Raw genomic sequence first — 61,634 nt, 5'->3', positions numbered from 1 at the left:
TGCTCCAAAATAAAAAACAATATTTAACCATGGTCAGATCAATGCGCTTTTATTGCAGACAAGCTTCAGCGCCATCGCCAGTATAGTGAGATGGGAATTTGGCGTTTAATTCATATGCTACAGTCCTATAGGCTCAGTGGTTTCTCTGAAGGTTTGCACCAAATGGCCAACTTGAAGGAAATGCTCTTTTTGTTTGCGGGTGTTTCATTCTGCTCTTCACTCTATAGCTCTTGAAGGCGCTTAGACTGGTTTCCTGGTGCACTCATGCGACTCGGAGCAGATTAGCGACAATCCGGTTAAAGGGATATGTGCCTTTTATACACAAATCAACTTCAAATCACTTTTTTTAAGCCACTTAGAATTTACACGCCATAGCAACAAAAATGCTAATGCACTTTTTATTGCTTAAGATTAAGGAATGAAACAGAGGAGATTAGACGAGGAATTGTCAGTGTCTCTTGTTACTAGTAGTTAGAGATGGCTTTAACTTAATTTTATTAAATTAATCCGACTACTTTGCGGCTTAGCCTTCACATTAAGGAAATAAGCCGATTCTCAGATATGTCGTGACTTCAGCGCGCATGAAACGTAGCTATAGGGTCGTTATTAGAGGTTATAGAGTATTATGATGGTTGTAACAATATAACAGACCGATTTGTTTTATTTCTTGAATACGCTATGTTTGTTCTGTAGTAGCTGTGTATCTTTTAAGTTGCAAATAATGTACCTTTAGGTCCAAGTATGTAACCTACCTTATGTCTTTTTTTTTCTTTTCTTCAATGTACAAAAGGTACAAAACATGCACTCTTGCGACAAGGAAAAGTGCCTTTATTTCTGAGAATGTGCTATATTTTGGTTGATCAGAATCCGGGTTGGTACCTTTATTTCTGATTTCTGTTTGTGTATAGTGTTTTGGAATTGGGTAAAAACAAAATCATACAGCACAAAATATGATCTATGAGATGACTTCTCGTTCTTATTCGTTTTAAAAAAAAAGAAAACATAATATGCACGGAACACACAGGGAGTAATTATGAATATGATGTAATATTTTCATTGTTTTGCACGTGCACTTGATTGTTCGGTGTCTTTTTCTTCAGCACTTTCTGTAGCTTGGTTTATTTTAGTTTTTTTTTTTTTTTTAATGGCACGATTAATAATCATTTCTATCCCTATTACAAAATAGGCTAATAAGTGGAAGAGTGTCAGTCGGTTGCGCGAGCGCGTGTAGTCAGAGAAGTGTCTGTGGGTGGGTGAACTGGTGCATCAGCCGCTTATTGTTAACAGAAGTGCACGCCTGCCTGCTGCTGCTGCTGCTATTCGGGTTAATGCGCACATATCCAGCCTCAGCTTCTATCATTGCACACACACAAAAAAAGTGTTGAACTAAATGCATGTAATTCTGAACTTTTTATCCTGTCCTACTCCCAACAGAACAGCTACACGAATTGACATTTATGCATGTGTCAACAAGGCAGTGTTTCACACATCATTCCCATGTCACGCATGTTTTTATTTTCACATGTATGGCATATGGTTTTATTTTCCACACGTGATTCAGTATTCTCACGTTTAAATTTTTCACATGTAGCCTAGTGTAGCCTGTGTGTTTTTATTTTCACTTGTAGGGCATGTGTTTTTTATGTTTGATTTTTTTCACACGTGATATAGGCTGCGATTCATTTATTTTCACAAGTTGGGCATGTGATGTCATTTTTCTAATGATTTCCCCCCGCATATATGATCACACATGGTTCACATGTGTTTACATGTGCAGTGTCAGGGTATAACATTAAATTGCAGCTTCACATGTTTTCCACACGTGATCGCATATATGATTCACGCCAATCATGTGGAAACAAACTTATGAGCACATGTAAATAGTAGGTTATTGTAATTGTCCGTGCTCATTTGTGCCTGTTGTTGATTCAAAAACGGCCATTTTCGCTGTGAGGCTCCATTATATATTTTCAAACCCCAATTTAGTTGTTTAATTGGATTATATATATATATATATATATATATATATAGGGTCAATTAAGCGGAGAAGGATCATTCTATAGGCTTTTATTTTTGGCTTTGTGTAGTAAATGTTGTTAGATAAATAAATCTCGTGCGTCACAACTCTTCTTGCTTTAAGCATGTTACGCAGTACACCTAGCTCATATTTAACAAATATTTAACGACTTTCAGACTCGTTTCAAAAACCATTAAGGCATTTAAATTCCTCGCTTAATAGTGTAACCGGATCCTTTCAATAGTTCAGTGTAAATCTGTGGAAATAGCCGCCCACCCGTGCATGGCCCCCTCCTCCTGCTTCTCCTCCTCCTCAGTCAATGCGCTCCTTGAGCTCACCACTCAACTCCGCACTGTAGTATTGAGCTCCGCTTCTCTGCTTATAATTCCCCGTTAATTGCTAATTATCGCCCAGGCGTTTTAATGTCCCGTCCGGTAAAGCGCTTCCTGCGATGGCCGCGTCCCATAAAGCTGCTGTGGGCCGAACGCTGATGCTGGCGCTCGCGGTCCTCTCACCTGCCTTCACGTAAGTGCTAAAGGATGCAACTCCCTGTTTTCATCTGGAAGATTCCCTTTAACGTGCACGCGCGCGCGTGTGTGTGTGCGTGTGTGTGTGTGTGTGTGCGCGCGCTTTGATATCTTGGTGTGGACCAGATAGGAATATCTGACAGTTTTGTCCTTGTGGGGATCAATTTTACAAGATTTGCAGAAAAACAGCCAAGAGTTTACTTTTGGTTATTAAGGATAAGGTCAGGGTTACATCTGCGTGTATGATAGCTTTTATTATCTGCATTCTGCAAATGTCTGTGTGTGAAATTCTGTAGTCTTGTTTGACGATTGATAGGAAGTTCAGACTTCCTACTTAACCTGCATGACAGTCAAAGCTAACCCCTATGTATGTTTATAAAGTGTGTAAAGTTGTATTAGTTTCACCAGTGTGATATCCAGTGTGAGCGCTGTTTGAGCCATACTCATTTCCAATCAGACACACACGCGCGTACACACATATACACACATACACACACACAGACAGACAGACAGACACACACACACACACACACACACACACACACACACACACACACACATAGACAGATAGACAGACAGACACATACAGAGACACAGACGCGTACACACATGCACACAGACAGACAGACAGACAGACACACACACATAGACAGACAGACACACACAGAGACACAGGCGTACACACATGCACACACAGACAGACACACGCACACAGACAGACACACACACACAGACATACATACATACACACACACACACACACACACACACACACATACACACACACACTCATACTAATGAAAACCAGTAATGCACATGCCAGGGAAAACTGCATTAAAATATCCTTTGTAATGCCATAGCCTTTACTCTGTCTGGGGGGCTGGAGCGAGAGGAAGCACAAGTTAAAGGTCATTAATAATTGCTTTTGAATGGTTCCAATTTTGTGCAGAATTAATGTCAATGAGTAAAGTGGAAAGTCCATGTCCACATAGGATTCCCATGTGCTGTGTACACTCTAAAAGCATTTTGTAATGATTTTGTAACGATTTTAATTATGTTAAAAAAAATCTTTTCTTGATCAAAAAAGTGGAAATGAAAGCTACTCATGATAGATAATTAATCAACTTTATTATGGGAATAGTAAATATACATTTTATATAAATTTCAGCAGACATATTTATTCATTTCTATTCATACTGTAGTTGAAAATGGGCCATCACAGGGACTGCTTGCTATACTCAAAGGAATGCTGCAGAGCTTCAACTCTGATTAGCAGCATCACAGTTTTCGATTCATTGGACATCTGCAGAATACTGTCTTTTCTCCAGCTTGAAATGAATAACTTTTGTGGGTCATATAATCAGAAGGCTTTGTATTAGGTTTAAGAATACAAGAAGCATGTGGATTTTAAGCAGTTATTTGTGCTTTTCCATCCATTAACCAGACAAAGCAGCAATCATTTCTAAAACACAAAATATGGAGCTTTTCATCAATGTCATACATCACAGTCAGAAATTATAGTGATCTCCCCGTGGAAGCGCTCCCATGTTGCTCTGTTGGCCAGTGTGATTAATTGCTTGCCTTCTTTCCCAGTGTGTTGTGCAACGACATCCTTGGCCTGAAGGTGGCAGGAGATCCGGTTCTGACCCCCAATGCAGTGTGTTTGCGACTGGCCGGCTTGAGTAAGCGGCAGATGAGGCTGTGCGTCCGAAATCCCGATGTGACTGCCTCTGCCCTGCAAGGCATACAAGTGGCCATTCATGAATGCCAACACCAGCTCAAAAACCAACGCTGGAACTGCTCTACACTGGAGAACCATGGCAAGGTGCCACACCAGAGCACCATCCTCAACAGGGGTGAGTGTGGGGTCAATACTACAAACTTGAATGATCACTGGTTAAAGTTAGAGAACTTATCACCTTCCAGGTCAGAAATGTTTCAGGAGTCAGATTTTTTTGTTCATAAAAATCCAGGTAGGGTCTTTCCTGCAGAACTTGCACAACCTGTCTTTCTGTCTCAACAATAGGTTTCAGAGAGAGTGCCTTCTCTCTGGCTCTGCTGGCAGCTGGTGTGGCTCACTCTGTGGCTTCAGCCTGCAGTATGGGAAAGCTGCGTGGCTGTGGCTGTGACGCTAAGCGTCGGATAGACGACGACAAAATCCGCCTCAAGCTAACTCAGCTACAGCTGCAGACGCTGCAGAGGGACGGGTTGAGGCACACACCTGAGTTTAAAACAAACCACAGCAAGCTACCCTCTTACCTGCGCTCCTCCCATCCTAGCACACTCCTCAAACCAGAAGAACTCACATCACTGCAGGACACCTGGGAGTGGGGAGGCTGCAGCCATGACCTTCGCTTTGGTGTCCGCTTTTCCAGGGACTGGCTGGACTCCAGGGGCTCGTCTCGTGATATACATGCCCGAATGAAGATGCACAACAATCGAGTTGGCAGGCAGGTATGGTGACAGGAAGGGAACATGCTTCCCATCTGGAAACAGTATTACGCTTATGTTTTAGTACAGTGTAATTATAACTGTCTTACAGCAAACATGGTCTCACGCTTGCAAAAAACACACAACTAACAACTTCAACTTAATTTGTATAAAAAGTTCAAAAGGTTAACCCTTAAAAAATGGTGTTTATTTACTCTCATTACTACTAACCGTCCCTATTAGTTTCACTTCAGTAATAAATTATAGGAGCTACTGAATAACGTGCTTTAAGGTGAATAACTAAATAACAAGAATAACCATCTATGTACTATTAATAACATGATGTTAAATCTTTACATCATGAAGTGAATTAGATCTTTCAGTAAATTCAGGTTTGCAATTTTCATTTCATTCAAGAATTTTCCAGTAACCCACTTTCAAACATCCACCTTTAGATTTTTATAACAGGCATTATACGTATTTATTTTGTGTTGATATTTGTAGAAAGAATCGCTAGAATGGAACAACTGCCATGTTCATAGAAAGTAACCTGCTTTATGGACACAATTGCTCAATAATGATGTAGATATCACTTTTTTTTTTTTTTAAACAGATAGTGACGGACAACATGAAAAGGAAGTGCAAATGTCATGGCACCTCAGGAAGCTGCCAGTTCAAGACCTGCTGGTATGTGTCTCCTGAGTTCCGGCTGGTGGGCTCCCTGCTGCGACAGAAGTTCCAATCTGCCGTCTTCATCAACTCCCAGAATAAGAACAGCGGTGTGTTTAACCCACGTGTAGCAGCAGGGGCGGCCGGGTCGGAGCATGGCAGGCCTCGGCGGCGCAGCCTCTCCAGGGAGCTGGTTTACTTTGAGAAATCCCCTGACTTCTGTGAGCGTGATGCGTCCATGGACTCGCCTGGTACTCAAGGCCGCATCTGCAACAAGAGTAGTCCAGGGATGGACGCATGCGACTCGCTGTGCTGTGGCCGTGGACACAACATCCTGAGACAGGCACGCAGTGAACGCTGCCACTGCCGCTTCCACTGGTGCTGCTACGTGCTGTGTGATGAGTGCAGGGTCACAGAGTGGGTCAACGTGTGCAAGTGAATGGCCTGATCATTGGATGGAAACATTGGACAAGTAGGGGCGAAAGGCATTAGCCTACCGCTCTCACACCAAGTGTGTGTTCAACAGTATCAGTTTAACCACTTCTCCTTTCAGCCTTCTCATCTGGGTTCCATTTGCTTTGTGTGGCTGTTGTTATTCTCCAAATGCCAAGTCAAAAGACTGAGGAGAGGAGTGACTCATGTCATTTTGCTTTGTTTCCACTGTTTGGGCTCTTCAGCCATGAAAATGCACCGAACACCATCTGTGTTCTTCACAATAACGAGGCACAGCAGCAGGAATGCATTACTGCTGAAAAGGAAAGGCAATGCCACCATATACAGTTATGTGTATATTTGGACATATGTGCTTAATGAAATGATCTCGCCATGACAAATCTTTGCAAGTTGTGCTTATGTTCTTTTAGATGACAAAACTGGTACTAAAAGCCAGGCAGTTTCAGAGAGAACAGAAAATGCGCCTTTTTGCCCACTTGGTTGAATTTAGTGTAAAGCAGGACAGATGTGATATGAATATAACCTGTACCGATGGAGGTTGGACAGTAAAGACTTGAATGCTTAGAAACAGTTAAGATACTGCAATGAATAAATATACACTGTGTTAGGCTGTGTGCAGAAAATTGCAGAAATGATAATCTTTTTACTGTGACACTGAGACATAATATATATATATATATATATATATATATATATATATATATGTGTGTGTGTGTGTGTGTGTGTATATATATATATATATATATATATATATATATATATATATATATATATAAATGATGGTCAGTAAGAGTAATTATAATATGACATAAATTGTCCCTTTGTCCCCCTTCAGAAAACTGTCCTGTGTTCAAATTTACTTTATAAAACTATTATTTTTGGCAGGAGATTTCATGCTGGAAGTTTTGTTCTTGTACAGTGGCTGCAGAACCAAGAATGTGTCTAGAGAACTGAGACGAATGATAAATTTAGGAATGAATCAGTATCTTGCAGAGTGTGGCTCAAAGAGGGCAACCTGGTTTCCTTCGAGGCTGACGATTATAAGAGTGAACAAGATTGAGGAGGGGAATGACACCAGATCAGCTGTATGAACAACTAGTTGACACTGCACCATGTGACTCGACTCTGAGGACAGTTGGTGCGTGTTTTGCATCTGTCACTAAAAAGACTGGAAGGAAGACTGTGCTTTAACTCAACACAGACCCAGCTAATGTCAAAGCGTTACTGAGACTTTGTACAGTGCACCCTTCAAAAGTTGTAAAAATGTGAATAAACTATATGTTATTTTATAACACTTATCACTTATATTGTTGTTTATGCCACTGCGGGGTTGGCTGATCAAAGTGGACTGTTCCGACGTGTCCATGACTCAAACTGACCTTGTGTGGTATTTAGCATCACAGTCAAGGAGGCAGAGTGGTGTAGAATGATAAAGTGCTGGATCTCTGGTTTGCATTTCTTCATTCCTTCATCATTTCACCCTGGAGCTGCTGCAAAAGGGAATTTCCTGTCGTTGTTTCTCCCATGTGTGAGACAGAGAGGCTCAATAGCTTTGGACCCCCCCTCCCCCCCCCTTCCACCCTGGCAGCACTGTGCAGCCACTTACACACACAAAGCAGCATACTGACAGCATCTAGAATAATGACAACCAGATACTCTGAAATCAAAAGGAGAAAAGGGAAAACACCGGGCACAGATCGAATGCTGGGTAAGAATATTGTTCAATTTGCCACCAGGGAAGATGTATGTGAGGGCAGATAGACACACAGATAGGTAGATATATTGATATGTACTTTCACATTGCCTATACAGTACATCAAAAGGGAGGAACACGGCTGCAAACATCTGCTTCTGGGCTCTGTGTCCAGCCTACCCTTATGCTTTTTTGATGTGGGACAAGGATAAAGCGAGAAAGGCAGAGAAAAAAACAAGGAGCCAGCTACCCAGAACATCAAAGCGATCGCCTCAACGTGCAAGTCCTCATTAGTTCTGCAAGCCTAACCAACCCGACTTGTGATTGTGTTTGCCGGGGTTCACTTTGGCAAACACTTCAGAGGAAAGGTTCCTTTAAATTATAACTCCCACCCCCACCACAAGCCGTACGCACTGTAAGTCCCCTGCCATAACCCCCACAAACTCCCAGAATCACCACGCGCTCCCCCACTCACCACTCCACCCCATAATCTGGTGTGCAGCTGCAAACATCTGCTCCGGGCTCTCTCTCCTCTCTGAAACCACCGAACTGATAAACACATCTATCACAGAGCCTCTGACAGACGGTGCGGCATGTGAAACGACACTGGAAAAGACACTTTTGATTACATCAGAGAAATGTTTATGCAGGCACTGATGATTCTCGTTCAGCAATGTGCCACTGTGAGATCCTGCATAGGCTACTAGTTTACAGTAGCCTACAAATACATATGTAAAAAAAAAAAAAAAAACAAAAAACTTCAATATTAAGATGGAATGTACTGCAATGCATTGTAAATATATTTCAAAATATAAATTGAATGTATGGTAAAAATTTATTCAGTATATTAAAATTTCCATAATCAAGTTTCACAGCAAATCCTTTTTCTTTTTTTTCTTTTTTTTTTTAAATCCACACAAAGAGGCTCTTTTGCTCTCCTTCTGATGACTGAACACACTTCAGCCTGCCAAGTCCTGTCATTATTTATTTATTCAGTTCAGTCTTGGCTGAATAATTAAACACAGTGGATATGTCTGAGTCTATTTGCCTCACTAATGACCTACTGCATAGATTTTATGCTATAAAATGCACTGTAGTCTAACTGGCTAAAAATACAACCTTCACCAAAAAAAAAAAAAAAACGCACCCAGCTGAAATGTTATATAATCTTGCTTTTACTTTTAATTTAAAACACGTTCCAAGCTACAAACCATGTCTCGTCCTCTTGGATGATTAAATGCGTCCTGGGTACCATCCTGTGCATGTAATTAACAACACGGATGCAAGAAGCATCACTTGAACGCTACACTGATGCCTTGGATAATCTCGCGAGATCATAAAACACCGAAGCTCTAACGCTGTTATCGCGAGACTCGCACGAGGCGATTGGAGTGGACTTGTCCGGCGTCGCTGTCAGAGGTGAGTCGCTCAAAGGATATGTTGAATTTAAACAAAATGGATAAATTGAAACGCTGCTTATTTAATGTGCGGGTATGTTTTATACAATAGGTTAATAAATTGCAGAAAAAAGGAGACAGAGGGTCTTTTGCAGCTTACTGGTAGGCTGTTTAGGCCACTAGAGCTGTCAGAGCACGGTGTGGGAAAGGTGTTTTTAATTTTAAAACGGATTGGGTACTGGGTGTAAATACTTTCATGTATTAAAACAATAAACTATCATCACTTCTACAACTAACAATGTCCTATCAAGCGTTGTAGCTTCATTTTTTAATCTTTCTGAGTGCTTGGTGTTAAGGGAATCGCTTCAAATAGCTTTTAAATGTAATAGCTACAGTCTCAGAAACAAACAAACAAAAAATAGTCCCAAACTGTATCTTTCCTTGTCACTGGGGTGATGCACACAATATATTTTTTTGTACCTTTTAATATGTATCTATTACCTAGAAATATATGTGGGTATAGTGTACATTTTAAAAAGCTTTAAGGTAAATATAGTTGATGTCAGAAGTTTACATAGCCTATGCCTTGCAGAATCTGAAAATGTTAATAATTAAAATAAATAAATAATAAATTGCCTTTTGTTGTTGTTTATTTAGTGCTTTTTATTTAGTAATGTTTGCACCTTTTGTAATAGCTGTTTACGAGTCCCTGTTTACGAGACGGATCTCAAAATCATACAGCCGCTGTCGGAAAGGTGTCAGAAGATGCTGGAAAAGCAAAGAATGTGCAGGACCTGGACCTACATCAGCAGTTCTCAAAGTGTGGTTTGAGGATCCACAGGGATCTGAGATTATTTGACATTTTGTTACAGTGGAGACAATCATGACCCACCACAATCAAATGTTGTATTTATTATCGAGATCTCATAGCTACTGGTCACTTGAATTGAATGAGTTTAATCCAAAACTCTAAAGCATAGCTTTAGACATAATTTATAAATAATTTATAAAATTATTTATATACCTATATAAATAATCAGCTTGGACCTAATGAGTCCTGTAGGCTCTAAGCTCTATGACTCCGACAAATAGCCGAAATATTACTGTAGACGTTTAAATAATGAGCCTAATATTCATAGATGTATTACGTTCAGAGAGGTTCTGTGAAATTTATTTTTTATTTTATTTTGCATGCCTGACTGCACACCCATCAGGAACTGTGCACTACATACACCTTTCTAGGTTCACGATACATTCTAAAGGTGCCACCCCAGTGACAAGGAAAGGTACAGGGAAAAAAAGGTACCCTTTTTTTCTGAGTGTGTTTAGGCTATAATGTCGAGGTCAGATTCTGTTCTTATTTTCTTTTTAATCCATCCACATGCATTATAATTTAAAGAACCCACCCCCACCCCGTTCATATAAACATCCACCATATTTTCCATTCTAGTAATACAGCTAGCCTATCTAGTTACTGTCCGTCCTGTTAGACGAAAAAATTGAAGTAAAACCACAGCAATTCCGTTTTGTCAGCGTATAATTCAATGTAAGCGAACGGACCTCAGTGTTCTTTAGTTTAAAGAAATAGCCTCAGAGCTCAGGCTCATCATGGTGACACTCTTATGAGTCATATGAGGCTCGCATTTTGGGTCATTTCTTACTGTAAAGATTAAGACAGCGAGTAATAATGTTACACTAAATCATTCCAGATGAGCTCACTGCTCTTTTCTTGCTCTTCTGTTGCTATGGTGATCAGTAATGCTGCTCGAAAGGACCAAGACTTGAAATGATTTGTGGCCTTTATTGTTTTAGCATATTTACCCAGCCATATACTATATATGTGCAATCCTTCTGTCTTGTCCTACTTGTGACGCTTTTGTTGAAACGTTGTCATGTATGGCTGCTTTTTAAAAAAAAAAAATAAGAAAAAGTACTGAAACATATTTCTAATTCCAGTCCTTAGACACATAAACATCTTCTACACCAGGTTTTTGGTTTCCACAGTACTTTTGGTTGTACCCAGAATGTACTGTAAAGTGTGCCGTCTTGCAGGTTGTTAATGGCAGCAAATGGGGTCATCCGTGTCCTGCTTGCACTCATGGCTAAGTTTGCCATTAAAGCTCTCTAACTGCAAACCAAGCTGTAGAGCTGACATCAGGAAAATTGATGCCCAGTACACCGCATTATAAAGTGTGGTCATCCCAGTTCAAGAACTAAAAGGTCCGACAAATATAACTTTCTGTATGTTCTTTATACTGTCTTGCCATTTTTGTGTTCTGTGCAGTGAAATGATTTATCGAACGGTTTGTTTTGGTTTCGAGTTTGAAGTTCCTGCATAATGAGAAACAATCTTCAGTTAAAAATATTAGGACCATTAAGCAGTTTGCATAGTTTCAGGATTTGCTCACTTTCAAAATCCATGTGGGGGAAAAATGTTTTGCCTGGAGCTTTGTGGTGTGAAGATCCACAGCAGTGTAAGAATATGTTAAAGTTAAAGTTCTGAGTTAGTCCATGAACATTTGTGAGGTCCAATCCCAGGATTGACACATTGTCAGGAAACAACATGTTCTCTCTCACACACATGGGAGAAATTTTATTTTAGCTCTCCAAGGTGCAATCTTGTAATCGTACCATTAAAACAAAAATGCAGCTTGTCATGTTACTGAGCGACCACAAAACTCAAAATCCTCTGTCCTAAAGACTTCCTTGTGTCTGAAAAATGAAAGCTTCACTTCTGAATGTTACAAACGCTGACACCGAAGGCTCCTTCACCTAAACAAACATGTCCTCACAGAAAACCTCACCATATCAACAATTACACGGGCTATTTAAATGAGTTTGTGTGCAGTGTCTGCCGTACAGGTCCATGTGTAGGTGTCACTACAGAAAGGATAATGAAGTAGAATGAGCACATTAATATAAATATAATATAAACTATTGTCAGAGCTGCTGTTATGGAAAATCAGCACCTTTTGATCACCTTTTTCAATCATATTCAACAGTGTTGTTGGATATAATAATGAATATATGTACAGTGCTGTGAAAAAGTATCTGATTTCTTCTGTTTTTGTATATATCTCGTATTAAATTGTTTCAGAAATTAAAACTAAATTTAAGATAAAACAAAGGCAACCTGACCAAACACAAAATGCAGTTTTTAAATGATAATTATCCAATACCAGCCGGGCCTGTGTGAAAATTATTGTGTTTGCCCCCATAGCTGCTAATTAAATAAGAAACTGCATTCATAATGGGGTTCAGCTGGACTAGACACAACCAGGCCTGATTACTGCAAACCCTGTTCAATCAAATCTACACTTTTTCAACAACATGAAGTTGGTTAAAAGGTCTTACACATTAACACACTATGCCAAAGTTGAAAGAAATTCCAAAAATGGTGATAAAGAAGGTGATTGAAATACATCAGTCTGGGAAGGGTTACAAAGTTATTTCAAAGGCTTTGGGACCCCAAAGAACCACAGTGAGAGCCATTATCTCCAAATGGAAAAAGTCGACACAGAAATGAACCTTCCCAAAAGTGTCCAGCCTTCAAAAATTCCTCCAAGAGCACAGCAACAACTCATCCCAGAAGTCCCAAAATACCCAAGGACATCATCAGAGTTGAAAAGAACTACAGGCCTCTCTTGCATCAATAAAGGTCACTGTTCATGACTCCACTATCAGAAAGACACTGGGCAAAAATGGCACCCATGGAAGAGTGGCAAGGTGAAAACCACTGCTATCCCAGAAGGCTCGTCTGAATTTTGCCAAAACACACCTTGATGGTTCTCAAACCGTTTGGGAGAATGTTCTGTCGATTGATGAGTCAAAGGTGGAACTGTTTGGAAGAGAGGCGTCCTGTTACATCTGGCCTGAACCAAACACAGAATTGCACAAAAAGAACATCATAACTACGGTCAAGCATGGTGGTGGAAGTGTGATGGTGTGGGGATGCTTTGCTGCTTCAGGGCCTTGGCAACTTGCGATAATTGAGGGAAACGTGAATTCTGCTATCTACCAGAAAATCCTAAAGGAGAATGTCCGGTCTTCATTCCGTAAGTTGAAACTCAAGCACAACTGGATTATGCAGCAAAGCAATGATCCAAAGCATAGGAGTAGGTTCTAGTCCAAGAAATAAGTGAAAGTCTGATCTCGGAAGCGTTTGATTGCAGTTATTGCTGCTAAAGGTGGCACAGCCAGATTTTAAGTTTAACGGGGCAATTAAGTTTTCCACATTGGTGATAGGTGTTGGTGATTGGTGATTGCTTCAATAAAAAAAAATAATAATAACTGTATTGTGTGTTTACTCAGGTTGTCTTTGTTTTATGTTGTTTTTCATTTGAAGATCTAAAACTATTTAGTATGAGATATACACAAAAACAAAAAAATACAAAGTACATTTTCAGAGCACTGTAAATGTCAGAACTTTTTGGATTTTACTCATTTTACCAAAAAGGCATTCATATCAATAAGACTGATTCTCTAGAATTGTAGTGATGTACCAAAAACAAAAATCTACTATGACTGTTATTGCACTAAATACAGTGCTCTGAATATATTTTCTATTAAAAGGACTGCATGGTAGGTCTCTCTGTAATAAGGACAGTATTTGACATCTTATTTTAGCAGGACTGTGGCTCCACAAATGAATATTTGATATAAGCTCATGATTGCTATTTAGTAACTCTTCATCTGATATCTTTTTTTTGTTTTGTTTGAAGGAAAGGCCAGCCAGCTACCATGGGGAACATTTTTGGCAACCTCCTAAAGAGTCTTATAGGGAAAAAAGAGATGCGGATTTTGATGGTCGGCCTGGATGCAGCTGGGAAAACCACAATCCTGTACAAACTGAAACTTGGAGAGATAGTCACGACGATTCCCACCATCGGTACATTCACTTCTCAGACAACATTTTTACGGTTAATATTAGTTACATACAGTATACGTGATTAATTAACAAATCTTTCAGGAATTAGATTTCTTTTTTAAAACCTTGTTGTTTGACAGTAGAGATCCTCTTTGACTTTTTTCAGGGTTTAATGTGGAGACAGTGGAGTACAAGAACATCAGTTTCACAGTGTGGGATGTCGGTGGTCAGGACAAAATCAGGCCTTTGTGGCGACACTACTTTCAGAACACACAGGGTGAGTTTTTATTGTGCCTGCATACCTAACATCATCTCTACATATTATATTATCCCAAGAATAATTACCAAGGATCATTTAAGTCTTCTTCCCTTCAATCTACACCGCTTCCCAATCATGTTATATAACCAGCCACTATGTGTGTAATAGAACAAGAGCATGCTTCCTTTTTCATTTTAATTTAAATGCACATAATGCCTGTGTGTATAACAGTGTTAATAGAGCATGGAAGAGGGGCATTCGAATTTGGGCTTGGTGTAATTACAGCACAGCTGAAAATGTTAAACAGTGACACCTGGAACCAACAGTATTGTATTACACTGGTACTCTTGTTATTCATGATGGTGTAATGTACCGTTACTGTACAAATACTTTGCATCTACAGGGTTATTCTAAATGGTTATTTTGAATAACATTGACATCGTATAGGAACTTCGAGTGTGTAATTTCAGTGGCATGTTGACAGTTTGCCTCTCTGTATTTGGTCAGGCCTGATATTCGTGGTGGACAGTAATGACCGAGAGAGGGTGAATGAGGCCAGAGAAGAGCTGATGAGGATGCTAGCTGAAGATGAACTGAGAGATGCAGTGCTGCTGGTGTTTGCCAACAAGCAGGCAAGAGACTTTTCCCCCTCATCTGGAGATTTATTATTTAAGAATACACAAGAATATTTTAGGGCTGTTGAAGTTTCCCTAGACAGTTTTTTTTTTGCAAGTTCTTTCAGACTTGGTCATCCTGTACATTAGGGATATGATCTATACAAATACAGACACAAATAGGAACAAGCAGGAGGTTGTTCTTTCAAGCTTGAGCAAGAGGTCAGATATGAATCTTGCAAGTCAATGAAACACCACATTCAATGACATGAACATGTGGTGCTGCGCAGTGTATTTACAGCATTCATTCTTTAATCCTTAGTAACTGCCTGGTCAGTGTCACATGTGTTTAAATTAGGCTACTATTTTGTTTATGTTTTGGGAAATAGAGGCAACTATATTTGTTTAAAAATATTGCAGGCAGGAACAAATAAAAAGATTAACTGTGCAAGCAGAACTCTAAATGAGACCAGTTATGAACTCACGCGATGTAGCTAAGGTTGAGCCAGAACTCACACACAGTGATGACAGTGCTGGCATTTATACCTCTGTTTTTTCCATTGTGTTCCCAATGGCATAGTGGTAGGGTTTAGATTGTATTTACCTATTTTTTTTAATGAATGTCCACTTTGGGTTTAAATCCACATTCAGAGACAGATATTTGGAGCACAAGACAGATATAGATATTGCTTTACACCCCTAGGGTATATATTGTATCATTATCTGTATTTGTTCATAAACTGACACTGATCAAAATGATATGAAATTACATCAGCGATTCTAAAGTGATATTCATATTAGCCATATTAGTATTCAAATGAGTATTTATTCAGTTTATAGAAAATATATTTCTGTAAACTATTCTACCATATTCATCCATGTCAGTGATGCCCATCCACTTTAGTTAAGAAAATCTCTAATATCTTCTTTGTTTTAAATTTGACATTTGAGCCATTTACTCCTGTCTGACCAACTTTTCTCTTCACCCTGATATGTAGGATCTGCCAAACGCCATGAACGCAGCAGAGATCACTGACAAACTGGGCCTTCACTCACTCCGCCACCGTAACTGGTACATCCAGGCCACTTGCGCCACCAGCGGCGACGGCCTGTATGAGGGCCTCGACTGGCTGGCCAACCAGCTCAAGAACAAGAAGTGAGTCGAATCTGTGGACGGCTGAGCTGCAGCTCATCAGGGAGCACCAGTGGGTTTTTTTTTATTGTGTTTACAAGATGAGAGTGGAGAGAACAGGCCAGCTCAGAGTCCAGCTGCTTAGCCTGTACTTTTCACACTTTGTAAAAATGTCACTTTAAACCCCCACTCCCATTCTGCTGAATCTACTATGATTATATAATGATAGAAAATAAGTAGCACATCTCCATATCATGTTTTTTTCTGTTTTGTTAGTGGCCAGAAAGGTAGTTGAATGGTGTGACTTGAAGTGATTCAGTAATAGTGTTGGGTAAGTTACTCAAAGAAAATAATACACTACAGATTACTAATTACTACTTTAAAGTTGTAATCTGATTACATTACTGATTACTGCATGTAAAAAGTAATCGGATTACTAATTACTTTACTTTCCAGTTACTTTCAAAACCTATCAAACATTCAAAAATACACTACAAAGTGAAACTCATAGTTATTTCAGTAATTTTAGCGCACGTCAATGCAGGATATGATCAGGTTGGATTTATCATAAAACTTGCCTCAGGTGTTGTCACTGTTTGTAGGAATACCAGACCGATAAAATATAAAACTTTTATAACTAGGCTAGTTTGGTGTCGCTAGCCAAAGGAGAGGCACAGCTAAGCTATCATTGTATGGGTTTAGCTGCTACAGTGCCATGCAGAGTATATCTTTCCTTATGCTCTGTTCATATCATGTTCATGTAAACTGGAACTCATTTACACACCTTGTTTTCCTGCTCGGCATCAGAGGATTTTATTTCAGTTTCAACCCCTTTACTGGTTTAAAAATAAAAATCGGCATATATCCATTTTTCCTCACGCTGACAGTGAGCTAGCGTTTGGCAGAATGAGAGGCTGTCAGCCAATAATACAAGAGTATTTCCACGTATTTTCCTCTAAACCCTGTCTGATTGGTCTTGCCTCCGTTCACTGAAGAAATAAAATTACGACACCAACGTCTTCTTTTACTGACGTCAGTTACGTAGTGACAAGCCGCTCCAAGTGGAGAATTATTCGGGGCTAAAGAAAAAGTCTTCGGGGCTACAGCCCCCAGTACCCAGGCCAGGTTACACCCCGGCAGCTGCGCAAAACATAATTTATTTTTTAAATGCATTTTACGTAATATTGTTTTCCTAACCATAAATTTGGACCGCAAGTAACGGAATTTGATTGACATCGGTAACTGTAATCAAATGACATAAATGTAAACATTTCTGTGTTATCAGAAAAAGCCATTAGAATACAGTAACGTGTTTTACCCAACTCTGTTCAGTAATCAGTAATAAGGAATGATGCTGATTTTTTGTTATTACTGTAGTATAGAGTGTGTAATGTTAAATGCAGGTCATTTAAACTATTATAATGTGCTGCCCTCATGGCTCAGAGGTCCTGGGTACAGGAAACAAATTGAAGTGAATGTTGTTGCTCAGAACGATCCAAGAGTGCTAGGTGTGTTTCTATTCGATATGTTTTTGCTAGAGTACTACTACTGAGGTTTTACAGTAACACTCCGTGTTTTATTAGCATTTAGATCTGTTGTGAAACAGCATTACATTTTGACTGCCTGCGTATATTGCCCTGTTCTGAGCGGGCCTCTGCGCATTTGTGCACAGACAGATGACATGATCCCTACTCTTTATTTATTTTGATTTTTTTGGCATGTAGACATTGACTTGACAGAATGATACAGTGGCTGCACATTTCTTGGATCATCAGTTACACCTCAGTCAAAATGATTTACTGTTCTTGCATGTTGCCTCTCTGGCATGGTAGTGTGTGCTCTGCTTTTCCATCAAATCTGTTGCATGTGTTTATTAGATGCTGTGCGTTAGAAAAGACTAGCTCTCTATAGCTCCGTGAGTGGTTCTTTGAGTTCTTTAGTGCGTTTCGAAGCCACCGTATTCATATCACTCAGCATACGTTGGTGAATGAGAACAATGGAGTTGTAATATTTGGAAAGAAATTTGTATTAAGTCATGTGCTGCTGATCAAAGCATGTTTTTTAAGCGTCCATAATTTCTGTACTGATGCTGAGATTTTACTGGTTAAATTAAACAATTCAGTCAACAACGGCGTGTTATAACACAGCATCCCATGATACCTCAAGTTGTCTCTCTGCTCACAGAAATGTGTGTTTCTTAACTTATTGTACTATTGCCGCTGCCCCATGAACAATCTTTATACAACATGGTTTAAACAAATGGTTTACTCTAAAACATAATTATCAGCCATTCCATTCATGACATCACAAAAAGTGAATTTTTTTTTTTTTACTTTATTTTTATTTATTTATTTATTAGTGACCTTTATATTATATTAGTGCAAGACTATATACACATCAGGTTATTACCACTTACTTGTTAAAATGTTGATAAGATGATTGACTGCCATTAATACAATGTATCTACCTGTGTGAATATACCCAATAATTTATCGAACAAAATCATCCAATAAACTCTCTGTGACAAAAAAGGAGCACTTTTGCTTATTCTGCAGAAATTATTTGTATGAAATACAATATAGATTACAATATTTATTTAAAAATACTGTATTTATAAAAAATATTGTAATCAAAATATTTTCGGTTTTTCGTTTATTGTCCACAAAAACATAGAAAAGCATTATACCGGCTATATCAGAAATGCTTATTGATTTCATTTATCATTATTATATTATTTGTAGCATTCAGGTTGTGGGATATGGAGCTGTGTTACCATGTATTTCATCCTTCTCATGGTTTAGTATTTAATTAGAAAATGTGCCTCTTTATATTAATAACATTGTGTGACATGACAGGAAGCCATAAATCTTTTCTTAAAGTATGCTGCCATGGATACAGAAAGAGAAGCTACATACCTGCACTTCTCATTTCTTTTTAAACCTTTTTAACTACTCTCTCTCTCTCTCTCTCTCTCTCTCTCTGCCAACATTAATCACTAACTCTGAAAATTCTAGCAGTGGGAATTGTGAAAATCCTCTCACCAAGGTGCCCAGTGTCTCGCCTTCTGTTTTCCCTGGCTTATCCCACACACGCACACACGCGCACACACACACACACACACACACACACACACACACCTCCCTGCTTGTCCTCACAGTGTGTCTCCAGGGGTGTGACAGCAGTATGTGGGTCAGGGCAGCTCTCTCCGGGCTACCAGCCCCCGATGCCCCCTGCAGGCGGCACACAATAGCGGCACCGCGGCAGGTGCCATTGCTGGGATTCCCTCTCGTAACCGGGGCGCTCTCGCCCAGGGCACAGACACACTGGCAGCAGCGCAGCAATCAATTCATCAATGCGTGATGGGAGCGCGGGGTGCTGAAGCTCAGCCAGCCCACCCCCATAGCCAGACCCTGGCCACCAGCGCTGAGCCTGCGATACGGACCTGAAGCAGTGTGTTAGTGGTGCATGGAAATTCAGCTCATTTAGAGGGCAAGGGGGCCAGCATGGAGCTGATTGTTCTAATAGTACTTCAATATTCCACTTTAACGATCGTTTGAGGGTTAAAGAAGCAGGCGGAATTACCAGACCTGGGGGTAAATGTGGTGAAAAGCACAAACTGAACTGATTCTAAAGGGTTGACAATATTTCAATGGTGGTACATGTATATTTTGTTGACGAGCTTAATTTAATGGTGATGCACCATTAAGACCATCAATTTTTTTTTATGTCTAATGACTCTTTTCCTTTAGTGTTTTGAATAATCTGATGTTTGCCTTATGTTATCAACAAAAATGGCAGATAAAAAAATCCCCATCTTTCATTTGTACTTTAAAAAAGTATTCAGAGACATCTTAGATTTAGATTTATTTTTGAAAATATTTTATTTAGATTTATTACCACAGGTCACATGGTATACACAACAATAGAGTATAACAGATGGGTGAATTTCTTAAGTTGCATAGAGCTCCACCAACAAAGAATTCTTAAATAAGAATAAGAGATAATACGAGGTAAGGGGAAAATAAAATACACTGGTAAAAATTTCAAAAAAAATTTGAAGAAACTATTGAGTAACAATGTATGCTGTGTACATAATCAAAAATACATAAGAGTACAATTGTATATTGAACTGTACGGTATGGTATTAGAATTCTGGTGATCAGCATTTACATGATATTTTGTGTGTGAATGTGGAAAAATGGATTTACATTTACATCTGTATTTATGGCATTCGGCAGACGCCCTCACCCAGAGTAACTTACAGAAGTGTTTTGAAGTCTCTATCAATAAATACATCCTGATACTGGTTCACTGAGTCATGGACTAAGAATGCCATCAGTCTAAAAACTCTGTTGGGGAGGTAATGTAGTAAGAAAAGCACACAGAAAACACTTGAAAATAATAATAATAATAATAATAATAATAATAATAATAATAATAATAATAAAGTGCTAATTGTGATTTAACTGTGCCTTTGGTAGGTAAAGCTACAGGTGCTGAACATCAACAGTTGAACATCTATTAGTGATTAAATACTACACAATATTTGAACCACAATGAATTGCATTTAAGGACTATGCATTTCATGTGTATTCCATATAATATAATGGATGGTGTACAACATGCTCAAGTTAATATTGTATGCTGTGTTAATATGACATAATGGATAGGTCTTTACTTTCAGGTCATATGTCCTCAGTGGGCTGCCTTATCTTACTTCACTTCATCTCCCAGTGATAGTACTACAGTGCTAATATCTCCCTCTAGTGGACAGATTGGGACATGACATGTCTCAATCATTTCTGGAAATTCTTCTCCATGCGATACATACCTGCTGGAGAAACAAAACAAAACCATTAGAAACCATCACCGAAATTCGAATGGTTTCCACTACAAATAACATTACAAACCAACAGCTAACCATTAATATTATTGGTCCTTAATGGTATCCACTAGTCATAACATGCCACCAATAGAAGACAACAAATTACCAGTAGAGACCCACAGGGACTATTACATTTTACATTTAAACCAATACAATTCCCATTATAAACATTAAAACCATTATAAATTCTATGACGGTTTCTACTGGGGGTTCTTTCAGCAGTGATTGTAAGCAGACAGTTTTTGTTTGTTTGTTTTTAATAACCATAGAAGAATCTTGAAGAGTCTTGAACAGGAACAAGCACAGTAGCTATATTTATAGTCCTATTTAAAATCATATTTTCTAGCTATATTCACGATAATACATCATTTAAACAATAATAATATATATATATATTTTTAAATAACAATGAAGGGGGAACCTATTTAAACCGTATAAAGTTGTCTTGATGTTTACATGTTTCTTTTGTTTGTTTGTTTGTTTTTTAAATGACATTATATTACAGAAGTAGGCCTGACACTTCTAAATTTTTAAAACTGAAGAAAGGTGGTTTTGGACGCGTTGCTGCATTAAATATAGATAAAACAACAGATCATGTCTTAAAGAACAATTCCATAATACATAATACTTTGGTTACAGTACAATAGAATGATCGATGAGAATTTAATCACTATTAAAAAATATATTTATAAGTAAATACTCACTGAAACCTAATAAATCTGATTATATAGCGTAGCGTGATTTCTCATTGCCTTTATAATATAAATGAATGTAAAATGTACACATTTTCTGTCAAAGATGACACAGAAGAAAGCTTTCTTATTAACGCCGTGCAGTCAGGGATGGTGAACAAACTGGGCCCGTTAATCCGAGATGAAGCTAAACCGATATTATTCCTTCTACTACAGACAGCGGTCGCTGCACGGACAGTGTTGACATGGCTAACTTTACCGCCAATGTTTATGTAGTAAATTTGATATAATTGTTGGTTTTGCACTTCGTGTTTTACATTTTGGTGCAATTTTGCTTCAACTATTCACAAACTTCCCTTTTTTTAACCAGACAAAATGCAAATATTACGAACGGAAAGCATAGTAATATTCGTTAACTAGGCCTTGCGGCGCCTCGGTTTTTCCTAAGGATACTACGCGGCATGACTCTCCTGGGCCTCGTCCACCAGCGACACTCCACACTCGGTAAGACCCGACAGCGACTGCGCCTTTACGCGCTTTGTCTTTTGTCTAGACCCTACCCCGCTATTCGACACGTTTTCTCACTTATTTTCAGCTGAGATATTGCGTTAGTTAGCACATAGTCTGCTATTCAGTAATTTTAGTTCAAAAGATGCACAGCTAACTTTAATGTGAAACATAAAGTTAGCCAGCACGGCTAATTAATAGCTTAGCTTAGCTTACGTCAGTGCGCAATATTACCCTGCTAGCTAGCTATGTCAGTTTCTTCGCCGTAAGTAGTTAGCTAACTAGAAAAATGTTTTAACTATCAAACTACACATTTAAACCCAATATAGATATAACATTAAAATGCATGTAAACATATATATATATACACACACACACCACATAGTTAGCATATACTATTAGCTAGGGGCCACAATGCTAACTGTTTGCTAGCTAGCTGGATTTGCTGTATTTATTGTTTACAGTTTTAAGGCTCCAGCTAGCGTAAGCAGGTTAGCTATTTGGGTCTATTTGTAGGTTAGATAAATAAGCAGCTGTTTTAATATAAATGCCTATCAACGTAGTGCACTACTGTTTTATTTTTAATTATAGTTGTTTTTGCAGGTTTTAATTGTTTTATCGATAGTTACCATCACGCGCGTGGTCCTGTTATCATTCGGTTATCAATGAACACATAGCTGACTGCTAGCTAGCACATGGACAGGAGCTACAGCTTTGTACAACTTATTCACTAAAATGAAATATAAAAAAATACAGATGCTTCAAAGGTGCAAAACGACGTATATAAGAAGTTTTCGACATTTCTGGTGTAATCAGAGGCTCCTGTGTGATTCGGTGAGTCTTGTAAGGGAAGCAGACAAACAGCTGTTCAGCTCGGTGTTTAGGTTCCTGTTGCAGACTGTGCTTGTGGGTGTAGGATAAGTGTAAATGATTTTAATCGCATTCAATACAGCTTCTTAATGATGTTTCATTACTGTCTCAACAGGTGCTAAGTAGTGGCATGTTCCGGGTGCTGAGTTTATCTAAAGTGGTGAAAGAAGCCCAGCTCTGGGATTTGTCTTCATTTGTATAACACGTTGCAGTGTATCTGACTCGTACGGGAATATAGACTGACTGAGCAAGGTGGGATATTGAACTGGAACTGGGTACACTGACGTGCCACCCCTGAAAACATCGGGTTTAAGGCCTCTGGTGCTGAACTAGGCTGTCCACATCTTCAGCATGGCGTCCGTTCCAGTGTACTGCTTGTGCCGACTTCCTTACGATGTCACACGCTTCATGATCGAGTGTGATGTTTGTCAGGACTGGTTTCATGGAAGGTAGGTGACATCTTGTATTTAACACTTTAAACCTCAGACATGTTAATCTGTATTAAGAGTGTCTTACAGTAGTATTGTTTTGGTTATAGCTGTGTTGGAGTGGAGGAAGATAAAGCAGCAGACATTGACCTGTACCATTGCCCTAACTGTCAAGTGACGCATGGACCCTCTGTCAGTAAGTAACTTACTTACTTACTGACCAATCCCCCCCCATTTGCTCTACTCATAATCTATTACAATTTTCTTAATAGCAACTTAAATGAAACCACTGGCTATAAGAAGGAAGCATACACTAATTGAACCCTGTTCCTATTTGTCTTGTAGTGCGTAAGCGGCGTGGGGGTTCTAAGCAGGCTGATAGTTCAGGAGGCAAGAGAGATTCGGGGCGACCTGTGAAGACTGGGAGTGCTCAGTTTGTTCGCGAGTTACGCAGCCGCACGTTTCCCAGGTAATTTGTGTTTGTTGAATCCTGAGAAAGTAAACTAAGGATGTGCAAAAGTACATGTTTTCAAAATGGATACGTTTCTCTTTAATTAGGCTGGCTTAAGGTCACCTGAATTCGGTCGAATGTCATATCCATGTATATGTGAACACATTGAGGCGTTGTGTGCAGATGGTGTCTGCTATCACACTTGCGCTTACAGTAATATGAACTTATCGACGAGTCAGCAGAAAATGGAAAAAAAAAAAAAAAAAAATCTTGTGTTTCGTAGCAGAATGAATAGACAAAGTGATCACTTATTTCTGAGTTCTAAATCTAGAGATACTGATATTGTACTATTAAAATTTTACCGTTGACCAGACTGGGGACAGTTTAGAATTTTTCCACAGAAAAAGATGTCAAAGGTGATGCATATATTGCGTATTTAATATATACACACACACACACTACTGGTCAAAAGTTTAGACACACTCATTCTTTTTTTTTTTTTCTTTTTTTTTCTCCACGTTTTAAAATAATAATAAAGTCATCAAAACTCAGGAATAACACAAATGGAACTATGGGAATTGTGTTGTGATAAAAAAATCCAAAATAAAGAAAAAATAATTTTGTATTTTAACATCTTCAAAGTAGATTCCCTTTTTGCATAGAATTTCCAGAAATGTATTCTTGGCATTTTCGCAACCGATTTCTTGAGGAAATCCCTGAGATGCTTTTTAAACAGTATTAAAGGAGTTCCCACCTATGCTGGACACTTACTGGCTGCTTTTCGGAATATTTCCCTCCAATATTTAAATAAATATTTTTTGTAAATAAAATGTTAGTTTTCTAATGAAAGAAATGAACATGTTGACCCAATTATATTTTTGTCTACAACACCGATTTCAAACATTTAATCAATCATACACCTTCAGATCAAAAGGTTTTTAGGATCACGAGAAACGTTTCAGTCACATTTCTCCAAACTTTTGACTGGTAGTGTATATGTATATAAAATACACATATAATGAACCCCACCCACTGCATTCCACCTCTGAAATTCAGTTTAGTTTCTACTAGCAAACTTTTACCAAATGACTCATGAGATAACTCTAAATAAATAAAATGTATTGAATGAGTGAGTTGAGTGAGCAGTGTTGACAGATAGAGCTACAACTCAACTCTTATCTCTTAGCTGCACAATAGCACCATAACGGTGCAAAACGCAGTTTTCAATTTGACAGATGGCTTTTGTACATGGGAAATTTTGTTACTGAAATATATTCTGAGAGCAAAAATAGATCATGATACTTTCTTCTCTGAGAACAAATTTTAATAAATCGTTTTGTATAAAGCATCAAGTAGTAACATGAGAAATTGGTGGTAAAGCGTTGATTTGCATATGACTCATATTTACATCTGTTGTTTTCAAAGCAATGCTTTTGATTGCAAGTGTAAATGTAGTTAAGGTCATAACAGGAGGCTATCCAGATAAAAGACGTACGAAATAAGCAGTCGTAAATGCTCTTTTATTTTGCGTGTTTTAGTGCTGATGAAGTCCTGCTGAAGCCGACAGGAGCCCAGCTCACAGTGGACTTTCTGGAGGAGCGTTCCTTCAGTGTTCCAGTCCTGGTCTTGAGGAGGGATGGGTTAGGCATGAGTCTGCCTCCTGCGTCTTTTTCTGTGTCCGATATTGAGCACTATATTGGTAATTAGCCTTAAGCATTCCAGTGCTGTTTACTGATGTCAGACAAGCTATATGGACATTTTCATGAAATGTTGCTGATGTGCTTTGTTTTGTTGTAGGAAGCGATAAAGAAATCGATGTGATTGACGTGATGCGTCAGGCGGACATGAAGATGAAACTTGGGGATTTTGTAGAGTACTATAATAGCCCCAACCGAGACAGAGTGCTCAATGTGATAAGCCTGGAGTTTTCAGACACCAGGTATGCAGATTCATTTGGTACCTCATGAAGTTCTTGACTTGTAGTATAATAAAAATGTATCTTCTCCGATGAGCTGTGCGGCTCCCCACGGCTTGGCAATAAATCCCAATACAGAACTGTCTGTGTGTGACTTTACCATCACATAACTCTACCCATGAAAGTAGTTCTCTACAGGTTATTGTCTGGAGACTTAATAGGCACAATTAGTGAAAATGCTACTCCAAGTTCAAACGAAATAAATTTGATATGAATCCAATGGACTCTCAATTGATGTCAACATGTTGTGTTTCTCTTTCAAGTGAACTTGTAATCTGCTGTCAAATTACAAGACAATGAGTTGGTTTTAAAGGAGGTGCACACACGCAAAAACAAATGTGCCAATCCTTTAAACTTTACTGAAAACAATGTCAGTACAGAGACATTTGCGGGCAAACATTACCAGACGATGTTTAAAAAATAAATAAATAAAGCCAACAACACACAGCTATGCATGTGTGACTGAATCTCAAATGTCTTTCTACATTATCGGGGCATTAAGCAGTAGTGTGTTTCGCTCCATTATCTTGTATCCTATGTAGCAAGCAAATAAAGTGAATAAGAATCCATTTGGGGTCTAGGGATTTGACATAGAAAAATGGCACATTTGACTTACAGGGATAAAATCTAAAAATAGTACTAAAAAACATGAATTTGAAATGAATGCACAGTGAAAATGAATCGTAAACATTAAGTCGCTGTTAACTAGCGATGTTGCCAGGAACCTCATATTTTTGTGTGTACTAGGTTGTCTAACCTCGTGGAGACCCCAAAGATTGTGAGGAAACTATCCTGGGTGGAAAACCTCTGGCCGGAAGAGTCTGTGTTTGAAAGGCCAAATGTGCAGAAGTACTGCCTGATGGGGGTGAAGGATAGCTACACTGACTTCCACATTGATTTTGGAGGAACTTCTGTGTGGTACCATGTGCTCCGGGTAAGGCACATTTCATTTAATTATAATAAAGCAGCTGGACTTTCAAACCTTAAACCATTTCAAATCGTTTTCAAGCTAGTTAGAGAATTGCTGTACGTTTTTTGACTCAGGGCGAGAAGATTTTCTACCTGATCCGTCCGACGCCTGCTAACCTGGCGCTGTTTGAGCGCTGGAGCTCCTCCTCCAATCAGAACGAGCTCTTCTTTGGGGATCAAGTGGACATGTGCTACAAGTGCTCACTCAAGCAAGGAAACACTCTGTTTATTCCGACTGGTATAAAATATTCCTTTGCTGTGTGATTATTGAATTAATCCAAAGTTATTTGACTTAAGCCATGTCTTAGCTAAAGTTCCAGATTCCCCATAGTGAATGTCAGCTTGTACAGTAGAGCTGTAATTAATGGCAGTTGTTCAATTCTCTAATCTAAACAGCTAAGTAGGCCCTAAAGTATATATTAACAGGTTAACAGAGCTTGCTTTTTAATCAACACAGTAAATAGACCAAGAGATTTCAGCTGCAACATGGCTTTGTGGCAGCATGCTCCTCAGTGATCAATAGGAAAGTGAGTTGTTTTAATTTGTTTAGGCTTTATATGTAGTGTCCTGTGGTATATTTTCTTCTATCAGGATGGATCCATGCAGTTCTTACTCCTGTTGACTGCCTGGCATTTGGTGGAAATTTTCTTCACAGCCTCAACATCGACATGCAGCTTCGGTAAGGTGTTAATCCACTCATTCAAATATCTAGTTGGGTGTATTACTGTTAATAACATGCTTAACTTACCAAATCATTGTTATGTCTTTCTCAGAGCATATGAAATTGAGAAGAGACTCAGCACAGCAGAATTGTTTAAGTTTCCTAACTTTGAGACCGTATGCTGGTATGTTGGCAAGCACCTCCTTGACACTTTCAGAGGTAAGACATTCCATAAATTTGTTAAATATATGTTAAGAACAACATATAGAGCACTGCCTTTCCCTGCTGGTTATGTTGCAGCACAAATAATCAAGCAGAATCAAGCTTAAAGAGCTTGTAAAATATAACTTAAAGGGATGATTTCTAGTATAGTCAAATCAGCAAGGATTACTGACACTGATCCTGTTCCACTGAAAAGTTGTTCTTATGTTGCTGTTTGTTCTTATGTAGGTCTGAGGGAAAATCGGCGGCACCCTGCCTCTTATCTGGTCAATGGAGCCAAGGCTCTCAATAATGCCTTCCGAAGCTGGACTCGCAAAGAGGTGATCTGTCACAATCACATAAAATTGAAAGTTTAAATTTTTATTACTAGGCTTACATAGTGCGGAGCATTTGCACATCATACACACACTACAACGACACTAAATATTGGTATTTGCTCAGCACTATGTAACTGTCATTATGGCATAGTTCCCCAACCAGAAATTGGCACAGTGGCCCAAAACACAACACGGGTAAAGCTGTAAAATTAAAACTATAAACTTAACACTCACTTATTTCACCCAAACAAAACAAAAAAATCAGTCCTCGGCAGTTTGTTATTGCATTAGTGTTATCATTTTCAAATGTTTAGCGATTTTTAGACAGCCAGATTGACTTAACTAAAAAGCAGTGTTTGTTCGGTTACTGTTTGCTCTTCAGTCCTTGTCTGAGCATGAGGATGAGATCCCAGAAACCATTAAGACCCAACAGCTGGTGAAGGACCTGGCTAAAGAGATACGACTTGTAGAAGTAAGGATCACTCTGTGTTCAGTAAATGTGTGGGAATACACTGGATGTTTGGAGTTTTAAAGGAGTTAAGAATGCATTTTTATGTTTATTTCTTGACAGGACATCTTCCAGCAGAATATAAACAGAAGTGGGGCTCCCTTCGGTACCTCACAGACTCTTCCTTCTGCTCACCCCAAACCTCCATTAACCACTCCTCACAACCCTGGCAGACCTCCGGGTAAAAAAAGAGGCCCTAAACCCAAGGAAGGCCCTGGTGCTGGGGGCGTAGGCCCTCCAGGGGTCAAGAAAAAAGGCCAGAAAGGGAAGGAAATAAAGATGGAGGCAGGGGAGCTGGATCTGCTTGAGATTCATACTAAACACACCCTGAAGAAATTTCAACCAGGAAATAAAGCCAAAAACAAGAGCAAGGTAGCGTATAACAAAGACTTTGGATTGCGCAAATCTTCTGATATCCTTATAGGCATTTCAGTGTTTGTTTCTTTCAAACAGATGGACCTGCCTGGTGCCTGTGTAGAGGACTTTGAAGGGAAAATAAATAAGAGCAAGCTCAAGCTTGTTCTTACCAATGGCAAGATACAAGGGTATGACTGGACTTCTCAGCAACAGTATTATATCCCTTTTGTTTTCTATTCTATAAACCTCTCATTTGCTGTCCTTTTAGGAAGAAGGGGGGCCGATCTGGTAACACTAATGGAGCAGGACGCACTGCTCAATTCCAGCCTCTAACAAGCAGCTCAGCTCTTTCATCAGACTTTGATTCTGAAGATGAGCTTCAAATAGATGAAAGTCCTCCTCCTCGCCGCAAGCCAGTCGTACCCAGCAAAAAGAAACTAGCTGGTAGGATCATGTGGGGGTTTTTTTTTGTTTGTGTTACAGAGTTATTTTTGTTTATCTAATATCAAGCCAATACTGCTCTGCAGTAGGTCTTCCCAGGAAACTACCACGAGCAAAACCATGTTCAGACCCACACCGCATCAGAGAGCCTGGGGAGGTGGATTTTGACATTGAGGTAAACCCGAGCTCCGTCCTTTTGCATAAAGTATAGAGTAACGTGGTAGAGCTGCAAAAAATGTATTGCCTGGAGTAAATCTTTCGGGTGTCACTCAGGAGGATTACACCACAGATGAAGAGATGCTCACTGTGCAAGGATTAAAAGCAGGAGCAGGGGGAATCCTGGACTTGCTTAAGGCTAGCAAACAGGTAGCTGGCTTGGACCCCGCCCTCAGGTACAGAACTAACTATACCTTTTGAAATTTAAGTTTGAGTCCTGAGTCCTCCTTGGCGAAAAAAAAATGCATTGCAGTAGAGATGTAACGGTTTGAAAATTTCATATCATGATTATCATGACCAAAACTATCACAGTTACCAGTATTATCATGTTATTATTAAAACGTGCTGAAAATGTACAAAAAGTGCTGATACACACACTGAAATCGTTTAAACAGGTTTTATATTTGACTATAAAATGATGGATGGTTGTCCCTGGGCTTGCTGCGATCATTTAGTTCAGTTAGAGAACATGGCGGAAGGCAGTGATGGCGCTCGGGAGAATTTCCAACCTTCCAAGAGGATCAAATCCGAAGTGTGGTCATGTATTGGATTTTATAAAAATGCTGAGGAAAACTTAATAGGAGTTTTATTAATGGTAACCCTGTCTGCAGAGCTTGCCAGAAGAAAGTTGCTGCAACAACAGCAACAACAAAACAGTACAATGACAAACTCGCTTATATTAAACCAAATCTTCCGCCATTGTCTCGTCAGTCAGCTCACCTCACTCTTCCTGTCAGCTCACTTCACTTTCATCACGTGATAAAAGAAACCTGACTCCTGCTGATCTGTGCCGCGACCGACTCATTCGTCTCATGCTGAATTGAGCAGACGCGTTCAGTTTTTAATTGTAGCGTCCGTTTTACGCTCAAAAAACAATGTTGCATGCTGCGCCTACATCAGATTCATGCTAGGTGTGTGTGAACAACTTTTAATGTGAGTTTTACGAATCACGATAATTGCGCACAGTTTTAATGATAATTGATTAAATGTGACTAACCGTCGGGGAATTTTATTGTGAAACCAGTAACCGATTCATTCCTACATTGCAGCACAGTTTGGTGTACCAGAAGCATTTGTTTAAGCATCCACTGGGGATGGTGAAGTACATTGAGGGGGAAAATGGGAACAAAAGGCAAACTGCTTAAATTATATAATTGCTTGTTTTTTGTCGTGTTATGTAGCGAGGAAGCGCCAGCCTCTCCCAGTACCCGAGACGCCATCCAGGGCATGTTATCTATGGCCAATCCTCCTTCTTCTTCTTCCTCGTCCTCATCCTCTTCCTCTGCCTCCTCCTCTCCTTTGTCTATGTCTGGAGGGGGTGAGAGGCTGGGGGCAATGAAGAACAAAGCCAGGAGGGCCATGTGGGTGGGTGGTGCAGAGAAGAAGAGTGAGAAGAAGGCTGTCATCCAAAGGCCAGGCAAGCGGCCCATCAAAAGGCCTGCCAGGCATCTCAGTGACGACGACAGTCCTGATGAGCAGGAGACGCTGGGAACTTGTTTTAAAGACTCTGATTATGGTGGGTACAGACACTACCCCAGCTGTGGTAACCACACACCGCTTTAGCAGCACTGCGTCCAAGCTTGCAATACGTTCCCAGCCGTGCTTGATTTGGCTTGGCTTCTATCTGTTAGTTTCTAGCAGTAAACACTACAAAAATACAATGATCATACATTTGTATATTGTGCAGTCTAGTCACATAAGCACTGAAATTTTTGATCGTATTTTCCGTGTTGCTCCTGCATAATGCTTATGAGTCGTGCAAACAGTAAACAAGTAAACTCTCCTGTAAACAGTTTTATTTATTTATTTTTATTTTTTCTTTAGTGTACCCTTCCTTAGAGTCAGATGAGGAAGAACACACACTGAAGTCCAAAATGAAGAGAAAGAGAAACTGGGATGATACACCATGGAGTCCTAAAGGTATTAGACTGCAATTATATTCTAGTCAGTGATTTCATTAGGATTCTCTTCAAGCCAGCCGAGCGTATACGTAATTGACAGAATTTCTTTTGCTGCTTCTTCGATATCAGCTCGTGTGACTCCCACCCTGCCGAAGCAGGAGCGGCCAGTGAGGGAGGGTGCCCGAGTGGCATCTGTCGAGACTGGGCTTGCTGCCGCTGCTGCCAAACTGGCACAACAGGTGAGCACAAAGCAGCCAAGCAGGCACTGGATTTACAAATCAAGTGCTGTGTACTGATTTTCTTTCTTTGGTGTTAGGAGCAACAGAAGACTACAACAAAAAGAAAATACACAAAAAAGAAGATCCCTCAAGAGAAAGGGCATTCAGCAGCATCCCATCTCCAGATACAGCCAGACTCGATGTCGCCACCGCTGCCTCCTGAGCCTCTGGTGGACTGTATCGCAGAAGAGAGGAGAGTAGAGACGTACTCAGCCAGCCTACTGGACCATGAATACACAGCGGGTCCGGGCCCATTTGGCCCAGGTGGCCCTAGAGGGAGCGCTGCCATGGCTCCAGGCGTTTTCCTCACCTCCAGACGACCCTCACTCTCTCCGCAGAACAGCAGCAGCTACTCCCCCTCTGCACCCTCACCGGCTGGCATGGCAAGTCCTGGGGCTGCTGGGGTAGGACAAGGTAAACTCAAGAGGCTGTTAGCGGTGGGCTGTACAGCACTAAATTCACATCATTGCATCATTTGGAGTGTAGATTAGCATATTACATTTGTAGCATTCATGTAGATGAGTCCAAAGCATGCATAAATATGAGAAGTTCCTGGATGAGGAGGTCCAGCCTTGCATAGTCTTTACGGGCAGCGTGTATTTCCTGTACCCTCTTCATTTTAATTTATTTTTACCCCCAGCTGGTTGACATTGTTTCAACCGTTCATTTCAATTCTTAGGTGTGTCTGTATAACTCATAACTCCAAAAAGCAACAGCACATCTGTTCGTTAATCAACCAAAATATCCCAAACCTACATGTAGTCTCTAAGCAGTGTAGTGGTTACTCGGTGTTTAAGATGTTGGATTGCTGATCGGAAGATCATGAGTTCAAATCCCAGCACTGCCACTGCTGGGCCCTCGAGCAAGGGCCTTAACCCTCAACTGCTGCTCGGTTGTATAAACGATATCGGTCGCTCTGGATAAGGGCGTCTGCCAAATGCCGTAAATGTAATCAGGGCTCATTTTCAAATCCTTTCGAAAAAAGTGCCCGAAATGCAAAATGCAAATAATTATTTTCCCTCCTTACAGGGAAACGCCCAAAGAAAGGACTTGCCACAGCTAAACAGAGACTGGGAAAGATTTTGAAAATACACCGCAATGGCAAACTTCTTCTGTAGAGATCATTTGGGAAAGGTGAGATGTGGTGATGTTCTCAGGAGAAGCAGGAGAGTGAAGGGACAAACATGGAAGAAAAGGGGAAAGACAAATTGGCTGAAGGATATTGTTGTTGGAGAACAAAGGACAGACTTTTTTTATTATTATTATTATAATTGTGACCTGTTTCATGTACAATATTCATTTCATCATTTGTAAGTTCAATACCTCTCTTTAGCGTGCATTTTTATTACCCTTTATTTAACCTATTAGCCTTTGTTTGTCTTTGTTTGTCTTCAATGACTTATTTCATATATGCGTTCTGTAAGAGAAGTGGAAGCTCTTAAGCACTTCAGGAGTTAGTGCGAATGTGGCTTCAGTCTTCATTGCTGTAATATGACTTTTGGGTTACATAATTGTTATGTATGCCGTTTGAATTGACCGAAACGAGACCTCTGCACTTGCAGTTAACTGTGCAGTGCAGCCAGGTTCCTTTTTACAGGTGACTAAACAGTTCTGAGTCACAGTACAGAGAAATTCGGGTGAAGGAGGACTGTGTTTTAAAAGGAAGTGCAGCATTTTCATGTAATGAGTCAAGTAATTAAAGTGATATCATGAGGCAGGATTTACTACCTTTTTTTTTTTTTTTTTTTTTTTTTTTTTTTACATGTGGATACAACTAACTATTCCAAATTTCTCAAATTAATTCACTCAGTACCACAGTGAAACTGCACTGTAATTGGGTTTATTAAGACATATACAGTAGTAACGAGTCAGGGTAGTAGTATGTAGTATGGTGTAACATTTTTAATCTGCATAAGTCAGTGAGACTGCAGGTTTTTAATTCCAGCTAAATAAATGACACTAATATTCATTTGAAGTCCACGATTGATTAGATAAGTACCATAAGCTCCGTGGAGATAAGATTATAGCAGGACGTCTGGTGTGAAGCAAAAGTAAATGGATTATCTCTTTAAATACAATTTAGTTCTGTTCATAAAGGGTAAATTGATTCAAAAAGGCTGTGCATTTCTTGGGTAGAACTGACCATTACCAGTAAACAAACACGTTAAATAACCTCTATTTCTCACAGAGTCCAAAGGCTCTCATTTTGCCTTTGGACTCTGTAGGTTGGGTTTGTTTTTTTGTTGTTGTTTTTTTGTTAATATCTTGTGGCTGGCTGACTGTGAGGTACAGTTGTTCTTGGATAGCTTTAAAACCACAAGCAGAAATGTCAGAGTGTGAGTAATCACTTTAGAGAAAGCTTACCAATGGTTTTCTGTTTTTACTGTTTGTTATCCTTCTGTTTTGGCCTCGTTCATGAACACGTTTTATGATTGGACATCTTAGTATTGTTTTGTGTAAAGCGCTATAATGACTTCTACAGAAACCTTCACAAATCCTTGATTATGGCTTTTAGACATTAGTCTAAAATGATTTTGTTAACTGTGTTGACTTGTACATGATTTTTTGATAAAAGTGTACCCTGCATCATCTCCCCCACAGCACAAAGCATGTTTAGCTTTTTCTTGTTTACAATTCTGGTTCAAAATTTTGTTCTTTTTTGCTCATGTAGACATGATGGTAATTGAGGGATAAAGTGATCTTGTCGTGTTTGACATCTTGAATATCCAAACTAAATATTTCACTGTGAACGTTTTTCTCCAGCACGAGAATCCTTCACGGAGCTGCCAGTGCACATAACATGTATAGATATGGTGATAGTGAGTATTAAATAGTGTCACTTGTTAACAGCTGATTTACCGTGATCTTATAATGAACAGGAAGTCATTCTACCCTCAGCACCTTGTATGCTTTTAGTTGGAGTGCTCATTTTTCACTGCTTGCTTCCATGTATTGTTTTTAACATGGTCATGTAATGCATTTCTACTGATTTAATGTATGTCAGCTTTGTAAATATATATGTGTATATATATATTTTTAGTCACCCAGCTCAGACAGTAGTATGTCTTGATGATGATGTCTTGTTCTTAGTTTCACCTGTTTGCATTCATGTATTTAAGTGTAGCGTCTACTGGCTGATTTCAGCAGGAGTGGTGTGGTACATTCTAGTAAAATGGTAATGCATCTAAAACTGAATTAGGCTAGAGTGATGGAGGTTTGAGGCTTAGTGTACATAATCGGTGTAATTTTGTTATAGTTACAATGAAAGGTTTGTTGCATTTAAATCTTTCTTAACATATCTTGTACAAAGATACCTAAATGTCTTGGCGGGGGGGGTGTGTGAGAGTTTAACCACAAGCTGTTTAGTCATTTTTATCTGTGTAGGTAAATATGTTATGTTAGTTTTTGTTTGTTTTATGACATTGGAAGGTGATAATGAAGTTAATGTGTTCATAATTTTGCCAGTTTGTTAAGTTTTCATTTCCTGCTTTCTCTATTACAAATATAAACTGTAGTCGTTATATATTGGCTTTTAATATTCATTCTAGATGGTTTACACTCACTGGTCACGTTAATAGAAATACACGTACACCTGCTCATTTTTGCAGTTATCTAATCAATTCTGGCTAAACTCTAGAGACTGTTATGTGTGGGAAAATCCCAGAAGATCAGCAGTTTCTAAAATACTCAAACCAGCCCATCTGGCACCAACAACCATTCCATGGATAAAGTCACCGAGATCACATTTTTCCTCCATTCTGATATTTGATTTGAGAATTATCTGAAGCTCTTGACCTGTATCTGCATGATTGTATGCATTGTACTGCTGCCACATGATTGACTGACTGATTTAGATAACTGTATAAATAAGCAGGTGCATAGGTGTTCCTATTAAAATGGACAGTGAGTGTAAAAGTTTCTTACTAAATCTGAATGAATTGAGTAACTTTAGCTAATTGGCAAGTGCTACTATAAACACCAAAAATACATATAAGGAGATAAGGCCCTTGGAATAATTGCCCTCTACCATTTAAAAAACAATTAATCATATGATGAATGTTGTCAATGTGATGAAAAAGAGATCATTAAAAATGACTACTTAAAAAGAAATGAAAAGAAAACGGGTGAGCAGCCCAGTGAATCCGAGAAATATTATTTGTTGAGTTTTGTTCGTTTGGCTTTTAATGCAAGTTCAAATTTCTGTTTGAATTTTAGTCCATTGCTTTCTTTTAAATCTGTCTGTCACCTTTTCCCAGTTTATTTTTTCTGTGTCTGTCTTGAGGAAAAAAAAAACAGTTTCTCTCAGGGTTCATTTTCTATTTCTAACTTTACTTGGAGTACATTAAAAAAAAAAGTTTTCAAAAAATTGTTTGTCACATGTACGCAGTCACCACTTTAAAAGCAGACGCAAGTTGAATCCACTGCATATTATGGATAATTAAACACATTGACCTTGTCCTTGCCAGCTGTTGTATATTACGATCCGGTTTTTTTTTTTTTGGAAGGCTGAATTTTTTTTTTCCAAATGAGCTGAATTAAAGAATATTTTTTAAAGTTGTATGTTTTCGCTTGCCATTTATTTTCTTTTGCACATTCATTATATGGGAGGGACGGTGATGCGCGGTTTCGATCCTAAGCTCAGGTTACTGTCTGCATGGAGTTTCACATGTTCTCCTTATGTTTGCATGAGTTTCCTGTGGGTTATCTGGTTTCCTCCCACTTCCCCAAAACATGCTGGTAGGTGAATTGGGTGCTCTAAATTGCCCCAAGGTGTGAATGAGTGTGTGAACGAGTGTCCCATTCCTGGTGTGTCTCTGGCCCCGTTTACATGAGTGCGTTTTCGTTTTAAAACGTATAACTGTTGCTACGGTTACGCCGGTTGTCTACACTACTCCGGAGACTTAGAAACGCCGAAAACCCCGTTTTAGTTTGAAAACTCCAGGCTCGTGTTTTAGTGTAAACAGACCAAAACGAAGGCGTGGCTTTGCCTATATTCGCCCCCTCATTGGGTCTTCTGGATCATTGCGTATCCTTCCCTGATTCTTCAAGCCCCTACCATATGACCGTTACGCCACCTTGACCGTATACACAACAACACGGAGATGGAACCGCAAACTTTGCTGGCTTTGTTGTCATTCTTAGCAGCCATTCTGTAATTTCTAACACTTCAGCTACCTCCATGCGCAAGAGGCGAGCTATGATTAGAGCGATCAGCAACAAATTTCATGTTGAGCGGCGTAAGCCCTACATGGAACGCCAGTTTGGACTAGCAACCAACTTCCTGTTTACACTTGTATGCGCATGCCCAGTGTGCATGAATGGTCATGTGACATGCGTTTTCGATCGTGTAGCGTGGACAGAGATCATTTCTGAAACACAACGGAAACGCCAGTGTGGACTAGGATCGTTTTCATTTTAAAACGAAAATGCACTAGTGTAAACAGGGCCTCTGTGTCACACCAACTGTTCCCATGGATCTACATTTACATTTATTCATTTAGCAGACGCTTTTATCCAAAGCGACTTGCAAATGAGAAAATAAAAGCAAAGCGTTATATCAAGCAGAGAACAATGCAAGTAGTGCTACCATACAAGATCCATTACTTGAGTTCTAGAAGAAGCAAAGTGTGCAGAGTAGAGGTGAAAGTGCCAGAGTAAGGTTTTTTGTGTTTTGTTTTGTTTTGTTTTTGTTTTTTTTTGTTTTAAGGGGTTGGTTAGATGTTCATGGAAGAGGTGGGTCTTTAACTGTTTCTTGAAGATGGTGACAGATTGTGTGGTCCGGATTGAGGTTGGAATTTCATTCCACCACTGAGGAAGAGTTGGTTTGAAGGTTCTTGAAAGGGACCTTGAGCCATGCTGAGTAGGTGATCTATCACAACCTGATCAGGATGAAGTGTTTAGTGAATATGAATGAATTGGTGTTCAATATATCAAAATATAAAATCTCATTGAAGGGAAGAGTGTAAATATAATAATAACAACAACAACAATAATAATAATAATAATAATAATTATTATTATTATTACTGTTTTGTTGCATGTGGACAAATAAAAACATTATTTCCTTTCACTGGAATTAAGAGGCCCAAACATGTTCCAGCATGACGATGCCTCTGTGCACAAAGCGAGCTCCATGAAGACATGGCATGCCAAATTTGGGGTGTAAGAACTTGAGTGTCCTGCACAGAGCCCTGACCACAACCCCACTGAACACCTTTGGGGTGAACTAGAAGGACTACTGCACCAGACTTCCTCGCCAGACCCGACTAATGCTCTTGTGGCTGAATGGACAAATCACACCCACAGCCATGCCCCAAAATCTAGTCTAAAGCCTTCCCAGAAGAGTGGAGGTTATTATAACAGCAAAAAGGGTTGTTCATCAAGCACATACGGGTATGATGATGATGTGTCCACAAACTTTTGGCCATATAGTGTATGTGTATATTGGAAATGCATAAAATAATCAAATATACTGTGTTTTATACCACAGGGTTAGTGTGAATGAATGAATGTGACGTGAATTAACCCTTTAGGGGAGTAATAATAATAATAATAATCTTAGTCTTTAGGACTATAACTTAGTTTATTTTAATTTTTCCTTTAATATTTTTATGTTGTCACTATAAAGGAATACGTATAAATTAACCCAAAACGAAACGAAGATACCGTTTTTTAAAAAGTCACGTGGTTTAAAACCGCATCTAGGTTTCTATAGCAGTGCAGATGGAGCCCCGTGATTGGCTAAAGTACGGTACATTTTAGCCAATGGAAATGTGTGCTTTTTACAAATCGCTGTATACTCCGGAAATCAAGCTTCAGTGGCGTCTGGGGGGAAAAAGGTACTTTTGCGCATTTCATATTTGATAACATAACGGGGGGGAAAAACAAGGACTTTGAGTTAACTGGTTAACTAACTAACTGGTTAATTAACTGGTATGTATGAGTGTGTTTGGAAAAGGAATAGTTTACTGATCTAACGCGCTAGTCATTGAGTTTAGAACAGCTAGCGGTCAGAGTAGGTTTCAGTTAGGGTTTGTTCCACTTATAGCTGTAACTGAAGAGTGAAAAAGTGTATATAACTCATTACTATAATTTGATCTGTAATTCAGTGTTCCTATAGATACTAAAACTGTAATGCAATAACTTCTTGCATTGTTATATCTTATTATTGTTTTTGTGTAGTTTGCTAACCATGTATTTCTGTGCTGTTTTTGTTTTGTTTGTGAATGTTGTTATTATAATGTTTTGTTTTGTTGTTTTTTTTTAATTAACCCGTAATATGAAATAGACTGAAATCAATCTCTCTTTTTTTCCTTTATAAACAGCAGTGGGAGAAATCCATCATCTCCAAATGGCCTCCTCGCCAACAGCACTGCATCCCCAAAACACAAGCCAGAAGGAGCATGTGGGGTAAATGAGCTGATTACACATCCTAGAACATCCAGAACATTTATACATCATTATACAGCTTTTATGTGAAGAGGCCATATTTGCCGAGCCACTTTTTGCCTTATGTTATTTGTTGTCATGCAAACTGCAAAAAGATCACCATGTATCTCTTTTAATCTCTTAACCACACAGGATTCTGAAGCATCAGGCATTAAATAAAGCTCCTGAGAATTCAAGGGCCAAACTGTACACCGCTCAGTCGTCCAAAAGAGGAGCTGAAAACAAAGACCCGAACGAACCTGCCAAACCCACAAAGGGGGTAAATAAACTGAAAGGGGTCAGTAGGCTTCCTGTGCTTGCAAAATCCCAGGCTGTAACAGACATCTCTTCAAATCCGGCTCATCGGAGATGGGAAGAAAGGGCTCTGCTGGTAGGTTCTGATTTTGTTTACTAAATTGTGGAAAGTAACATGCTGTAACTGCTTTTACAGGAACCCCCCCCCCCCCCCCAAACAAAAATATTTATATCAATGAAAAGCCAAGATCTTTTCTCCCTTACTGTTTTCAAATGATGTTCAATGTCACATTAATGCGAAATCCGATGTAGAAGTAGTGGAGCTGGAAAACTCCAGAATGCAATGCACAACGATGCAGTTGTGCTGAGGTACAAAAGAGAATTCCCTCGACTAGTTAGTGATCTGCAGAACGGTGCGATGTTAGCATGAACGTTGAAGCTATTGATGCTGACTCGTGGGAGCAGACTCTGCTCGTGGGAGCAGAGTGTACAGATGAGGAGCTGAGAGAGCTGGACAGACGAAAGCAATAAAGCTCTGTTACATTGCTTTTTTTAGGTAGAGTTGAAGTGACCGCTAAATCAAACTGGCATCAGTGTCATCGGATAGTTGATCGGCATTGTGGGTGGTGTAGGAAACTGTTAACCAATAAAAAACAACCAACTCGTTGATGAAAGAGGTTTTAGCTGGAAAAAAAAAATCTATCGGACGTTAATCATAAAATGAATCTTTTATTGATCCAGCTATTGATTATAGAGGGCATGGTGGTTTGGTGTGTAGTACGTATGCCTCGCACCTCCAGGATTGGGGGTTCGAATCCTGCCTCCTCCCTGAGTGTGCAGAGTTGCTCACTCCTCGTGCTTCAGGGGTTTCCTCTGGGTACTCCGGTTTCCTTCCCCAGTCCAAAAACATGCATTGTAGGCTGACTGGCATTTCCAAATTATCCACAGTGTGTGAATGGGTGTGAGATTTTGCCCCGTGATGGGTTGGCACCCGGTCCAGGGTATCCCACCTTGTGCCCCGAGTTGCTTGGGATATTCTCCATGCTCTCCGAGACCCTGTGTAGAATAAACGGTATGGAAAATGTATAGATGGATGGATATTGATTATAAATATTGATCTGCAAGTATACGCAAGGTGGCACGTTCACCTCACACCTCCAGGGTCGGGGGTTCGATTCCCACCGTGGCCCCGTGCTGCGGGGGTTTCCTCCGGGTACTCCGGTTTCCTCCCCCAGTCCAAAGACATGCATGGTAGGCTGATTGGCATGTCCAAAGTGTCTGTAGTGTATGAATGGATGTGTGAATGTGTATGTGATTGTGCCCTGCGATGGATTGGCACCCTATCCAGGGTGTACCCCGCCTTCTGCCCGATGCTCCCTGGGATAGGCTCCAGGTTTCCCCGTGACCCTGAAGGAAGGATAAGCAGTATAGAAGATGGATGGATGCAAGTATTGCATGGTGGATTTTTCCCTTAATCACGTTTTGGGAAGAAGATCTTTTTCTTTGGAAGATTAAAACCATAAATCTCACTTCTCATTGTACACTTCGAGTATTTACCAGTTAGTTTTCATGACTAGGTACTCCAGGTTCTTTGGAGCAGGCTCTAAAAATGAATTGACTGGTGACCTGATATCAACATAGATAAGTCTGTATAGAATTCCGAGATCATTCTGTATAGATGACGCAGATGAGCGATGATTGTACAGATGGCATAGATTATTTCTAGATGACTGTGCTGTTTATTTCATGGCCATGCCGATGATCCATTGGAGAAGTGTACACTGCCGTCAGGTTCTAATTTACTTTTTGACTCCTGTAGGGTAAAGCTCAAAAGAGGAAGACGTGCACCAAGCCTGTCCCTTTCAGTTTGTCGCAGCCTCAGACCCGCAACCAGAAGGGCACCGGAGCTTCCTCTGAACCAGCAACCGAGCCTGGAAATCCCACGACCCATCTGACTCGGCATACGTCAGCGAAGACACAGAGCGTCTCTCAACACAGAACTAAAACTGGAGCAGCTACTCAAAATATCGCCTCAGGAGCAACATACACCGAACATGCAAACGATGCAGTTACTAATAGTGTCTATTTAAGCACAGAGAGTCACACAACTACGGCGTTTAAACTGAACAACCCAGATGACATAGCATCAGTCGTTCAGAAGGACTTGAGCACAAAACTGGGGAATATCACACTTGCACACTCAGAGTTTACCCAGGAAGAAAGATTTTCTTCTAAAGACCAAGCAGACTGCCGTCCAAGCACTAAAGGCTGGAAACAGACTCTTTTATCTGCTGATTGTAGAACAGGTGAGTGCTATGATGGTCCACAACAGGGCTGGGCGATTCTCTTCTCTTTGTTCACTGTAACTGTAACATAAGGAAACAGAGACTGGTGATGGAATGATTGTTTATAGCTGCTGGAAGTGATGACAGGAGCTAACTTGCTTTGTGGACGACGTTAAACGTAACGGGTTATGGTTAAAAAGTATGTTGTGTCGTTCTTTAATGAATAGAACATTTGTAATCTTGGGCAAATTGCTGTTAGATCATGTCATCCTCCTACCCACATGTTGTCTGTGATCACTTGTGATTGATGGAAGCAGAAAAATAGAGACGTAGCCGACCTGAAAGTACACGACTGAAGTGTTTTTGTTTTGTCTTATTTTAGTCCTCAACCCGTTCAAATTAAAGCCGTTTTAGTTAGTTTTCACTTAGTGGTTAGTACGTTAGCCTCGTTCTTCAGGGTTGGGGGATAAATTCCCACCTCCGCCTTGTGTGCACGGAGTTTACGTGTTTCCCCATGCTTCTAGGGTTTCCTCCGGGTATTGCAGTTTCCTCCCCCAGTCCAAAGACATGTATTGTAGGCTGATTGGCATTTCCAAATTGTCCGTAGTGTATGAATGTGTGCGCGTGGGATCGTGCGTCCCGACTAGGATGTTCCGAGTTCCCTGGGATGTGCTCCGGGCTCCCCACAACCCTGTGTAGGATGTCATTGCTGAGATCAGATTATATCGCCCAGCCCATATCAACATGAGTTAGTCAGTACTGAATGTGTGACTATGATAATTACATTTGAAATATAGAACTTAGAAAATGCTCTAGCTACCGTTAGCTATAATCGATGCTTTCTTGAATCCGCAGGCGAGTCTGGAGGAGTGGGTAATGCAGTAGCGAGTTGTCGGACTCCACGTGTTTCCAAGTGTCCATCTGGACCAGGCTCCAACGTTTACCTGGTTAGTATTTAACTGAATGCTAATCCTGGATGTACAAGCGTAACTGAAAGCATCACTATAGTCTGGGCAAAAATTACTCGCATCAATATCAATTGGATACATAGAACAAAACTGGACTGTGAGTTGTTGTGACTCGCTACAAGATTTTCAGTCTGCTTCCTGTGCGTCATGTCCAAAAAGGACATTGATGTTCCTGTATCATTGATGCTCCAGTGGAAGAGTGGACTAAAGACACCATGTGTCACAGGAATGCTTACCTGATATGATTGGTGCTGTTATTAATACAAGGCAAGGCTTATCCAAGCAAAGAAGTGACATGTCATTAATTTTTTTGTCTGTGGTGGTTATGCTGAGATAAAATGTTGAGTAAAACTATAAGCAGCATTTTTCTATTTTGATTCTGGCTAGACAGCGCCATTGTACACGTAGTAGGAGCATTTTATAGCATGAACACTCCTGGTAGTGCTTTAATACATGTGCTTTGTTGCTGGACAGACAAAATGGTCTTGATATAAACGTTTTCTGGACATAACGTTTTCTTTTTCATTGAAATTGGATAGTGGATTTTACCGATAAGTCGGGCGGTACCTGCCGATAACCGATTAATCAACCGATAGTTTTTAAAATAGACACTGAATGAAAACATAACACTCAAAGTAAAATATTTTTATCGCAACTATAAAAAAAATAACTTTTATCGCAAAAATAAACAGTACTGACTGTACCGTGAAAATGTACCGTACTTTTTAACAAATTAAATTAATATATATTGACTTAATAAATATTAAAGCAAATAGAAAGATGTACATCCAAACTGAACCAAATAGTAACACCTCCTACAAATAAAATAACAAATAAAAAGAGAGACATCCAAAATGAATTTAAAAAAAAAAAAAAACACAGCAAAATTTGTCGGCGATAGATAACGAGGTCAGTCTCGTACTGACAAATGGTCTTGTGATGACCGCAGACCCTCACCCTCTCCCGCAACGGACGCAACCAGGAAAAACTGTCGATGTGGATTGTTGCCGATAACCGATTATCGGTGCCGATTAATCTGCAAAAACCGATCCATCGGTCAACCTCTAATTCTAGTAAATGTTAGAATTGAACTTGCTAAGAGGGGTTGGTTAAAGACTAACAAAAATATGTTTTAGCCTCAGAGAGTCTCTGTGAAGAAGAAGGGCTGTCATGGTGCTGAGGCCATATCAGGTTAGTTCAGTTTCATTCATCTCTCTCTCTCTCTCTCTCTCTCTCTCTCTCTCTCTCTCTCTCTCTCTCTCTCTCTCTCTCTCTCTCTCTGTGTGTGTCTGTATCATCATAGCCAGTTTAAAACCCCTTGCATTACATAATGCTTAATTTGAAATCATTTCTTGCTCAGATAAATTAGAAATTAATCACAACCTGGTAACATGATCATCTGTTGTGTTTTTAGAAAATACAGTGCCATTCTCCCCCGACCCATCAGCCCTCCGCAGTATTCTGCTGAATGAAGGGATTAAAGTCGGAGATCCCGGTGGTGCGACACCGCGAGCGTCTACCTGCCCCTACGGCAGAGGCACCTCCATTTACTCTGTGAGTCTACTTCAGCGGTTTTGTTTTATTTGCGTCTTGCTTTGTTTTCTTATATTCAGAGGTGGTTTCTCATTTTCTACTTTGCTTTGTAGGCTCAGAGAGTACCCATAAGAAAGCCTCAGACACATGCAGTAGCATCAGTTGGAGAACCTGCAGGTAAATCACACTTCTGACATTTCTGATTTTCTCGGTGATCAGAGTTGATATTAGTATTAAGGGTTAAGTAACAGTAGTTTAAATTCCTGCAGTCTGCAGTGAAACTGCAAGTGTTGGGCTTTTTCCAGAGACACGACGGCCATCGGGTAATTTGTAGGATTAAATCAGACGGTGGATGTTAATAATTGAGGACATAATGAGATGGATTTCAATCATGTACTTGCAAGAGCCACTGTTTCTGATGGACATTCTAGTCGCTGTTTCTCATTTGATCGTGAACGACCTCTTATAAAAAATTTAATCTATTACTACATAAATAAATCTATTATTGCAATGGGTTAAGAGTTCTTTAGCATTCTCTATGCAGACTGCCTTTATTTAGCATTTGAATAGTTAACTGTTGTGAACATTTAAAAGTAGATTTCCACTTGAAACACTAATTATACATTCATTATAGAATCATTTGCAAGGCTGAGTATTTGGTGACGGATTCTGCAAGCACATGCAGTAAAATACAAATACAAAAAATACCATCTTGTAAAATTGCCGTTACCCTTCATTCCCTTTTGGAATAATGTCTGTTAAAGTTTCCATGAAATCAAAATGGAAGTTTTGTGGCTTTTAGTGTGAATATCTTGGCCTTAAAGGGGACCTATTATGCAAAATTCACTCTTAAATAGTGTTTGAACATAAATCTGTGTTGGCAGAGCATGTACACACTTTTTAAAAAAAAAAAAAAAAAAAAAAACCCAATAAATCATAAACAGTGTCTCAAAATGAGCCGTTTTTGTTTTCGCCCTAACGTGACGTCATGTTAGAACAAGCCCCGCCCAAGGACTCTGCCCTATTAGCATATCTCCTCCCCTGAGTGAGCTGCATGCAGTCCGCCATACAGTGACTACGTTTACATGGACAGCAGTAATCAAATTATTGACCTTATTCTGAATAAGACAATATTCTGATTAAGGTGTTTACATGAGTTGCTTTTAGAATATTCCTTTCATGTTCCTGTTTTACGCGTTATAGAACATAGATCGATTAACGTCCAATGTCCACTCCATTCTCGGATATGTTGGACAAAGGTCGATGGACGAGTACGTTGTGCATAGTTTCAAAATGTGGGAAAGGATGAAGGATTAGAACTGCTGGTGGGGTTCTTTTGTTTTTTTCACCGATAGTAGCTACTTTTTAGGATTTTCCAGCGAGTGTGAACTTGTTCAGCAGAACGTTTGTAAGCTTTCGTTCTGCGACTGTTTTAAACATGTAACCATTCCTGTTCTTACGGCCATCAAGGCACTTCATAATATTAATTTCTTTCAGAATTCTTAACATTACCATCGTTTCCCGCTCAGACTCAAGGAGACTCCCGCTCAGTCTCCTTGCTTGAAGCCGTGCTCTCCTGTTTGCCGTCAAACGGTTGAGCACCGCCGTATGTCAACGTGTCCTGTCGCAAAATGCGGTGAAAACTCCCACACGATGTTAATAGTGTGATTAAGGTGTGTACATGTCTGTAATGCCCTTCGATAATGTGACTAAAATGGGAATACTCCACACGTCTTAATTCGATTTGTGTTTACTTCGAGTGTGACTTTAGCCAGATTAAGATCCTCAACCATCGCTGTTTACATGCTAGTTTCTTAATCTGAGTATTGTCTTAATCGGGCTAATATCGGATTATTATTGTCCACGTAAACGTATTGACTGAAGTCACGGTGGAGAAGTTTTATTTTTGAAGAAAATGTGCCCCAAAAAAACACCTTAAATCATTTCACACCAGACTGCTTTGTGAACGAGGGTCAATACAAAGTAGGATTTGCGAAAAACTTGATTCTCAAGCATGGATCAGTACCAACTGGATCAGATCCAGCTTCATATCCAGAAGACGTAAGTATCACACTTTATTTTGTGAATGCTTGCAAATTGTCTTTCCAGATGTGCTTGTTAGCAGATTCCACGACTAATGCGGCTAAAGTTACAACTGTCTCTGGTTCTATTCATGGAGACCAGAGCTATGTCGTCGTTTTTATTTTTAATCCGAAAATGCCTTTATTATGCACAATACTGTAAGATGATTGTCTTTTTGAAAACTGTGTACATTTTGTGCAACTAATTTTACACCAAGCTTCTTTTTGAATGAGCTTGTTAGCCGATTCCATGGCTAATGTAGTATCCGAAGCACGAGCTGTTCTCTTCTGGAAAGGGGGCAGGGAGCAGCAGCTCATTTGTATTTAAAGAGATACACACTAAAACAGTGTGTTTTTGCTTCCACCCAAAAAGAGGCATTTTCAGCATGGTATAATATATGATCTGTGGGGTATTTTGAGCTGAAATTTCACACACATTCTGGAGACTTGTATTACTTGTATGTTGTTAAAGGGCTTAAAATAGGTCTCTTTTAAGGTTATCTATAAGCTAGTGTGCTCCAAAACAATGACAAAATTCGCATTTAGAAGTTATATGAATTCTAAATGACATCATTCTGCACTTCAGTGTTTCATCAGATTTTCTGTCCACTCGAATGCTCGTTAGAATCTGAAGTGTCCCGCCCCAACATTATAAAAATCCGTGGTATTAACTGTCAGGTACGGGTTAGCTTGGGCTGTGAGGTAAGCTAAACTATTGGCTATTTTAAAAGTGGGAGGGGCTACTCAATATGCCCCACCCCGACTTACTGTTTCAGTGGAAATTATTACAACACATCGAATAACGCTGCAAGTTTCAAGGCACTTCACACAGACCTTAATACTGTGTTCTCAGACTGTTGTATTTTAATCCACGTAAGGTGTTTTGAAACCATTCTGATCTAGGAGGCGCTGTGACGTTCTCTCCTGACCCATCAGCCCTCCGCAGTATTCTGCTCAATGAGGGGGTGAAACAGGGAGCTGTAATGACACCCAGAGCCTGCCCCTCAGGGAGAGCAACCTCTATTTACTCCGTGAGTCCACTAAAACATAACACTCCAGTTATTGTCCTAAAGGAGTACTCCAGCATTTTCAGCCTAATCTCACTCTGTAGCATCTGTAGCCTATATGGAATTTCTGCAAACAATGATTTTAGTGCATCAGTGTACTAAATAAAAAAGAAAAAAAAAAAGAAATGGAAAACCTGCTTATGTGAAACTTGGGTATTAGTAAAGAAAATAAGATATTTTAACTATCCAACACTGGCGCAGTACAGTAAAAGCAATTCCAGATATCCATGCACCATCAGCTGGAAAAAGTAGTTCCATCTCTGAGAGGTTAAATTATGTAAGAAATAAAATGCAACAGGGCATGCTGTTATAGGAAAATAATCACTGATTTGAAAAATTTTCTCTATTAAAGACAGATATGTTATACATTTTATCCATTTATAGGTACGTTTAATGTCAATAAACCTAAAAGAAAACAAAAAAACACATCTTGTCATGTTACCAAGGAAACTATAAAGCGCACTGTCCTGAAATCGTAGTTACAGCTTTACCTGCGACTGTTTCAGATTTACCTCTGGCTGTTCTCTCCATCATATTAATATACTTTCTAAAATCTGTTTATGTGAAGCATCCACCATAGAAGTCGCTGTTAGGTGTTACTATAGAAATGATAACGTATTTCAGTGATTGCATTAATATCAACCTTCGAGCCAGAACATCTGGCCCGAGCTGCTGTTTGTGAATTTGAATCGAGCATTGAGCAGCGCTTTGGTATAAATAGATTTGGAGCTTAATCTACAAACACCTTTGACTGAAGGATTCAAACCATTTCGCAAGCATTCATCTGTGGAATTTTGCAGCTTCCACTATAAGTCAGTTTCTCTTCTCAGTGCAGGAAGTCGTGTCGTAATCCCACACGCTCTACTGTGCAGATGAAAAAGCTGGAGTGTTCCTTTAATGTGTTGATTATTTTGTGAGATTTATAGAGGAAATTTCACATGGTGTGTTTTGTGTCCATCAGGCGCAGAGAGTACCTGTTAAGAAAGCTCCGGCAGAAGCCTCTACAGCCGGTGTGTGTTTTTAAGGGGTTTTATTATTTTTTTTGGTCACATTTTCTTGCCACAGTCTTACTGATTGAACATTCTCTTCACAGCATAGATAAAAAAGAAATTAAAGTCTTATCTGTTAGCGTGAACATTGCAAAGAATACCTTATGAGCTAAACGTTCTGAATATTTATTGAAATATAATGCAGGCAAATACTGATGTATATCTGTTTTAGCAGGCACTGTGTCGTTCTCCCCCGACCCATCAGCACTTCGTAGTATTCTGCACAATGAGGGTGTTAAAGCGGGCAGTTCTGGTGTGGCGACACCTAGAGCGTCTGTCTACCCCTCGAGAAGAGCCACCTCCATTTACACAGTGAGTCCAAGAATGAAGTATGTTTTTGAAATGTTATCAGTGGAGCAGCTTTTCTGAATGAATTATATGGATTTTAAAACCTTGTCTGCTGTAGGCTCAGAGAGTACCAGTGAAGAAAGCTAGAGCAGAAGAGGCAGCACACTCTGGTAAGGATTTTTTCTTCCTGTGTCTGGAAGTACTTGCAGTGTTTTCGTCACTTTTCCTGTGATGTTCAACCTGTTTGCTGGTTAATATGTGATCCAAGAAAGAGCACCCAAGAAATGATTCATATGGTCATTTGAAGCTTGGGGCTGATAATAAACACAAATTGATGATGGATCTTGAGGTGTCTCTCTGATTCTTGTATATGAAGTTATATGCTTCTCCTCCTGTAATACAGGTATCAGCAAGAGGACGCCACAACGGGTTCCTGCCTCCCAGTCCCAGTCTGTGGTCAGTTCACCTCATGGTTTGGTCCATTTTATTTCTCTCGGATAAGTGTACAAGCCTTAATGTGTGTCTGTGTGTGTGTTTTTTAGAAGAGGATAAACTCTACACATAAGACACGCCTCCTCAACATCTCCCCCGGATTTGGTGAAACACAAGCCCCCAGCACGGTCGGGTTCTCCCAGCAGGAAGTAAGAAATGAACAAACTTGCTTAACACTCTGAAAGTCATAAATAAGGAATAAAACATGATGGGGAAAATAATCAATCATGGGGGTGTTTTGCAAATCATTATGAAGCAGATTTAGTCCCATCACCCCAGAGTGGATTAATATCCTCTAACGGCACATCACAAAGTGTTTTCTTCTTCTTATAACACAGCATTTTCCCAACAATTAATTTTTTTTTATCACAACACGTCATTTGTTTTAATGTTTATAGTTATAGTTAACGTTGTGGAATGTCCACAAAACAAGTGTCTGTTATCACTTGCATTAGAGCAGCTATAAACAGTTGTTCCCTCACCAGCCTCACGTGTTTTATTTTTATTTATCTATTTATTTATTTATTTATTTTGTCTCTCTCGAAGTTAAACAAGAATTCATAGACACTCTATTTATCTCTGCATCTTAACAAGCACTCATGTTTTTTTTTTTAATCCATTTATGTGGAGCATCTGCCAAACATGTCCCTCTGTAGCTATAGAATATAAACCTGTTATTTGTTTTGCAGCCATCCGAGCTGCTGTTATAGAAAATGAATGATAAAATGAACTCCTCCTTAGCAATCAGGTTCGAGAGTTCAACTGTGCTGTGTTCTAAAGGGACATTAAACTTGTTAACACAGAAATGTGAATCTGTGGCAGGAAAAAGTGGTTCAGAGGTTATTTCAGGAAGAACCAGAGCATGAAGAGAACGAGCAGATGGAGGACGGTGGAGATGAGGTTACTCTGGGTCAATCGCTGCAGCATCACCACTCTGTAAGACACCAAACATTTTGGTTCTTGCTGTGTTGCCATGAGATGATCGTGAATAGTGATCTACCTGCTTTACTCGTTCCGCCTATCGATGTTTGTTTTGTTTCTCATAGGCTGAACAGAAATTGGAGCATGAAGGTGAGACGGGTGCAGAAACAAATCGCTGCCATTCAGGAAAAGAGAAGATCCCCGTAGCGCAGCCGTTCATCCAGGCACCACACAGGCAGTCCGTCATCGTGTTTTCATCTGGTCAGAAGCTGCTGGCTCAGAACGGTGCTCAGACTGCCTCGCTGCAGACGTCGCAGCATGCAGCACAGTTCCAGCCATGCACAGACCAAACCAGCAGATCACAGAGTGAACTGAACTCCGAAACAGATCGACCAGTGACTCCCGGCAAGCTATGCAAGACAAAAGGTAACGTTACATTGGGTGAATTGATCCAATATGTTTTGGCATTTGTGTGCTTGTGTGAGTGTTTATGGGTTTTGCTGCAGCTTCCAGCCTCAGCTCGGCCATGCATGCTCTGAGACGCCGTCTTCCACCCCTGGAGGAGATGTTTCTGGACGAAGAATGTGCTATGTACACTTCCCGCCACCAGTCATGGCCGACTCGGCCTCGCTGCTACAACCCCGTGGCCTTGACGCTCCTCTTTCAGGACTCCACTGTGAGTTGCTATCATTATCACACAATAAAAAGTGTTTAGTATTAGAGAGACGAGGCTCCTGGGCTTGTGGTGTTTTCGCTGTTCATCATCAATTCACCAGATTAGAGGCAAACTATTTTCAAAGTTATCCCACAGTTGAGTTGAGCCTAGATTTAATACTAATACTCATGGTGGGCAGTATATCAGTATAAATGAGACACGAGTGAAAATTTTCCATCCAGTGGGGATTTTTAATCACCTTTTAAATCACAGATGAGCAAAATGTTACACTTGGGTATTTGTTTATACATTTGATCAAATAGTGCTGTATGGATAGAGACCCAGCAAACTGTTTCAGCAGACCAAACCAAGCATAAAAAAAAATCAGTCGCAGTCAATGTATTAAAATAAATAAACCTGAACGATGATGTCTTCTGTAACAGATTCTTGTATTGTCTCGACCATTCACATGCATTGCTGCAAATTATTTTGCTGAAGGTCGCTCATTAAGAAAGGGAAGTGGTTCTCACACTTGTCTCATGCTTGTTTAAAAAAAAAAAAAATGTTTAAAGACATTTGGCCAGAGTATGTGTTTATTCTCTGCTTCTATTGTGCAAGTCAAAAGTGGTTTTATTTATTAGCCATGAACGAATCATTGATGCTTAAACATTAAAAGTGACTTGCTGAGTAGTGTTCGTTGCTGATCCAGACCTTATGTAATTGGACCTTCACAAATTCTGATTTAATACCCCTAGTATAGAGCAGCACATGCATAACAATGACCATTAAACTAACTCGTTTGCTTTCACGTTTCTGTCTCCCTCTCCACAGCGCTTCGTGCCCATTATCGTGACATGTCCGAGCCCGAGTCCTGTTCCAAACCTCTCCTCACCAATCAGAGCGTAAAGACTGAATGCAAACATCTGATTATTTGTGAAGATTTCCTACATAATTCAACATTTCTCCCGCTACGTTTCACAGCTGTGACTGCTGATCCTCACAGTTGAAAATTATGAATATATGACTGTTGACAAGAGACATCAGAACATCTTAAACATGGCGAGATGAGTGAATCACATGAGTCAGGATCACATGCACATGCTGAATACATGAAGCTAAACAAAGTGAACCCCTCCCCAAAGTGTAATTCAGAATTCTTTGCTAGACCATATTTACTGTTGGTGCTTTCCAGACAGTATTATGTTTATATTTGATTTTTTTTTTATTTTAACTACTGCCCTATGCTCTCAGATTCTGTTATAATACACAGAAACCACTAGTAGTACTTTCTTAACATTATGCACACTGATGATTAACTAATTGGTCTTCTATGCTTTAACTGCATTTTTAAGTGAAGCTTGCAAGATGGCTTTGTATTATGTGTGTAACACTAAAGCTGCCAAGCTTTCAGTGCTTGTTCGCGGACTGAGTGACTCGGGTTGTAGAGTATCATCCCGAAAGGCAGACAGAAATCATCACGTTATTACTCGTGGAAGTAAATCCGCCTGTTTTAGAGCTCATTTCTTGCTCAGGCAATTGTCTTTGTAATTATATTGTCTATATTTAATAATAAATGTATATCACGGACTTCAAGATGTTTTGTTGTGTGATGTTTTTTTTTTTGTTTTTTGTTTCGTATGAGTCCACTAGCAAAGGATTTTAAGGAGAAATTATACAGTGCTAACTGGTCTTGACTCAATAATCATCAGTTGATTACTCGCTTAAGAAACTTAATGTTTTCAAAGACTTGTGTAAATTGATGAAATTTGAATTAAAGATGTAGTTTACAATGTCAGCAGAAGCATTGACATGTTTAAATTTGTTGCACTTTTCTGAGAAACTACTTTTTCCATGCAGTAAAGTAAATAAAGGTTTTTTGGTATCTGTAAAATGATTGTGGTTATTAAAAGCCTATAACCAGGGGTGGACAACTGATAAATTCATTAACTAGCCTACCACGCAAGTAAAAGCTCCAATGTCTACGTGTTTTGGTTGTCTGGAAACCTAACTGACTAGGACTAAATGTTAACTAACATAATGATATAATGCATGGTGAGCTACTTAGCTAGTTAAGCGCATTAATACAGATTAAGGGAAATGAAGAAGTGTATATACACCCATCAGCCATAACAATAAAACCACTGACAGGTGAAGTGAATAACATTTATAGTAAGTAAGTAAAATTTATTTGTATAGCACGTTTCGCACAGCAATGCAATTTATCTCTTTACACTGGCACCTTTCAAGGGGTGGGATATATTAGGCAGCAAGTGAACAGTCAGTTCTTGATGGGGGCAGGAAAAATGGGCAAGTGTAAGGTTCTGAGCGACTTGGACAAGGGCCAAGTTGTGATGTCTAGACATCTGGGTCGGAGCATCTCTAAAACAGCAGGTCTTGTTGGGTGTTCCCAGTACGCAGCGGTTAGTACCTACCAAAAGTGGTCCAAGGAAGGACAACTGGTGAACCGGTAATAGGGTCATGGTTGCACAAAGTTCACCGATTCGTGTGGGGAGCAAAGGTTATCCTGTCTGGTCCAATCCCACAGAAGAGCTGTTGTAGCACAAATTGATATGATAGAAAGGTGTCGGAACACACAGAGCATCGCAGCTTGCTGTGTATGGGGCTGAGTGGTTGCAAACCAGACAGAGTGCCCATGCTGATTCCTGTCCACTGCCAAAAGCACCAACAATGAGCACATAAGCATTAGAACGGGACCATGGTGCAATGGAAGAAGGTGGCCTGGTCTGATGAATCCCATTTTCTTTTACATCATGTGGACGGCCGAGTGCATGTGCGTTGCTTACCTGGGGAAGAGATGGCACAAGGATGCACTATGGGGCAGAGAAAGTGTGATGCTCTGGGCAATGTTCTACTGGGAAACCTTGGGTCCTAATATTCATGTGGATGTTACTTTGACACGTACCACATACCTAAACATTGCAACAGTATTCCCTAATGTCCGTGGCCTCTTTCAGCAGGATAATGCGTCCTGCCACACTGCAAACATTGTTCAGAAATGGTTTGAGGAACATGACAAAGAGTTCAAAAGTGTTGACTTGGCCTCCGATTTCCCCAGATCTCCCCAGATTGCTGGACAAACAAGTCCGATCCATGGAGGCACCACCTCGCAATTTACAGGACTTAAAGGATCTGCTGCTAACTGTGTAGCCATAGTCCTGATCTTCTCCTGATAAAGTTCTTGATGTAGCATATCGTATTGGCAACACTAATAAAAAGCTATGCATTCCTGATTCGGAAACAATTATCCATCCACGCATGCTAATTAATCCATCTAATGAAAAAATGTTCTTTAGGCTGCACGATTGACCTTGATTCATGTGAAACCAAGTAGACCATATGTTGTTCAAGCTCTCATTTTGATCATATGATCAGAAGTCTGTTGATTTATTCAGCAGTGGATATTAACAGTGAAGGCAGCAATACCTCACTTATATTTAGTTGTGCAGGAGGGGGTGTGGGGGTGTGTTTGTGTGTAAGAGGAGGGGGTAATGGGCAGAAAGCTGTACTATAAAAACTTCCCTCCACAAGAGTCTTCTCCTGGGAACATAGCATAATCATCAAGTTTGCTCTGTCTTTCCCTGGTCGCTCAGCTCTCTGGAGCAGGTTTTATCATGTCCCAGACACAGGCATCAGGAGTGGACCCCACCAAGATGGGCATCGGACGGGCAATTGCGGTCCTGACATCAGGAGGTGATGCTCAAGGTAGGTAAAGACATGAGAATGGACTATTGTAGCAGTAAACACAGGGGGTTTAGTTGTTCGTTTGTGCTAAGTTCCAGTGAAAGTGCAGCTGTCATTAAGGACAACTAAACGAAGAGCTGAAGTAAGACAGGTCCTTTGCTTTCTATGGAAATAATGTGAACAGTTAACCTCAAAAGGTTTCAAGAACTCACTATGTTTTGAAAAGTAATATGGATTTTTATGCAGGTTTGAAAGGGCATTCATGAAAAACTACTAATCCACTAGATTCTTCCATTGAGTGTATTAGATAGCTTATTAGGAGTTTGCTTCCAAAACAATGCCATAGCATCACCTCATGCCTTTCTATTTTTTTCATACTTGGTTCAGTCTATTGATGCAGTCTTGAACAAATTACTTCTGTCCTATAATCATAAGCAGTCTTATGTTCAGCCACTGCTGGTTGCAATTACTTGCAATGCTCTATAACCTTTAAATTTAGCCTTTAGCCTTCTCTTGTCCTGTGCCTCAGACTCCCTGTGACATGGTGCTTAATTTAGCTTCCATGACCTTTTTCTGGAATGACACAAAGTTGTAATGGGAACACTGGATCAGCAGCTGTTCACTTCTGAAATTGGAGAAGCTGCACCACCTTACACAACAGGGCCCAAGCTTCCTGGCCTTTGCTGACTTTGAAGGAGATATCGAAGAAGGATTAAGTGATCCCATAACTCGTGCTTCTGCCATCTCCTTAAGTGTGTCATGTTCATGTCTCCAACAATTTTCAGAATGCTTTAGATAATTACATTACTTGTAATTCATACAGGTGGAATATGCTGCACTATGTGTGTGTGTGTGTGTATATATATATATATATATATATATATATATATATATAAAATTTTTTACATATTTGGACTAGCAAACGTTTGATCATCTTTGAAACAGTGTCTATTGATAAAGTTGATATACTTGAATAAAACCACAAGGAAAATGAACTTTTTCAATCATTTATTCAACAGAAATATCAATAGATGTGAAATTCTTCTGCAGGAAAATTAAGTACACCCTTGGCCTCAGAAGCTAGTATTGCCCCCTTTAGCAGAAATAACTTCTTGTAGGCGTTTCGCATAATTGTCCTCCAGTCTCTGACATCGGCTTGCTGGAATTTCTGACCGCTCTTCCATGCAATATTCTTTCAGTTGCAAGATCTTTGAGGGTTTTCTTGCATGTACTTCCCGTTTCAAATCCCCCCACAACATTTCAGTGGGATTCAAATCCAGGCTTTGACTGGGTCATTCCATAACCCTCCATTTCTTCTTTTTGAGCCATTCCTTGGTGGATGTGCTAGTGTGCTTAGGATCATTATCCTGTTGAAAGGTCCACTTTCAGTTCAACTTCAGCTTCTGGACAGGTGGCCCCACATTGTCTTCAAGCACTCTTTGATATTATGCAGAATTTATAGTTGAATCAATGAATGCAAGTTGTCCAGTCCCTGAGGCACCGAAGCAACCCCAAACCATAACATTTACACCACTATGCTTCACAGTTGGTATGAGGTGCTTCTCCTGAAAAGCTGTCTTTGGTCAGTACCAAACATGGCAGCTGTTACTCTGGCCAATCAACTCTATATTTGATTAGTCTGTCCAGAGCACGTTATTCCAAACGGCCTGGTCGTTGCCTTTATGCTCATTGGCAAACTGTATTCTTGCAAAGGCTTTTACCTGGCCTCCCATGCAGGTCAAATTTGTATAATCTCTTTCTGATTGTAGAAGCATTCACTTTGACAGCAACACTTGCAAGATTTACTAGCAGATCCTGTGATGAAATTTTGGGGTCGTTTGAAATCCTCATCACTTGTAGATGATTTTCTGTACAGTGGAATGATGTGTTTCAAATAATCTGGAGATCTTTTTAAATCCCTTGCCAGACTCATAGGCATCTACAACCTTTTTTCTGAAGGACTTACAGAACTCTTTAGATCTTGACATGATGACACCACACACCTCAATAACAAAGGGAACACCAGACACTAGATATGAGAGGTTTAAATGAGACCGGTTCCACCTGCACTCCCTAAGCAGGTTTGAATCACTGACACCCAATACTGAACACCTGATTCTAATTTTATGGATTTGAAGGTGTGATAAATGTAGGGGTGTACTTTCTTTCTCCATGTGACCACTCTCTCTCTCTCTCTCTCTCTATATATATATATATAAGACAAGATATATATATATATATATATATATATATATATATATATATATATATATATATACATAAAATCTTCAATTTGTCCAGTTTCAGTGAGTCTGTGCCCATTATCCATTGTAGCCTCAGATTTCCTTGTTTTTGGCTGACAGGAGTGGAACCTAGTGTGGTCTTTTGCTGTTGTAGCCCATAGGTCTCAATATCCAACATGTTGTGCATTCTGAGATGCTTTTCTGCTCACCACGGTTGTAAAGAGTGGTTATTTGAGATATTACAGACTTCCTGTCAACTCCAACCATTCTCCTATGACCTCTCATCAACAAGGCAGAAGTGATACTCATAGAAGTTTTTTTTTGTTCTATGTTTCGCACCATTCTGTCTAAACGCTAGAGACTGTTTTGAGTGAAAATCCCAAGAGATTAGCAGTTTCTGAAATACTCAAACCACAATCCGACAGCAACAACCAAGACAACAAGCATTTTCTTTGCTCTGATGATCTTGACCTACATCTGCATCATTTTATGCTTTGCACTGCTGCCACATGATTGCCTGATTGGAAAACAAAATGAATGAACAGGTGTACAGGGGCTTCTATTAAACTGAACTGTATATTGTAAATATACTTAAATATATTATATCTAATACTGATAATACTGCATGACTCCAGTTTCATTTTCATTGTCAAATAAACGCTGTACCATGATGTAGATGACATGCACTGATGTAGGTCTATTATATAAATGAATTAAAATCATGTGCAATCATATAGCTAACCTACAGTATACTACCTGTTTCATAAAACATATTATACTTAGACAAGACATTTACCCATAAACATAATACAGTTGAGTCCAAAGTTAAACCTTTAAAACTGAATAGAGAACATATCTGCTGAGTCAGTCTTTGCCAGTTATGATTGCTATATGCTATAGACATCCTTTATTAAATCATATCTGTACACAGTTTTTCTGTTGATTTTGTTTTTACTTATTTACAATATACATTCAGTTCTGTATTTTGTGGATCAATCGTAATATAGTTTTATTTCACCCAGAAACCATTGGGGATGCAATCTTTTGCACTCAGCTGTCTATAAAACGTCTCAATCTGTGATCTGTACATTCTCCCGTATATAAAAAACAGCAATAATCTATCTATTGTAAATCATACTTACAATACTCTGTGTTTTGATTTTAGAATTTGCAGTCACATGTATTTTTTTGGTGTGTTTTATCATTTCTACTGCAACAACTGAACAGTTGTGCTTGTGCCAGACACAGAAAAAAAACCCACATTGCTAACATGCAAGATTAAAATTGCACAAGATTGTATTCAAAAATATATAAGGTAAATTTGCTGTAATTACAGTGATGTGTTATCGTATATTTATTACACGTAATGGATATGGTCATGGTTTTATTTACGTTGTGAAGGGTTTTTCTTTTTGTTTTTTTTAAATTTCTAGTAGTTGAAGGTAATGGGATCTGCAATCATCACTATGAAGATGAATGTCCTCTGTAAAGCTCACACTTCTGTCTGTTTTCAGGAATGAATGCTGCAGTGAGGGCCACAGTCAGAGTTGGCCTGTACACAGGAGCTAAAGTCTTCTTTGTTCATGAGGTCAGAAATACAATACATGCAGCACTGTAAACATGATATAACATGGACAGCAATTGGTAATGATCTGTATGTTAAGTGTTTATGAGATAAAGTGATGGATTACTTAAATGATCGAGGCAACCTCAGCATTTCAAATGCTTTTAATGTTGAAATGTATGATTATTTGATCGCAGTTTTTGTAATTGTAATTGTGCTGCAGGGCTACCAGGGGCTGGTTGATGGGGGTGATAATATTCGCCCAGCTACATGGGAGAGCGTGTCCATGATGCTCCAGTTGGTCAGTCACTATATTTATATAAGAAGTTTTCTTTTTTATTTTGTAAAAATTAAACCATCTACGTACATGGATACTTTTTAGGGGGGCACAGTCATCGGTAGTGCTCGCTGTAAAGATTTCCAGACAAAGGAGGGCCGCATAAAGGCTGCGTACAACCTGGTCAAAAGAGGTATCACTAACCTGTGTGTTATTGGTGGAGATGGGAGTTTGACTGGAGCCAATCAGTTCCGTACAGAGTGGAGCGAATTGTTAGGGCACTTGGTCAGTAAAGGTGAGTCTCCAAAGCCATTCTGCAACGAGCTCAGGTGTAGGTTTGCAGTGTCTTGCATAAATATTCACCCCTCTTGAACTTTTCCACATATTGGAATGTTACATCCTGGAATGTTAGTTACAACTGACAGGGACTTAATTGGGAATGTATTGTATGTCATGAATCTGTACAACCTAGCCCATGATATTGAAGTCATTGCATAAATATTCATCCCCGTTGGTGTGAAACCCACCTGTGTGCAATTAAAGCGGCACATGATTTCCCCAGAGGTTGTTAGAGAACTGTAGAGTGCCTATTTCTTTTATTTTACCTGTTAATAATGGATTTAATGGTGTGCGACAGGATGTCCAAAGTCTGGAACATTTTGATGAAGTTTGACCCAGTCTGTCCCAGACTTTTTTTTTTCCCTTTTTTCCCCCCAAATTGGTCATTTGTCAATTCCCAACAAATGTATTCTCTGGGTTCTTCACAGAATAGGTGTATGTACAGTATATTGAGATCTGGTGACACTTTAATTGCACACAGACGGACTCCATTTAAATAATTATGGGACTTTTGATGATAACTGGTTGCACCAGAACTAACTTAATATTAGGGGTTTCTCATTTCAACAGGGTCCAAAAATTCTTTAATAATAATAAGAGAGAGAGAGAGAGGGGGAGAGAGGGTGGGAGAGAAAGAGAGAGAGAGTAAATAAATTGGCAAACTATTTGGATTTTTTCATGATGGTATTCATATGTATACGATTATTATTATTATTCAAGACTATGAGTGGGGGCACAGTGGCTTAGAGGTTAACACAGTTGCCTTGCACCACCAGGGTTTGGGGTTCAAATCCTGCATCTGCCCTGTGCTTTCAGAGCTGGCATGTTTTCCCCATGCTTCTGGGGTTTCCTCTGGGTATTTCACTTTTCTCCCCCAGTTCAAAGACATGCGTTGTAGGCTGATTGGTTTTTCCAAATTGTACGTAGTGCATGAATGGGTGTGTGATTGTGTCTTGCGATGGGTTGGCACCCCGTCCAGGGTGTCCCCTGCCTTGTTCCCCGAGTTCCCTAGGATAGGCTCCAGGATAAGCAGTATAGGAAATGGATGGATGGGAAGGATGACTATTCATGACATGTAATCCCAGTTAAGTCCATTTCAGTTCCAGGTTGTAACACAAATGAGGTAAATACTTATGCAAGCTCCTATATTCTATAGCAAGTAATATGGTGGAAAGCATGTGAAGGCTACAGAAAACTCACTTCAGATTCTCCTTCAGGCAAAATCACTAAAGAAGACGCTCAGTCAGCGTCTCATCTTAACATCGTGGGAATGGTTGGATCCATCGATAATGACTTCTGCGGGACAGACATGACCATCGGCACAGACTCCGCTCTTCATCGCATCATGGAGGTGGTGGACAGCATCACCACTACAGCTCAGAGGTAGGCTATGTGTGGTTATACGATAAAACTATGACCACTGCCACCATCCATGGGTTTTATTTGACCTCGATCTATTCATTTTGCATCTGATAGATTTTTTTTTTTGTAATTGTAATTGTTTCTTTGGTTTTGGTCTCGTTCATAGTCACCAGCGTGCCTTCATTCTGGAGGTCATGGGAAGGCATTGTGGGTAAGTGCACAGAAAGAAATGAATCAGTAATATTCACTGTGATATAACAAGAAGACAATTCCTCTAAATACTTTGTGTTGTATATGTGTGTTTGTCTCAGTTACCTAGCCCTGGTTACTGCATTGGCATGTGGTGCTGACTGGGTGTTTATTCCAGAGATGCCCCCAGATGATGGCTGGGAAGAGCACTTGTGCAGGAGGCTGATAGATGTACATATCCAGCACGCACACACACTTTTTGATTTTATAATAAACAAACATAGCTAGCCATAGCTAACCTAGGATCATAATTATTGCCATATTTAGTACACTTTTGGATTATGTAGATTATGTAGATCCAAAAAACACGTAAATGTTTAAGCAATGGAACACGGTGGCTTAGTAGTTAGAAAACCTGTCAGATTTTGCTGCATCTGAATTCTGCCAAACAGCCAAAAACAATGAAAAAAATTGGGATTTTGCAAAAATTAAGTTTTACAATTGAGTAGAAAATGTCACAATTATGTAACTGATTATAATATTATGCACGTTTAACAGCATATGTTTTAAACAAAACCTTCCCATACCGACCTAAAGGACCTATCTGTATTTACTGCTATTTATTGCATGTTGCATGATTCCTCTTAGACCAGAAACAGAGGATCTCGTCTGAATGTGATCATTGTGGCTGAGGGAGCTGTGGATCGGACTGGCAAGCCCATAACTTGTGATCAGATCAAAGAGGTATGTAGCTAGATTTCATCAGATTTATACCTAATTTGAGCCCACACAAGAAATAACCATAACCACTAAATCTGTGAATATATACGTTAAATATACACTACAATAGGATCTTCACTCCTTGTACTCCTCATTAGAGAGTCTGTATTAGATCTGACTGTGTGTGATACATTGGAATTCCCTCTTTCATATTGTCTTGTCTCTGTGTGTAGTTAGTTTCTAAGAAGCTGGGCTATGACACCCGTGCTACTATCCTAGGCCATGTACAGCGAGGAGGCACTCCTTCAGCCTTCGACAGGATCCTGGTGGGTTTTCTTTATATTTTTCAGGTCTCACTCATGTTATATATTGTCAAGCAGTGTGTTTTTTTTTCAATTAAGGGTCTCTTTTGTTCCATATTTGTACATCTGTGCCTCTCTCACTCTCTCTCTCTCTCTCTCTCTCTCTCTCTGTGTCCGA

At 39.6% G+C, this 61,634-nt stretch overlaps 5 protein-coding genes across 5 annotated transcripts in view; all 5 read left to right on the top strand.

Moving 5' to 3' along the window:
* The first annotated feature begins 2,302 nt into the window (after positions 1-2,302).
* On the top strand, positions 2,303-6,743 carry wnt10b (wingless-type MMTV integration site family, member 10b). Its single transcript, XM_053644041.1, has 4 exons — positions 2,303-2,542; positions 4,138-4,400; positions 4,571-4,998; positions 5,588-6,743. Exons 1-4 carry the CDS (start codon positions 2,469-2,471, stop codon positions 6,080-6,082), a joined length of 1,260 nt encoding a protein of 419 aa, XP_053500016.1. The 5' UTR covers positions 2,303-2,468; the 3' UTR covers positions 6,083-6,743.
* A 7,183-nt stretch (positions 6,744-13,926) lies between these two features.
* On the top strand, positions 13,927-16,881 carry arf3a (ADP-ribosylation factor 3a). The gene is made up of 4 exons (XM_053644225.1): positions 13,927-14,074; positions 14,220-14,330; positions 14,820-14,944; positions 15,925-16,881. Exons 1-4 carry the CDS (start codon positions 13,927-13,929, stop codon positions 16,084-16,086), a joined length of 546 nt encoding a protein of 181 aa, XP_053500200.1. The 3' UTR covers positions 16,087-16,881.
* A 4,781-nt stretch (positions 16,882-21,662) lies between these two features.
* Positions 21,663-36,294, top strand: phf8 (PHD finger protein 8). Its single transcript, XM_053643714.1, has 22 exons — positions 21,663-22,139; positions 23,128-23,461; positions 23,551-23,636; positions 23,786-23,909; positions 25,430-25,590; positions 25,689-25,830; positions 26,614-26,800; positions 26,911-27,073; positions 27,427-27,514; positions 27,609-27,715; positions 27,947-28,038; positions 28,418-28,507; positions 28,607-28,915; positions 28,997-29,088; positions 29,169-29,344; positions 29,428-29,516; positions 29,615-29,733; positions 30,739-31,073; positions 31,382-31,477; positions 31,588-31,697; positions 31,775-32,150; positions 32,766-36,294. Exons 2-22 carry the CDS (start codon positions 23,364-23,366, stop codon positions 32,852-32,854), a joined length of 3,129 nt encoding a protein of 1,042 aa, XP_053499689.1. The 5' UTR covers positions 21,663-22,139; positions 23,128-23,363; the 3' UTR covers positions 32,855-36,294.
* A 2,236-nt stretch (positions 36,295-38,530) lies between these two features.
* troap (trophinin associated protein) lies at positions 38,531-52,345 on the top strand. Its single transcript, XM_053643365.1, has 18 exons — positions 38,531-38,575; positions 39,062-39,146; positions 39,318-39,555; positions 41,239-41,725; positions 42,560-42,651; positions 43,809-43,863; positions 44,087-44,226; positions 44,319-44,382; positions 47,190-47,317; positions 48,315-48,363; positions 48,575-48,714; positions 48,809-48,860; positions 49,094-49,146; positions 49,233-49,331; positions 50,005-50,118; positions 50,229-50,529; positions 50,610-50,779; positions 51,590-52,345. The coding sequence occupies exons 2-18, from the start codon at positions 39,088-39,090 to the stop codon at positions 51,662-51,664; spliced, it is 2,316 nt and encodes a 771-aa protein (XP_053499340.1). The 5' UTR covers positions 38,531-38,575; positions 39,062-39,087; the 3' UTR covers positions 51,665-52,345.
* Positions 52,346-54,299: 1,954 nt separating this feature from the next.
* The window catches only part of pfkma (phosphofructokinase, muscle a), a 13,751-nt gene continuing 6,416 nt past the window's right edge, over positions 54,300-61,634 (top strand). Inside the window, exons 1-9 of the mRNA XM_053643364.1 lie at positions 54,300-54,481; positions 58,218-58,291; positions 58,491-58,568; positions 58,650-58,839; positions 60,101-60,266; positions 60,412-60,456; positions 60,557-60,665; positions 61,083-61,178; positions 61,388-61,480. Of these exons, the coding sequence (XP_053499339.1) occupies positions 54,391-54,481; positions 58,218-58,291; positions 58,491-58,568; positions 58,650-58,839; positions 60,101-60,266; positions 60,412-60,456; positions 60,557-60,665; positions 61,083-61,178; positions 61,388-61,480 (942 nt within the window). The 5' untranslated portion in view covers positions 54,300-54,390. The remainder of the gene's footprint in view (positions 54,482-58,217; positions 58,292-58,490; positions 58,569-58,649; positions 58,840-60,100; positions 60,267-60,411; positions 60,457-60,556; positions 60,666-61,082; positions 61,179-61,387; positions 61,481-61,634) is intronic.

The sequence above is a fragment of the Ictalurus furcatus genome, chromosome 15, assembly GCF_023375685.1.
Source record: "Ictalurus furcatus strain D&B chromosome 15, Billie_1.0, whole genome shotgun sequence".
Taxonomy (NCBI): domain Eukaryota; kingdom Metazoa; phylum Chordata; class Actinopteri; order Siluriformes; family Ictaluridae; genus Ictalurus; species Ictalurus furcatus.
This window is presented reverse-complemented; position numbering and strand designations above follow the sequence as displayed.

Bases quoted from the DNA above. Each gene is read 5' to 3' on its own strand.
- wnt10b (XM_053644041.1), top strand. From the start codon at position 2,469: ATGGCCGCGTCCCATAAAGCTGCTGTGGGCCGAACGCTGATGCTGGCG. The intron at 4,401-4,570 runs GTGAGTGTGGGG...TCTCAACAATAG, and splicing joins GAGCACCATCCTCAACAGGG to GTTTCAGAGAGAGTGCCTTC. The intron at 4,999-5,587 runs GTATGGTGACAG...TTTTTTAAACAG, and splicing joins ACAATCGAGTTGGCAGGCAG to ATAGTGACGGACAACATGAA.
- arf3a (XM_053644225.1), top strand. From the start codon at position 13,927: ATGGGGAACATTTTTGGCAACCTCCTAAAGAGTCTTATAGGGAAAAAA. The intron at 14,075-14,219 runs GTACATTCACTT...GACTTTTTTCAG, and splicing joins CACGACGATTCCCACCATCG to GGTTTAATGTGGAGACAGTG. The intron at 14,331-14,819 runs GTGAGTTTTTAT...GTATTTGGTCAG, and splicing joins CTACTTTCAGAACACACAGG to GCCTGATATTCGTGGTGGAC.
- phf8 (XM_053643714.1), top strand. From the start codon at position 23,364: ATGGCGTCCGTTCCAGTGTACTGCTTGTGCCGACTTCCTTACGATGTC. The intron at 23,910-25,429 runs GTAATTTGTGTT...TGCGTGTTTTAG, and splicing joins CGCAGCCGCACGTTTCCCAG to TGCTGATGAAGTCCTGCTGA. The intron at 32,151-32,765 runs GTAAACTCAAGA...CCCTCCTTACAG, and splicing joins GGCTGCTGGGGTAGGACAAG to GGAAACGCCCAAAGAAAGGA.
- troap (XM_053643365.1), top strand. From the start codon at position 39,088: ATGGCCTCCTCGCCAACAGCACTGCATCCCCAAAACACAAGCCAGAAG. The intron at 44,227-44,318 runs GTGAGTCTACTT...TTTGCTTTGTAG, and splicing joins GAGGCACCTCCATTTACTCT to GCTCAGAGAGTACCCATAAG. The intron at 48,715-48,808 runs GTGAGTCCAAGA...TGTCTGCTGTAG, and splicing joins GAGCCACCTCCATTTACACA to GCTCAGAGAGTACCAGTGAA.